This window comes from Carcharhinus amblyrhynchos, chromosome 13, assembly GCF_965287045.1.
Source record: "Carcharhinus amblyrhynchos chromosome 13, sCarAmb.v2.hapA, whole genome shotgun sequence".
In the NCBI taxonomy this organism is placed as follows: domain Eukaryota; kingdom Metazoa; phylum Chordata; class Chondrichthyes; order Carcharhiniformes; family Carcharhinidae; genus Carcharhinus; species Carcharhinus amblyrhynchos.
In genome coordinates, this window is record NC_137336.1 from 76,118,713 (window position 1) to 76,190,801 (window position 72,089).

At 43.8% G+C, this 72,089-nt stretch overlaps 2 protein-coding genes and 2 pseudogenes across 2 annotated transcripts; 3 read left to right on the forward strand and 1 right to left on the reverse strand.

Moving 5' to 3' along the window:
* Positions 1-9,342: 9,342 nt before the first annotated feature.
* On the forward strand, positions 9,343-12,865 carry LOC145351362 (putative G-protein coupled receptor 139). The gene is made up of 2 exons (XM_080200977.1): positions 9,343-9,409; positions 11,964-12,865. The coding sequence occupies exons 1-2, from the start codon at positions 9,343-9,345 to the stop codon at positions 12,863-12,865; spliced, it is 969 nt and encodes a 322-aa protein (XP_080057103.1).
* Positions 12,866-20,307: 7,442 nt separating this feature from the next.
* On the forward strand, positions 20,308-36,318 carry LOC145351363 (putative G-protein coupled receptor 139; annotated as a pseudogene).
* A 6,465-nt stretch (positions 36,319-42,783) lies between these two features.
* LOC145351993 (putative G-protein coupled receptor 139) lies at positions 42,784-52,243 on the forward strand. Its single transcript, XM_080201850.1, has 2 exons — positions 42,784-43,594; positions 49,073-52,243. Exons 1-2 carry the CDS (start codon positions 43,528-43,530, stop codon positions 49,972-49,974), a joined length of 969 nt encoding a protein of 322 aa, XP_080057976.1. The 5' UTR covers positions 42,784-43,527; the 3' UTR covers positions 49,975-52,243.
* An 8,712-nt stretch (positions 52,244-60,955) lies between these two features.
* Positions 60,956-63,974, reverse strand: LOC145351364 (putative G-protein coupled receptor 139; annotated as a pseudogene).
* Between the last annotated feature and the right edge of the window lie 8,115 nt (positions 63,975-72,089).

Consider the following 72,089-nt stretch of genomic DNA (forward strand, 5'->3'; position numbering starts at 1 on the left):
GTTAAAGGAGATACACCGGCAGACGGAGACAGTGAGGTGTCTAACTGAGTTAAAGGAGATACACCGGCAGATGGAGACAGTGAGGTGTCTAACTGAGTTAAAGGAGATACACCGGCAGACGGAGACAGTGCGGTGTCTAACTGAGTTAAAGGAGATACACCGGCAGACGGAGACAGTGAGGTGTCTAACTGAGTTAAAGGAGATACACCGGCAGATGGAGACAGTGAGGTGTCTAACTGAGTTAAAGGAGATACACCAGCAGATGGAGACAGTGAGGTGTCTAACAGTTAAAGGAGATACACCGGCAGATGGAGGCAGTGCGGTGTCTAACTGAGTTAAAGGAGATACACCGGCAGATGGAGACAGTGAGGTGTCTAACTGAGTTAAAGGAGATACACCAGCAGATGGAGACAGTGAGGTGTCTAACTGAGTTAAAGGAGATACAGCAGCAGATGGAGACAGTGAGGTGTCTAACTGAGTTAAAGGAGATACACCAGCAGATGGAGACAGTGAGGTGTCTAACTGAGTTAAAGGGGATACAGCAGCAGACGGAGACAGTGAGGTGTCTAACTGAGTTAAAGGAGATACACCAGCAGATGGAGACAGTGAGGTTTCTAACTGAGTTAAAGGAGGTACACCGGCAGATGGAGACAGTGAGGTGTCTAACTGAGTTAAAGGAGATACACCGGCAGACGGAGACAGTGAGGTGTCTAACTGAGTTAAAGGAGATACACCGGCAGACGGAGACAGTGAGGTGTCTAACTGAGTTAAAGGAGATACACCAGCAGATGGAGACAGTGAGGTGTCTAACAGTTAAAGGAGATACACCGGCAGATGGAGACAGTGAGGTGTCTAACTGAGTTAAAGGAGGTACACCGGCAGATGGAGACAGTGAGGTGTCTAACTGAGTTAAAGGAGATACAGCAGCAGATGGAGACAGTGAGGTGTCTAACTGAGTTAAAGGAGATACACCGGCAGATGGAGACAGTGAGGTGTCTAACTGAGTTAAAGGAGGTACACCGGCAGATGGAGACAGTGAGGTGTCTAACTGAGTTAAAGGAGGTACACCGGCAGACGGAGACAGTGAGGTGTCTAACTGAGTTAAAGGAGGTACACCGGCAGATGGAGACAGTGAGGTGTCTAACTGAGTTAAAGGAGGTACACCAGCAGACGGAGACAGTGAGGTGTCTAACTGAGTTAAAGGAGATACACCGGCAGATGGAGACAGTGAGGTGTCTAACTGAGTTAAAGGAGATACACCGGCAGATGGAGACAGTGAGGTGTCTAACTGAGTTAAAGGAGATACACCGGCAGATGGAGACAGTGAGGTGTCTAACTGAGTTAAAGGAGATACACCGGCAGATGGAGACAGTGAGGTGTCTAACTGAGTTAAAGGAGATACACCGGCAGATGGAGACAGTGAGGTGTCTAACTGAGTTAAAGGAGATACAGCAGCAGATGGGGTCAGTGAGGTGTCTAACTGAGTTAAAGGAGATACACCGGCAGATGGAGACAGTGAGGTGTCTAACTGAGTTAAAGGAGATACAGCAGCAGATGGAGACAGTGAGGTGTCTAACTGAGTTAAAGGAGATACACCGGCAGACGGAGACAGTGAGGTGTCTAACTGAGTTAAAGGAGATACACCGGCAGACGGAGACAGTGAGGTGTCTAACTGAGTTAAAGGAGATACACCGGCAGATGGAGACAGTGAGGTGTCTAACTGAGTTAAAGGAGATACACCGGCAGATGGAGACAGTGAGGTGTCTAACTGAGTTAAAGGAGATATAGCGGCAGATGGGGGCAGTGAGGTGTCTAACTGAGTTAAAGGAGATACACCGGCAGATGGAGGCAGTGCGGTGTCTAACTGAGTTAAAGGAGATACACCGGCAGATGGAGACAGTGAGGTGTCTAACTGAGTTAAAGGAGATACACCGGCAGATGGAGACAGTGAGGTGTCTAACTGAGTTAAAGGAGATACACCGGCAGATGGAGACAGTGAGGTGTCTAACTGAGTTAAAGGAGATACACCGGCAGATGGAGACAGTGAGGTGTCTAACTGAGTTAAAGGAGATACACCGGCAGATGGAGACAGTGAGGTGTCTAACTGAGTTAAAGGAGATACAGCAGCAGACGGAGACAGTGAGGTGTCTAACTGAGTTAAAGGAGATACACCGGCAGACGAAGACAGTGAGGTGTCTAACTGAGTTAAAGGAGATACACCAGCAGATGGAGACAGTGAGGTGTCTAACAGTTAAAGGAGATACACCGGCAGATGGAGACAGTGAGGTGTCTAACTGAGTTAAAGGAGATACACCGGCAGATGGAGACAGTGAGGTGTCTAACTGAGTTAAAGGAGATACAGCAGCAGACGGAGACAGTGAGGTGTCTAACTGAGTTAAAGGAGATACACCGGCAGATGGAGACAGTGAGGTGTCTAACTGAGTTAAAGGAGATACACCGGCAGATGGAGACAGTGAGGTGTCTAACTGAGTTAAAGGAGATACACCAGCAGACGGAGACAGTGAGGTGTCTAACTGAGTTAAAGGAGATACACCGGCAGATGGAGACAGTGAGGTGTCTAACTGAGTTAAAGGAGATACACCGGCAGATGGAGACAGTGAGGTGTCTGACTGAGTTAAAGGAGATACAGCAGCAGACGGAGACAGTGAGGTGTCTAACTGAGTTAAAGGAGATACACCGGCAGATGGAGACAGTGAGGTGTCTAACTGAGTTAAAGGAGATACAGCAGCAGACGGAGACAGTGAGGTGTCTAACTGAGTTAAAGGAGATACACCGGCAGATGGAGACAGTGAGGTGTCTAACTGAGTTAAAGGAGATACACCGGCAGACGGAGACAGTGAGGTGTCTAACTGAGTTAAAGGAGATACACCGGCAGATGGAGACAGTGAGGTGTCTAACTGAGTTAAAGGAGATACAGCAGCGGACAGAGACAGTGAAAGGGGGTAACTGAGTGCAGTGATTCCGATACATCAGCAGATAGAAACAGTGGTGTCTAACTGAGTGCAGCATGATATGGAAATGCCATCATTGGCTTGAGGTAGGCATGGTAAGAGTTCTCACAACACCTGCTTAAAGTCGCACAGGTTTATTTGGTAGCGCAAGCTTTCAGAGTGCTGCAGAGTTGGGGTGGGGGGAGAGGAGGGGAGGGGGGGGAGAGAGGGGAGAGGTGGGGGAGAGGAGGGGAGAGGAGAGGGGGGGAGAGAGGGGGAGGGGAGAGAGGGGAGAGGTGGGAGAGAGAGGGGGGGGGGGAGAGAGGGGAGAGGGGGAGAGGGGTAGAGAGGGGAGGGGGGGAGGGGGGGGAGAGAGGGTAGGGTTGGGGAGGGGGAGAGAGGGCAGGGTGGGGGGGGGAGAGAGTGGGGGGGAGTTGGGGAGAGGGGGTGGGGGGGGGAAGGGGGGAGGGGGGAGGGAGGGGGAGAGGGTAGGAGGAGGGGAGGAGGGGGGAGGGGGGAGAGAGAGGGGGGAGAGAGGTGGGGGGAGAGAGAGTGGGGGAGAGAGAGAGAGGGAGGGGTTAATGAAGTACAGTGAGACAGTGACACCTGCAGATGGTAACAGTGACAAGAAGTAACTGAGTGCAGTGAGACAGAGACACCAACAGACACAAGCTCACACACACATACAAACATTTACACACACTCACATGTACCTAATTTCACCAAATTAAAACAACCACACAGCAAGATGCTCACATGCACAGACTCTCATGCTTACACACACGAACTGACTCTCACTCACACACAGCCACTCTGTCACAAACTCACACACTCACAATCACACAGTCTCACTCACACATGATACTCTCACACATGCACAAAAACCACATAGGTATCGGCACCCAGAAATCATCAAAACTAAAACACTTAGTGAGATGCAACACATGCTCACTCTCGAACACACATGCTCTTGCACACACACACACACACATATGTCCTCACACACACACACGACATTCTGATACACATGCATACAAACACATTCTGATACGCGCACATGTACCCACATATACATGCACATAAAATCTGATATACACACACGCACACACTCTGCTGCACACACACATGTCTACTAACACACATACACACAAACAGAAACACACACACACACACACACACACACACACACAAAGGCATAGTCCACACTCACTCACAAACAAACATAGAGGAAAATACTATGTCAGGAAGTGACCCTAAATCTTTTTTTATTATTGTGTCCATTTCTGAACTCTGTCATTTTGGAAAGAGATTAACAATTTCTTCAATATACAAAAGAGATTTATTGGAATATTTTTTGGGATAAAATTCTGACGGACAGGTGAAACTGGGCAAACAAAAGCAAACTGTCTTCACCAATGGAAACTGATGCTTCTCAAGACTCCAACTAAAAGTAGTGGGATCGGAATACTTGAAATGCTTATGGAGGAAAGGGTGTGGACTAATAGAGATTGTAAAGATAATTTGTGTGTGAATCACAGAATGCTTACAGCACAGGAGGCCATTCAGCCCATCGAGACAGTGTTGGCAGTCTGCAAGAGTAATTTCACTATTTCCACTCCTTCACCCACCCCACGCAACCATCTAAATGTTTTTCTCTTTTTCTCCCCATACATAGAAAGTAAAAAGTGAAAGCAGGGAGAAGGCCATTCGGCATTCTGAGCCTGCTCTGCCGTTCATTTGGAACACGGAAGATCAGCACATTCAACATCCTATCCTGCTTTTTCCCATTCAATTCCCTCTTGAGAAATTGGAGGTTCCACCTCATGTCCAGGCAGTACTTTCAAGATACCACTCATTGTGTTAAATAGTTCTCCCTCACTGTCTTTTTCCCTCTTCTGCCAAAGATCTTAAAGTAGTGTTTTCCACAGGCACAAATTCACAGGTACACAGGCACTCGGCCTTTTGGCTAAGGTCAAGTGTAGCATTGACATGCTGTGCTCAATTGAAGTCATTAGGTTATGTTTCAGCTTCATTTGAAGCAATTTTTAAAAGCGGCATCTGGGCCTTTTGGCTCAGATGCAAATGAGGAAGAGCTATGCCTCCTCCAATCAGCTTGGATCATCCAGATCAAGCCCAAGGCAGGAGGAGAGAGCCCTGTCTTGTCAGCTTGAATCGGGAATGTCTCAACTTGTTGAGACTCTGAATTCGACTTGATTTGATTGAATTGGGTAAAAAACAGGAACACAGCATACAGGGACATGCTCACATAAACATACGCACAGAGGAACACACGCACAGGGGCACTCATATAAACACACACACACACACACATGGACAGACACAAGACACTTGCGAATGGAACACATACAGACACACTCATATGCGAGCACAGGGCCATGCGCGTGTGTGCGCACACACTGACAGAGACAGGTATATAGGTAAAGTTTATTTATTAGTGTCCCAAGTGGGAGAATGTGTATACTTTGCCCAGACAGTGATCCAAGCCTGGAACGAACCAGGGTCCCTAGCACCCTGAGGCAACAGTGCAAAACACTTTGCCATTGTGCCACACAAATGCACAGGGGATACACTCACACAAAAACAGACACACACTCACGCGTGAAAACGGATTGGGAGATTGGATATGATGCAAATGCCATTGAGCAACGGCATAGATTGGGAAAATTCAAGAGAGAATGCAGGACAAATCCAGATCTCATTGTATAACAAAGAAAATATAAGTTAGTCCGTGGAAGAAATACACATTTTTATAAATGTCGCCGGGTAGGAAATGTAATTGGGAACCAGGGAGAATCACAAAGACTCAGAGGGGCGATGGATCAGCGAATATGAGAAGCAAAGCTGGATTCTGAGAACAAACTCACAGACAAAAAGACAAAACAAAAATTCCAAAGTTTTATAGGCTTATAAAGAAATTGGATAGGAGCATATCGGCACATAGGAATGACTTATAAAGAGAATAGGTAGGAGCACACAGACCATAGGAACAGGGCATTAATCCCAACAGGGATTAAGAAAGAAAATTTTTGCATTGAAAAGGAGAGCATCATTGAATAATGAAATTATATTTTGCACCTGTATTTTCCACAGGGCAACACACTATTGAGGAAGTGCTGAATGAGGTATTAAGGCGACTGGAATGTTTCTGACTGATAAAGAGGATTGGCTCAGGAATTAGTACTTCAATTTGATAAAACACCAGTTCCTGGTTCAAAACATCCAATGACCCAGCAGAAAGTGAGAGTGGGAATTACACAAACGGCCATGATATTTAGCCTTTCTTAGACTCAGAGATAGCACAAGAGGGGAACATCATTTCAAATGTCACAGCCTTGTTCATGGTTAAATATAATTACAGCAATTGAACTTTGGCGGTGGCGAAAAGTCCAGTCAAACAAGTCGAGGAGAAAATTAATAGTCACGTGGAAAATATGTGTTTTCTTTTGGAAATATCATGTGCACAGATGTTCTGGGGATGCATTTTGCAGAGAATAGTGAACGGTGAAATTATGTTAATGTGCTGCTGAGCAAGGCCCTTCAATAACGAAAAATATAGCACCGGAGGAGCCCTTCGGCTCACCAAGCCCACACTGATATAAGAAGTGGAACAAGTCCACCCATCAGGAACAGTAATAGCAAGGGTATGAAGTTGACACGCTGAAAGGAAGCAATGGATTTCTGGTTCATGTAAATGTTTCATGCTGAGATCAGTTACAACTGAACAAACCGTTGAAAAAAAAATAATATGTTGACATGGTTTGTAGACCAGGACAGATAGTAATAATGGCTCACAGTTTCATAAGAACATAATACATAAGATCATAAGAAATAGGAGCAGGAGTAGGCCATCTAGCCCTTCGAGCCTGCCCCGCCATTCAATAAGATCATGGCTGATCTGTCGTGGCTCAGTTCCACATTCCCGCCCTCTCCCCATAACCCTTAATCCCCTCTCTTATCAAAAACCCATCAACCCGCGTCTTAAAACTATTTAGCGAGGCAGCCTCCACCACTTCAACGGGCAGAGAATTCCAGAGATTCACCACCCTTTGAGTGAAGAAGTTCCTCCTCAACTCCGTTCTAAACCGCCCCCCCTTTATCTTGAGGCTGTGCCCCCTAGTCCTACTGTCCTTTCTGAGTGGGAAGAGTCTCTCCACCTCTATCCTATCCATCCCATTCATCATCTTATACGTCTCAATGAGATCTCCCCTCATTCTTCTAAACTCTAACGAGTACAAGCCTAGTTTATTCAGCGTCTCCTCATAGCTCAACCCCCTCAACTCCGGTATCAGTCTAGTAAACCTCCTCTGCACTCCCTCCAATGCCAAAATATCCTTGCGTAAGTGCGGCGACCAAAACTGCACACAGTACTCCAGCTGCAGCCTCACCAATGTTTCCTTCACAAGAGTTTGAGGATTATCTCAATATACATGTTGTTCAGTGTATAAAATCTACACCTTATCATCCATCAAACAATGGATTACTTGAAATTTTGTACAATCCTTGAAGTATTCTTTAAAAGCTTCTAATGTGAAAAGTTCATTATTGCGTTATTTCAGTAAATTTTTGGCATCTTGCAGAAACATGACAAATGCGATTACCCAAATTTCAGCGACATTACTGCTCCTAAGGAGTTAGTTGATAACTACATTTGATTTGTTGTTACCTGCAGGAACTTCAGAGATAGTAGAGTGTGAACAATAATCCCAATTTGCTTGACAATAGGTGAGGGTAAGACAACTCTCAGTTCAACAAAGTGATCAAGTGTTATTGTGTACTATACCAGCATTGAGAAATTGGTACCAGTCATAGTTTTAACAGAAAAACAGGGGTCCAATTTCTTACATGATTCGAACAAAACATGAACTAGTTTGGCGATGCCATGCTGAAGAATTATTGTAATCTCAAAAAGCTTTCTCGAATCATCCCCAGAAGAACCAACACCTTTACCCTTCATTGTGATAGTTATTGCAGAAGACTTACTTGAATTTGAGTTGCCTGTTCATGATGAATATGCTACTATACCAAGCGATAATGCTACAGACTTCATTCCAAGAGATAAAGTATCTACTGAAAATGAAAGTGATATTTCTAAGGTCAGGGACAGCCAAATTCCAGAACATCATATGATACCAAAGAGGAATAGCCATCCCCTGGCCAACCTCCTTATTGGTTGTGTATCTTAGTTAATGGTACATAGTACCATGTCTAGAGTACTATTGACCCTTTGTGTAGATTTGCAGTGATTTACTGTCATGACAACATAAGTAAAAATGGAGGGATGTTATATATTTAAAAGGTTGCAGCTTACTTTACAAACTGATCACATGATTTGATGGTGATGTCTTAGGGTGTTCAGAGGCTGCTGATTTACATCAGACCTTCTGAAATAACTCTGCTTTTGTTAGTTTGAATCTACATGTGCAAACTATGTACATTCTGTTAGTGTGAAACCCACAATCACTAATACTGGACATTACAATAAATAATCACTTCAATAACCTACTTGAATGGCAAAAGCCGGAACAACTCTGAGAGAGACAGCCTAAAAATTGGAATGTAATAACTGAATGCTCATGGCCAAATGAAATATATTACTGAAATAATATGAGATCAAAAGGTGGGGTTGATAGTCTATGATCTGAAAGCACCATTGGCGGGAGCGTACATATCCGTCTTGTATTACTTAATTCATGGGATCAGCATTGTCCTGACTTTGTAAGTTTCCAACATGTCTCAGGAAATCATTGAATTATCTTCACGGGAATGATGGAGGCTGAGGGGAACCTGATAGAGGACTACAAAATAATGTGAGGCATGAATAGGGTGGATAGATGAAATGTTCTCCAACGGTGGAAATGTTACTTACAAGGTGGCAATTGTTCAAGGTGAGAGGGGGAGAGTTTAAAGGAAATGTAAGAAAAAAGTTTTTCAAACAGAGGGTGTTGGGTGCCTGGAACATGCTATAAGAGGAGATGGTGGAAGCAGGCACATTAGCAACATTTAAGATGCTGTGGATGATGACATGAATAGGGATGGAATAGCGCAATACACATCGAGTCAAGGCAGAAGATTTCTTTATTTTAGTAAGGACATCATGATCAGCACCGACTTGGAGGGCCGAAGGGCCTGTCCCTGTGCTGTACCGTTCTTTGTTCTCCATTTAATAACTTTAATAACTTTTATCACAAGAACTGAACCTGATGTCATAACCCATTTGTTCAATCTTAAAATAAAAAAACATATAAACAGTGGTGTCATTGCAACACCAACATCCCCAGGGCCAACACTCTGTACATAAGAAGTGATTTTCAAAGGTATCAGCTCAGTGGCATTGTTTGCAGCAAGAAGGAAAAATTGTTTCACAGGGAAAATGCGTGAAACATTTATACTTATTGACAGAATGTTCTATGTGATTCTTGCAATAATTGGTGTTCCTGGTAAGTGGCTTTGCATTGGGAATTAGGACAGTGTGTGAGCTGCTCTGTTCTTTTACTGTGTCCGAGGTGCGTGCTGATCTCATAATCAACATTTTGCAGGCATCAGCCTTTCATACCTTTTCATCCTCAACTTGCAATGAACTCAGTTTATAAATTGCAGCACTTGGAACTATAACGTATTGCATTTAGTAGACGATTGTGTTTTGTTGAAACAAACTTCAGTGAGTTCAAACCCGCTAAAGGAAGGTATTAGTGGGAGTAAGAGGAAAGCAGATTGTGTGTAGGTCATTAAGAAGAGTAAAATGTGATAGAATATTCCAGAATGTGGGTCACTAACAGGAGTACAATGATTTACAACAGTGATGGTGAATTCTTGGGCTCAGTGTAGTCTTGCACTGGTCACTAATGTTTGTAAATAAGCTGACCCCAGTGACCATATGTGATTGGTTAGATGGTTTTGTGTAGAATTTAGTTTGCTCTTTTGATGAAACGGAATGTTTTACCTGTGCCAGTGTCCAAGTACTATGCTGAGGTAGGATCACTAACTGGCGTGAAAATCCCAATCCAAGTGATCATGTATTATAGGGAGTATCTGCCAGTCTAAAGTCGGACTGAGTGTGGGCCACAAATTCAAGTGCCCTACTTAAACCAGTGGCCACATCTTACTTAGATTATCTGTCATTGTAGAACTGTACAAAGTGTGGGTCACTAACCAAATCAGAATACATAATCCAGGTGGCCACAGTATTGTGCTAAGTTAGGGTAGCACAGCGATTAATACTGCTGCCTCGCAGCACGAGGGATGCAGATTCAATCTGCATCTTGGGTCACTATCGATGTGAAGTCTGCACATTCTCCCTGTGTCTGCATGGGTGTCCTCCGGGCGTTTCATTTTCCGCCCACAGTCTGAGAAACGTGTGGTTCGGTGCATTGCCAATGCTAAATTTTTGTTGTACCCGAACAGGAGCAGGCGATTGAGGGTTTTTCATAGTAACTTCATTGCAGTGTTAATGTAAGAAGCTAGCACATTAATTTAACATTAGTAGAGCGGAAATGCTTATACAATTAACCATTCTTTATCGGTAGCATCTGTCAGTGTAAACTTGTAAAGACTGGGAGTGGGGGAGGGGTCACAAAAGGGGATTAAGCCAATTGATTCTGTTTTGAGAGCATGCTGTTTTCTTGACTGGCCTCTCCATTATCTTAAAGGTGATGAATGGATAAAGTGAATTGCTTGGAAATGTCATATTGTTGTTATTGATCTGTTTTGGAGAGACAAAAGTCAACTAGGTGCTTATGTAAACAAGTTGACAGCAGTTACAATACTTCCATTATTTAACTTTCTCAACCTCACTCTTCTAGAAATGAACTTTTTTTTTGGATTTTTACCATCAGATTAATATTCGTGGCTTCTTGAAAAGTTTGCTCTGCTACACCCTGAACCTCTACAACCCAACCAGTTACATATGTTGCACTCAGTGTCAGCAAATATACTGTCCAAACCATCAGAGTGATATTAATTTACCATTAGAAATTGTACCCTGTAGATTGGTTTGCAGTTTTGAACATTGGCGTTTGTACTATTCATACCATGATAATGATGCCATTAGGAAATTTTCATTTTGGATTATTATGTTCAGGATTTTGCTGAATTCTTCCTCTGTATTCACTTTATTCTCAGTTTGGATCTATCTGTAGATTTCAGCTTCGTGATTCCCTATCTTTCATGAACATTTTAAAGGACATTGACCCCTGTGACAATCCTTGAATAAGACCAATTCCCACTATCCACCAATCTGAGTTAATCATTGACCCCCAATGTAATATCAGATCAAATTTTAATCATAGCATCAATTTTAAGATGCTCTTTTTAAACACCATAGATTGGATCAGTAACTTGTTGAATGAGCACTCTCTGCATACGCTTGAATAAATTGTTATGATCTTCTCTGAGCCTGCTGATATCAGGAGCAGGGGAACATAGGAATTAGGAGCAGAAGTATGCCATTCAGCCTTTTTGAGCCTGCACCGCTATTCGCTCAGACAATGGTCTCAAATCCACCTATCCACCTGTTCTCCAAATCCCCTTATCCCTTCTTTTATGAGAAATGTATCCATCTCTTCACTAAAACGTTCAACAATTCAGACTCCACTCTACTATGAAGCAGTGAGTTCCACAAATTCAGCCCCCTCTGTGAGAATTAATTCTTCATCACAGTTTTAAATCTGCCACCTCTCAACCTATACCTGTGACCGCTTCTTCCAGATAGCCCCATTTGGTTCACATTTACTTTGTAAATCCTTTAGCTTGTAAGAAATCAGAGATAACAGATTCCATCGATGTTCTGATGCTGGGAGTTTCATTTTTGATGGTTGATGTTAGATCCAGATAATGTTTGAAATTGACACATTTTTAGTGATTTGTTGATCAACATTTATCCTATTGACTGACACACAATCCAGGCCAATTTGGTACAAACTTCTTGTCCGAACTGTCTGGATCTGAAGGAGAATTTATGATAACTATCATTGCATTTTTTCACTTTTTTTGCAGTGAATTTACTGGGAATTGTGATCCTGTCCAAGGGAAAGTGTGGCCTCTCTACCTGTACCTCTCGATACCTGATTGCCATGGCGATGGCAGATCTACTGGTCATTGTCACTGAGGTCATACTGTGGCAGCTCAAATCGTATTACTTCCCACTGTCATTCCTGGGTATTACCCCTGCGTGTAGTGTTATTGGTGTACTGCTTCGTGCAGCCACAGACTGTTCTGTCTGGTTCACTGTCACTTTCTCATTTGATCGATTTGTGGCCATTTGTTGCCAGCAACTGAAATCACAATATTGCACCAAGAAAACAGCAGCTGTTGTTTTAGCAACAACAAGCATTTTCTTCTGTTCAAAAAACATTCCCTTTTACTTTACATATGAACCTGAAAAGATAATCAACAATATTCCATGGGAATGTTTTGATAAACCAAGTTATTTCACTGAATTGGGATGGGTGCTATTTGACTGGTTTGATAAGGTTTGCACACCATTGCTCCCTTTCGCTTTAATTCTGCTGCTCAATGCTCTGACTGTCAGACATATTTTAGTGACCAGTCGAGTCCGTAAGGGACTAAGGGGTCAGAGTAAGGGAGAAAATCACAGCGACCCAGAATTGGAGAGCAGAAGGAAGTCTGTGATTTTACTCTTCACCATATCTGGCACCTTCATTCTCCTGTGGTCGGTGCATGTCATAGATTTCTTACGTTATAACATTACGGGAACATATCCCACAGATTATACCGATTCTGAATTTATATTTGAACAGGTTGGATGGATGCTGCGGAATTTAAGTTGCTGCACAAATACATTTATATATGGGGCTACTCAGTCCAAGTTCAGGGAGCAGGTCATGAATGCTGCCAAATATCCGTTCACGTTAATTATTCAATTAGTGACTAAATAAAGCAACTAAAAGCAACCAAGGTGAAGAACCTGGAGTTTGCTGTGCATGAATGTAATACTTTCCACCAAAGCAGAACAGCAAGCACAGTGACTGATGACAAACTCAGACAATGAAGAAGCTACTGGGCCCACGAATGTTAGACACACAAGGCCAAATCATTACCTTGAACATGACATCTTTGACAATTAAAGGTTCCAATTTATGACTATCAGTTTATCCACCAGAAGCAAAAAGCATAATATTTGATCAACATTCACCATGCCTCTTTGAACCAGGAAACTCTGTCTACCAGGAATGTCCTGTAACATTAACAAAGGACTTGTCTCAACTTGTTGTAGAGCTCATTAATGGCAGTTTTCACTGACTCAAAGTTTGGTATTACTGATTAGTGAAGACCATTTAACAACTGGCACTTTGGAATGTGTCCCTGAACATTCCTTCTGATCAGGTAATATTCTGTATGACTTCCAAATGATTAAAATGAACGATCGCACAATGCATTACAGATCCTCATCACTCGCTGTGTGGAAATACTTTTAACACTTCTACTTGTTTCCCAACTTGTTTGATTCAGCTCTGATAAAGATTCATCCAGACTCGAAACATTGGCCCTCTTCTCTCTCCATGGATATTGTCAGATCTGCTGAGATTTTCCAGCATTTTCTGTTTCAGTTCCAGATTCTGGCATCTGCAGTATTTTGCTTTCATTTTGATCCCGTGACGTTTCATTCTCGATTCTACCTGATTGGAAACTCGTTCCCCTTTTCTTCAATGGCTAGTCCACTATGCTTTTGAACACCTCAGTTCAATCTCTCTCTGTTCTCCATTCTTGAAGCAAACCTATCGCATTTTCTCTGATCTGTCTTCATAACCCAAGTTCCTCATCGCTGTTACCATTCCCGTGAATATTTTCTAACTTCTCTGAAATGTTAACGCATCCTTTATATGGTGTGGTGTTCATACCTGATGTCAGCCTATGTTATAGCCTGCAAACGAGTGCCTATTGCACATTAACTCATTGGCCATGCTCTCTGTGTCTCTATTATTCTAGCTGCAATACTGTAGGCTTTATTTATCACTCCCATGCCTTGCCCTGCCATGTTTATTGACTCATGCAAATGTAAACAAAAGGTTTGTCTGGACCAGCACACCATTTTGCATTGCCCCCTTTATATTGTATTCTCTCTGCAGCGTGATTAGTACTAGAGACCCAGGTTGAAATCCCAACTTGGTCACTGTCTGTGCGGAACCTGCACATTAAGGTTAAAGCAGATTAGTTGGTCACAAGGAAGCTTACATTAATATTACAATTAAGTTATGGTAGAAATTCCCTGGTTGTCACACTGCAGCTCCATTTTGTGTACATTGGGAAACGTTACCATGGTCAATGCACTGAACCAGCACGCCCGTTTTGACTGTGGGAGGAAATAGAAGTACCTGGAGATAACCCACGCAGACACAGGGGGAATGTGCAGACTCCAGACAGACCGTGACACAAGCCAGTAACCATACCCGGGTCCATAGCATTGACGGGCAGCAGTGCCTCCGTATCCCGCCTCCCCACCCTATGTCTGCATGGGTTTTGTCTGGGTGCTCTGATTTCCTCCCATATTCCAACAGACATGCTGCGTAGATGCACTGGCCATTCTAAATTCTCCCTAAATGTACCCAAATAGGTGCCAGAGTGTGGCGACCAGGGGATTTTCACTGTAATTTTATTGCAGTGTTAATGTAAACCTACGTGTGACACTAATAAATAAACTTTAAACTTATTCCTCTCACAGTGAAATTCAGCTGCCCTCTGTTGTCCAATTGGATTATATCTTTTTTTAAATGATAGCCTCTTCTCGTCACATTTCAGCAAAGCTTCTACCATCTGCACGTTTTATTAACGTGCCTTGTACAAGAAAGGTGAGGTCATTACAGAATATCAAGAAAAGCTACGGCCCCCACAGTGGGTCCTGGGGAACTGCACCGCAGGTGCACTTCCAGCAGGAAACATAGACATTAACCCAAATTCACTGCTTTCATTCAGTGTGTCATCTTCAAACCCGTGTTCTTACTGTCCCTGATGGGTGAACTTGGTCTGTTATATCAGTGCACGCTTATTGGGCTGTATTATTCCATATTGCAAGGCCTTGCACACCACCACACCAATAAAATATCCTCTTCACTATTCTCTGCAAAATGCGTCCCCAGTAAGTTTGTCCACACGATATTCCCAAATGAAAAGCAGCATTTTCCCATGCGGCCATCAATTTTCTCCACCGACAAAGCTCAATTGGTTGATCTACAGTTGCTGAAATTTTATGTAACCGTTCCTTGAACAAGGCTGTGACATTTGCAATGCTGCTCCCCTCTTGTGTCACATCTGAATCTCAGAAGGAATAAATGTCATGGTCATTTGTGTATTTTCTGCTCTCACTTTCCACAGGTTATTGGATGTTTTGAACCAGGAACTGGCGTTTTATCAAATTTAAATACAGATATCTGAGCCAATCATTCTTATCAATTGGAAACATTCTATTGTCCTAAATACCTCATCCTTTAGCACTTTGTTAGTAGTGTGTTGCTGCATGGAAAATACACATTCAAGATATTAACTTTATTATTCAGCAATGCTCTCTTTTTCAATGCGACAATCCTCCTTCTCAGTCCCTGTTATGCCCTATTCCTGTGTGTCCATATGTTCCTATCTAGTTATCTATCTAGTTATCCAATCTAGTTATCAGCCGATAAAGACTTTGGGATTTTTGCTCTGTGTTGTCTGTGAGTTTGTTCTCAGGATCCAGCTTTGCTTCTCTTATTCACCGATTCACCGCCCCTCTGAGCCTTTGAGCTTTAAGATGTTTCCCAATTGCATTTTTTACCTAGTAGCATTAATAAAATTATTTATTTCTTCCATGAGCAAACTTATATTTTCTTTGTTATCCAAAGAGATCTGCATGTGTGCCCCATCCCTCTCTTAACTTTCCCCAATCTATCCTTTTTTCAACGATATATATGTATATCCTATCCACCCTCCCATTAACGAGCTACCATTTTCCCTTGCGTGTGTGTGTGTGTATGTGTGTGTGTGTGTGTGTGTGTTTGTATGAGTTTGTCCCTGTGTCTGTGGCTGTTTGTTTGAATGTGCCCCTGTATATATATGTGTCTGTGGTGTTTGCATGAGTGTGACCGTGTATGTATGTGTCACTGTTTGTATAGTTGTCCCTATACATGTGTTCCTCTGTGTGTGTTTTTCTCAGTGTGTCAGTCTGTGCATGTGTTTTGTGTGTATTTTTGTGTGTATTGTATGTATTTTGTTCCTGTGTGTGCATGTGTGTTCATCCATTCTGTGTCTCTCTGTTCTATGTCTCTATATATGTGTGAAGAAGTATTTGTGTTCCTGTTTGGGTGAGAATGACCTTGTGTCTGTGGCAAACACCACTTTAAGGTGATTGGCAAATGAAGCATAAAGGACCATGAGGGAAAATTATTTAACACAGAGACTAGAACCTGGAATGTCCTGCCTGGACATGAGGTAAAATCCAAATCCAAAATCCTAGAATGCCCAGAGTCAGAAGCAGGCCATTTGGCCCATCAAGTCCACACTGGCTTATCCCTGTAATCCAACATACTTACCCTGCAAATCCCTCTAACCTATGCATCATGGAACACTAAGAGACAAGTTATCATAGTCATTGACATAGACTTTGAATGTGGGAGGAAATCAGAGCACCCAACTGAAACCCACGCAGACATGGGGAGAATGTGCAAACTCTGCCCGAGGCCGGAATTGAACCTTGGATCTGTGAGGCAGCAGTAAACACTGTACCACCCCTAATTGCTCAAGAGGAAATTGAATGGGGTGAAGGCAAGATCTGGATATTGATTTTGGTCATCAGCCATGATCAAAATGAATGGCAGAGTAGACTCGAAGTGCCGGATGGCCTCACTCCTGCTTTTAGTTTCTAAGCTTCTACGTATGGGAAGAGAAAGAGAAAAGGGTTACAGGGCAAAGGCGAAAGAGAGGGAACAGTGAAATTGGTCTTGCAGAGTGTTGACACTGGCTCAGTGGGCTGAATGGCCTCCTGTGCTGTAAACATTCTGATTCAGAAACATTTTATCTTGCCAGACTATTAGTTTCCACTCTTTCCTCCATTATCAGTCACAGCATTTCAAGTGAAGATCCCAGTGCTTTTATTTGGAGTTTTGAAGAGTGATTTTCTTCAGCCATGCCCAGAGTTTGCTTCTGTTGATCCCCATTAACGACAGGCCCTCAAGAGACAGCCAGAATTCTATCCCAGGGAACATTCAAGTAAATCTCTTCTGTACATGAAGATGAGGGCACCTCTTTCCCAAAGAAATGGACACAATGCACAATAAAGATTTAGGATCACTTCCTGACATTTATATTATGTCGCTTTGCATTTGTGTGTGTGTGTGTGTGTGTGTGTGTATACATGGGTGTGTATCAGAGTGATATTTTTCTGTGTGTGTCTTTGTGTCTCTGTGTCCCTTATTTTTTCTACATGTTTCTTGGTATAAGTGTATCTTTTTGGGTGTGTGTATGTATCTTTGGGTGTGTGTTTGTATGTATATCCCTTTGGGTGTGAGAATGCTTTATTCATTCAAGAGAAGTCAGTGTTGGTTCCTAGGCCAGGATTCATGTGTTTGTGTGTGTATGTGTGTGTGTGTGTGTATATCTGCTTGTGTGCATGTGTTTCTGAGCGATTATTGTTCTGTCTGTACGTCTCTACGTGTCAGTAAATGGTGAGAGTGGGTGTGTGTGTGTGTGTGTGGGTTTCTGTCTGTGGGAAAGTGTGTTCATTTGTGTCTGCCTGTAAGCATGTTTTTTTTAATAGGGCATGAACGTCAGTGGCTGGCGAGCACTTATTGCCCATCCCTAATTGCCCTTGAACTGATTGTCTTGTGGTTCATTTCAAACGGCAGTTTAGAGCCAACCACATTGCTCTGCCTCTGGAGTCACATGTAGGCCAGACCAGGTAAGGACAACAGATTTCCTTCCCTATCGGACATTAGTGAGCCAGATCTTTTTTTCCCAACAATCACAATGCTCATCACACTGACGTTTTGATCAATCAATAGCCCTCAGGTAATATTACTGAAAAGGCTTTACCTGAATATCTTGTCATGGCAGTTTGTGAGAACCTATTTTATAGAGTTACCCTGATGAGGTTGCTGCATGATAATGACATTGATAGATGTGTGGTCGGGAGGTGTGATTTTGGGTGGAGGGGGTGGTACTGCGAGGTCAGGGAATCTATTTAAACAGGTTATACCCATTCCTCTACCTATTTACCTCCCTCACCTCCTATCTTTTAAAATGAACTTACAATTATACAAATGTCCAAACTAAAATGAGATATGTTAATTTAAAAGGGGAAATTGAGGCAAAGAGTGAACCCAATTTCATCTGGCTCCTTGCAGCTCCACCTCTGACCGTTGGTGTGAGCCGTGGTGGGGTCAGACCTGTGTGACTGGACCATTGAGAGACTGTGTAGAGCCTGCCCGGCATCAGTTTCTTAGAGTCCAACACGGAGTAATGTTCTTCTCTCTGATCACCTGGGCAAGGTCTGCAGCCCAGCCAACAGCACTCGGTTGGCTGGGATTTGTCCAGTGCACAGACAAAACATTACTCGGTTATAACAGTTGAGGGGAGGACCATGACTTTATATGGGGGTGGGGGGAGCTGGGGAGGTGGGTAGAGAATGGCGGGGAGGGGGGTGGGGGGTTGGGGGGTGGTGGAATGAATGTGAGTGCGGGGTACAACAAAGTGTAACTCTACAACTGATAGAAGGTGTGAATTTGTTAGATAGTTTCTGTCAGGTGGAGAGTCTGTGCGGTTTGAAGGGTCTGTATCAGTTGGGCTGTTCTATAATAGTTGGAGCATATGTACAGTTTTGGGGTTCTGCATCAGCAGATGGCATTGATAAAAGAGTTTACATTAATTGGGGTTATTTTCACTTGTGTTTAGTTTGAGGTGCTGTCTTTAATTCAAATGTTTAGGTCTTTAATTCATTTTCTTTCTTCGAGCTTTTGATTGAATTGTTTAATCAGATGTCAAAAATAAGTTGAATTTGCCATGCTAAATGTGTAGATTTGGGTGATTGGCCTTGCTAAAATTCTCCCTTAGTGTTTAAAGATGTGTAGCTTAGGTAGATTGGCTGCGCTAAATTACCGTTCGATGTCCAAAGATGTGCAGGTTTGGGGACTGTCCTTGATACAATTGCCACTGAGTGTCCAATGACATATAGGACAGGTGGACTAGCCATGGTAAAATGGCCTTTAGTGCCAAAGGTGTGTAGGTTAGGTGGATTAAGTATGCTAAACTTTTGGAGTCCAAAGCTGGGTCAGCTAGTTGGATTAGCTGTGCTAAATGCGCAGGGTTATGGAGATTGTTTGATTGCTTGTCCATGGGTAAGATAAGAACATAAGAAATAGGAGCAGGAATAGGCCATCTAGCCCCTCGAGCCTGCCCCACCATTCAATAAGATCATGGCTGATCTGTCGTGGCTCAGTTCCACATTCCCGCCCTCTCCCCATAACCCTTAATCCCCTTGGCTATCAAAAACCTATCAACCCACGTCTTAAAAATATTTAGTGAGGCAGCCTCCACCACTTCAACGGGCAGAGAATTCCAGAGATTCACCACCCTTTGAGTGAAGAAGTTCCTCCTCAACTCCGTTCCAAACCGCCCTCCCTCTATTCTGAGGCTGTGCCCTCTAGTCCTACTGCCCTTTCTGAGTGGGAAGAGCCTCTCCACCTCTATCCTATCCATCCCATTCATCATCTTATACGTCTCAATGAGATCTCCCCTCATTCTTCTAAACTCTAACGAGTACAAGCCTAGTTTATTCAGCCTCTCCTCATAGTTCAAAGATGTTCCTTTGCTGAATCTGTGCGGACTCGATGGGCCAAATGGCCTCCTTCTGCACATTAGGAATTCCACAAACTTTCAACTGAATGTTAGCAAGTTCATGGGACAACTACATCCTGGAGCGAAGAACAACCATGAAAATTAGACACTCTTGAAGTTGAATAATGCACCAGTTGCAGTCAAATGCAGACCATCGCTGAAATAATATGAGGTCCAGAATTGGACTGATTGTGGTTAATAAACAAACACACTGCTGGGTGAATAACTGCTTCCAAATTTCACTCCTTAATTAACGTGAACAGATTTGTCCAGTCTTTGCAGATTACCAAGAGAATTTCAGGTATGAATGTATTTCACTGCAAAACAAAACTTACCTTATGTCATGAGGTCTATTTTACAAAATATGTTTTTTTTTAGAAAACAAAACATGTGATGGTGTTGCAACTCGAATATCCCTGGGGAGGTTCCAAATGAATAAAGGTTTGGGGAATCTTTCACTGAATCTTTAATGGAGTGAGATTGCTTGCAGCAGGAAGAGGTCGATCACTTCTCAGAGAAAATGTTTCAAATATTTCCGATTATCAGGAAGATCTTCTGCACAATTGTTGTCATTGTTGGTGTACCTAGTAAGTGTCCATAACCATGGATTTTGTTTAAATCAGTGCGTGAGCTACTCTCTGGTTGAAATCTCTGACTGACAGTACCACATTCCGATCTGTTAACTTCAATCGGCAAACAGTTATATCAGATAGTCCAGCCAAGTATCTTAAATTATCCCTGTCCATTTATTTTACTGTCCTGATTTATTCTGACGTTTGGACACTATTGTTTCGCCAAATTCTGAACTCACTGATATAAAGGGAACATTTTATATTGTTCACACAACCATCCATTCAGACCAACTGCTGAGGGAATGCTGTGGGATCAAACTGTGCAGATTGTAGGTCACTCTCTAGAGTGGAATGTCTGACACAACTCACTACTTGTCAGTGTTACTTATGCGTAAAACAGTAACTGGAATGGAATGAGATGGATCTACTTTCAAACCGTGCTGTTTTTTGGTTCATTTATAAAGCTGTTGGTTTGAGACCATGTAGAGGCAGAGTTTTCACGTTTTAAGAGCTGCATCGTCTGACAGCTGCATTATAGACTCACAGCGCCAGTAAACATAAGAACATAAGAAATAGGAGCAGGAGTAGGCCATCTAGCCCTTCCAGCCTGCCCCGCCATTCAATAAGATCATGGCTGATCTGTCGTGGCTCAGTTCCACTTTCCCGCCCTCTCCCCATAACCCTTAATCCCCTCGCTTATCAAAAACCCATCAACCCGCGTCTTAAAAATATTTAGCGAGGCAGCCTCCACCACTTCAACGGGCAGAGAATTCCAGAGATTCACCACCCTTTGAGTGAAGAAGTTCCTCCTCAACTCCGTTCTAAACCGCCCCCCCCCCCTTATCTTGAAGCTGTGCCCCCTAGTCCTACTGTCCTTTCTGAGCGGGAAGAGTCTCTCCACCTCTATCCTATCCATCCCATTCGCCCAGTTTCAATTCCTAGTTTAGTCAATGGCTGTCAGAACATTCTCCTCCGTCCGAGGATTTGCTCGGGTTCCTCCCACAGGCCAAAAGAGCTGCTGGCTAGGTGCGTTGGCCATGCTAAATTCTCCCTCACGGCCCTCAAACAGGCGCTGGAGTGGTGTGACTAGGAAATTTTCACAGGAAATACATTGCAGTGTTGATTTACACTCATAAGTAAACCCCAATGAAGGGGTTACTTGAACAGCAGCATATACTGAGAGCGTATACTTTCCCATCTCTGGTTCTGATCAGTGATTTAGAGAAGATCGCATCGCACAGTCACTGTGTTGAAACCAGTGTGGTGTGTCACTCTAAGAGAATTATTTCTAACTGCGGAACAGTACAGTAAATTCAATAATACAAAGATCAGGCCAAACCCAACCGTTTCAGACATTATAAAACTTGGGAAGCTGAAAGAAATTCTTCACTCAATTTAGAATCTTCCTGGTTAAAATAATTGCACCTTCTCAAGTTGATCTATATATTTTTGGTAACATGGAGTAGGTCTTGAAAACAGTAAACAGTGTTGTCGAATCTGGCTCTCTATCCAATCTCAGATCTTTGTGTTTTCCCCCAATGCTACCCAATAAAACTGTTACAATTTTAAATCATTTGTGAATCTGCTCCCCAGAGCCCATAAACCCCCTCAACACTAGATCTTTATTTTCAAAAAATATTTGGCAAACATATTGTTCTGGTCAAAATGCAGTAGCAGAAGTTTTTTTAATGAATATGTGGGACATGGGTGTCCTGGGCCACCATTTACTGCCCACCCCTAGTTGCCCTTGAGATTCAATCACATTGCAGTGGCTTTAGAGTCTCATGTATGCCAGACCGGGTAAGGACGGCAGATTTCCTTCCCTAAAGGGTATCAGTGAATCAGTTAGTTTGTTCTGACAGTAACCAATGGTTTCATAGTCAATAGTAGATCCTTAATTCCAGATTTTTTTTTCTGAACTCAAATTCTATCAACTACTGTGGTGGGATTTGAACCCGTGGCCCAGAACATTAGTTGAGTTTCTGGACTAATAGTCTGGCGATAACATCACAAGACCATCGTATATGTGAAGTTGTTGGACATTGAACTGGCATGTGCAAGCTTGCAAACATAGTATTTCCAGGCATGGTGCTGTGTCTGTTATGTTGTAACTTAACATAGATCAAAATGTTTGGTTCTATCATTCGAGTCAAATCCACAATTTGATAAAGTTGATAAGGTCCCCCATGAAAACTTCAGCAAGGCGTTTGATAAGGTCCCCCATGCAAGACTTCTTGAAAAAGTGAGAGGGCATGGGATCCAAGGGGCTTTGGCCTTGTGGATCCAGAACTGGCTTGCCCGCAAGAGGCAGAGAGTGGTCCTGGATGGGTCTTTTTCTGCATCAAGGTTGGTCACCAGTGAAGTGCCCCAGGGATCTGTTCTAGGACCCTTGCTGTTTGTCATTTTCATAAATGACCTGGATGAGGAAGTGGAGGGATGGGTGGGTAAGTTCGCCGATGATACGAAGGTTGGTGGTGTTGTGGATAGTCTGGAGGGATGTCAGAAGTTGCAGCGTGACATAGATAGGGTGCAAGACTGGGCAGAGAAGTGGCAGATGGACTTCAACGCAGATAAATGTGTAGTGCTCCATTTTGGCAGGACCAATGGGATGAAGGAGTACAATATCAAGGGTAGGACTCTTAGCAATGTTGAGGAGCAGAAGGACCTTGGGGTCCGGGTCCATAGGACTCTTAAATCAGCCTCGCAGGTGGAGGATGTGGTCAAGAAGGCGTATGGTGTACTAGCCTTCATTAATCGAGGGATTGAGTTTCGGAGTCGGGAGGTAATGCTGCAACTGTAAGACTCTTGTCAGACCCCACTTGGAGTACTGTGTGCAGTTCTGGTCGCCTCATTACAGGAGGGATGTGGAAGCTATTGAGAGAGTGCAGAGGAGATTTACAAGGATGTTGCCTGGATTGGGAGGCATGCCTTATGAAGATAGGTTGAGGGAGCTAGGTCTCTTCTCCCTGGAGAGACTAAGGTTGAGAGGCGACCTGATAGAGGTTTATCAAATGTTGAGAGGAATAGATAGGGTGGATTCTCGGAGGCTATTTCTCAAGGCTGAATGATCACTATGAGAGGACACAGGTTTAAGGTGCTGGGAAGCAAGTACAGAGGAGACGTTAGGGGTAAGTTTTTCACTCAGAGGGTGGTGAGTGAGTGGAATTGGCTGCCATCGGTGGTGGTAGAGGCGAACTTGCTGGGGTCTTTTAAAAGACCTCTGGATGAGTATGTGGGATTTAATGGGATTGGGAGTTACAGGTAGTTCTATGGCCTGGTAGGAATGGATGTGATCGGCACAACTTGTGGGCTGAAGGGACTGTTTGTTCTGTAGTGTTCTATGTCCTATGTTCAATGTACAATGTGCATTGATAACTTCAAGAATTGAATGAAGTTGGACACCTATCTCGTTGGGAGTGTGTTCTGACCACTCTTCATAATCATTTCTGCTCCAAATGTTTTTCTTTTTATTTAACTTTGGTTTTGTTACTTTTCCGATCAACACACACCCTTTCCCCTATCACACCAAACACACAGACCCCTCCAACTTTCACAGGATCTAATCCCAAGGTGTTCCAATTGTGGGAACTGTTCTGACCCTGGGCCGAGGAATTCATTCTGTTTCTATTTAGTTATTTCATTTCTTCTTTTCATCCCATTCGTCCATTTTTATCAATTTTCATTCTCACTACCATTTTTCCACCTCTACATTCTCACTCTCCACCTTCCCTGAATCCACCATCCACCTCGTGTTCAGGGCAACTGCCACGTTCCTCAGGTAGTCCCTTAACAATCTGTGCCTCTGTTCTGCCATTCACACATTCTCATAACTTAATGCACACTTTTAGCACTTTTCTCAGCTATCTTTACCATCATTAACAATTCCATTGTCCCTGCAGCCCACTGGTAGACTCATAATATAATTCTACTCTGATTTTTGATTTGCTTTCAACCTTGATGAAGGGTCACTCAGACACGAAACGTTAGCTCTATTCTTTTGGCACAGTGTTATCAGAGCTGCTGAGTTTCTCCAGAATTTTCTGAGTTTGGTTTTGCAACTTCTGCAGTATTTTGCGTTATCAAACATTATTGTGCTGCTTTCCTACTTTTACTGTGTGTGCGAGGCAAGGAGAATGTTTGATCATTAATTACCAGTTTTATTCCCTTTTCTAGGTAATTTACTGGGAATTTTGATCCTGTCTCGAGGAAAGTGTGGACTCTCCACTTGCTACCTAATGGCCATGGCAATGGCAGATCTCTTGGTTGTTATTTTTGAGGTCCTGGCTTATTATGTGATTTATTATTACTTCTCAATATCTTTCCTGGACATTACTCCAGTATGTAGTGTTAATGCTGTCCTGCAAACTGCAACTAAAGTTTGTTCTGTCTGGTTCACTGTCACTTTCACCTTTGACTGATTTATGGCTATTTGTTGCCAGAAGCTGAAAAAAAGGTATTGCACTGGGAAAACTGCGGCTATGGTATTAACAACAACCGGCATTCTGTTATGCTTACAAAACATCCCTTTTTTTCACACAGGAACATGGAGTGATCATTGATAACTTTCCGTAGGACTGTTATACAAAGCAAAGTTTTTTCACTGCACCAGGTTGGCTGGTGTTTAAGTGGGTTCATACAATTATATCTCCATTGCTACCATTCTTTTTAATTCTACTGTTCAACGCTCTGACAGTCAGGCACATTTTAGTTGCTAGTCGAGTCCGGAAAGGACTAAGAAGTCAAATCAAGGGGGAGAACTACAGAGACCCCGAGATGGAGAGCATAAAGAAATCAATGTTTTTACTCTTCAGCATATCTGGCAACTTCATATTTCTCTGGCTTGTCAATGTTATAGACTTTTTCTATTACAACATTAAAGGAACGAAATATAACTATTCTGAATATATATTTCAACAAGTTGGTTATATGCTAGTGAACTTAAGTTGCTGCACAAACACATTTATTTATGGGGTGACTCAGTCCAAATTTAGGGAGGAGGCCAAGAACTTGCTGACATATCCTGTTGCATCAATTTTTCAGTTAGTAGGTAAAAGCAATAATCCAGATAAACACAGGGGCACGTCCTAGTGTTTAAACTTTATAAATGGAATACTTATCCAGTAGACAGTGACTAAGAGCAGTGCAGTGACTTAGGAGAGCAGTCTCAGATAGTGAGACAGAGTGAAAAAATATTCCATAATCAAAGTGAATTGTTTTGGAATTTCACTCAGTGTCTTGTGTTCTGGATAGGACCAATTTTCAACTCTCGAAGCACCAATCAGCACAAATCAGCAAGCTCCGACAACTGATTGGTTGCTGGTCCAGCCAGTCAGGAATCTCTGCTCAATGACTGACAGCAGGCTCAGCTGCCTCAGCTCAGAAAATCAAGATTTTCTGTCCAGTGACTGGCTCAAATTGCAGCCAATCAGAAAGGGCACTTCAGCATCTTCTTGAGCTGCATGTCACCATCTGACAATGAGTCGTTCTGTGGCCCACCACCGCCCCCTACTGACAGTCAATCTGCCAATCCGGTATGCTGAACGCCATCACTTGTCGAACTGAAGTCTGATGGTGCCAAACGGTGGCACAATGGTTAACAGCACTATCTCCTGGTGCTCGGGACTCAAGTTTAATTTCCGCCTTGGGCCTGTATGGAGTTTGCATGTTCTCCCCGTGTATGTGTGTGTTTCTCCTAGATGCTCCTGTTTCCATCCAAAATCCAAAGATACGTAGGTTAGGTGTGTTGGCCACACTAAGTTCACATTTAGCATCTAAAGATGTGCAGGTTGTGAGGAGTAGCCGTGCTAAATTGTTCCTTGGTGTCCAACGTAGTGTAGGTTAGGTGGATTGGCCATGTTAAATTGCCCCTTGGTATCCAAAGATGTGCAGATTAAGTGACAGGCCATGGTAAATTACCCCTTAATGTCAAAAGGTATGCATGATAAGTGGATTGGCCATGCTAAATTACCCCTTAGTGTCCAAAGATGTGCAGGTTATGTGGAGTCTGTAGTTCAAAGGCGATTCACCAGCCTCCTGGGGTGAGAGCATTGTCACATCAACACACAGAAAGAAAGGATGGTGCTGGAGCGAGGTGACTTATTGTGAGCTGTCCCCATCATTTACCCTTCTTGTCTATGTATGGCATGCTTTGTCTTCTGTATAATGTGCAAGAAACAACATGTTTCCTTGTCTACTAATACATGTGACAATAATAAAAGAAACCAAAAGTTTAAAGTTGATTCATGCCACAGATGTGCTGACATTAACAGTGTAATGAAGTTATTGTGACATTCCCCTGGTCGCCACATTCTGCCACCTGTTCAGGTTCACTGAGGGAGAAATTAGCATGGCTAATGTACCTGAGCAACATGTATTTCGGACTGTGGGAGGAAACCCACGCAGGGAGAACATGCAGGCCCACGCAAACAGTGACCCAATCCAGGAATCGAAACTGGGTCCCCAGCACTGTGGACAGCAGTGCTAACCACTGTTTACAGCATAGGTTTCAGTCCCTGTGGCCCAATTTACATGGCCCCCTTTCTAGTCCAATTGCCCACGTTTGGCATATATCCCTCCATACCCATCTTACCCAAAGAACTGTCTAAATGCTTTTTAAAAGACGAAATTGCACCCCCCAGACTATAGTCTCTTGCAGCTCGGACACACGCATAAACACACACACACACACAGAAACACACACACACACACACACACACACACACACAGAAACACACACACACACAGAAACACACACACACAGAAACACACACACACACAGAAACACACACACACACACACACACACAGAAACACACACACACACAGAAACACACACACAGAAACACACACACACAGAAACACACACACACAGAAACACACACACACACAGAAACACACACACACACACACACACACAGAAACACACACACACACAGAAACACACACACAGAAACACACACACACAGAAACACACACACACACAGAAACACACACACAGAAACACACACACACAGAAACACACACACACACAGAAACACACACACAGAAACACACACACAGAAACACACACACACAGAAACACACACACAGAAACACACACACACACAGAAACACACACACACACACAGAAACACACACACACACACACACACACACAGAAACACACACACACACACAGAAACACACACACACACAGAAACACACACACACACACACACAGAAAGACACACACACACAGAAACACACACACACACACACACAGAAACACACACACACACAGAAACACACACACACACACACACACACAGAAACACACACACACACACACAGAAACACACACACACACACACAGAAACACACACACACACACACACAGAAACACACACACACACAGAAACACACACACACACACAGAAACACACACACACACACACAGAAACACACACACACACACAGAAACACACACACACACACACACACAGAAACACACACACACACACACACACACACACACAGAAACACACACACACACAGAAACACACACACACACACACACACAGAAACACACACACACAGAAACACACACACACACACAGAAACACACTCCGATAACACGCACATCACCACTTCCCCCACCACCACCCTCCCCCCCCAATAAGAACATAAGAAATAGGAGCAGGAGTAGGCCATCTGGCCCTTCGAGCCTGCCCCGCCATTCAATAAGATCATGGCTGATCTGTCGTGGCTCAGTTCCACATTCTCGCCCTCTCCCCATAACCCTTAATCCCCTTGTCTATCAGAAACCTATCTATCCGTGACTTAAACATATTCAGCGAGGCAGCCTCCACCACTTCAATGGGCAGAGAATTCCAGAGATTCACCACCCTTTGAGTGAAGAAGTTCCTCCTCAACTCCGATCTAAACTGCATCCCCCCTTATCTTGAGGCTGTGCCCTCTAGTCCTACTGTCCTTTCTAAGCGGGAAGAATCTCTCTACCTCTACCCTATCCGTCCCTTTCATTATCTTATACGTCTACAAGATCCCCCCTCATCCTTCTAAACTCCAACGAGTACAGACCCAGTCTACTTAGTCTCTCTTCATAGTCCAATCCCCTCATCTCCGGTATCAGCCTAGTGAACCTCCTCTGCACTCCCTCCAAGGCCAAAATATCCTTGCGCAAGTGCGGCGACCAAAACTGCACACAGTACTCCAGCTGCGGCCTCACCAGTGCCCTATACAGCTGCAGCAAGACCTCCCTACTTTTATATTCAATCCCCCTCGCTATAAAGGCCAGCATCCCATTCGCCCTCTTGATCACCTGCTGCACCTGCAGACTGGGTTTTTGCGACTCATGTACAAGGACCCCCAGCTCCCTCTGCACCGTAGCATGCTGCAGCTTTTCGTCATTTAAATAGTAATCCCTCCTACTATTATTCCTGCCAAAGTGGATAACCTCACACTTGCTAACATTATACTCCATCTGCCAAGTCCTCGCCCCACTCACTCAGCCTATCTAGATCCCTCTGCAGACTTTCCACACCCTCCGCACAATTTGCTTTTCCACTCATCTTCGTGTCATCAGCAAATTTCGTCACCCTACACTCAGCCCCCCTCCTCCAGATCATCTATATAAATGGTAAATAGCTGAGGCCCCAGCACTGATCCCTGCGGCACTCCACTAGTCACCAACCGCCAATCAGACTAGCACCCATTGATACCAACTCTCTGCTTCCTATTAGACAACCAATCCTCTATCCACGCGAAACATACACACCATATACACTCACACAAGCACAGAGGAAAATAATACAAATGCCAGGAAGTGATCCTGAATCTGTATTGTGTATTATGTCCATTTCTGAACTCTGACTTTTGGGAAAGACATGAACACTTTGTTCAATAGGAAGCAAAGATGCGCTAGAATGTTCCCAGGGATGAGGTTTTGACCATTTCTCACAGGAACTGGTGAAACTAGGCATTGGTGGGAAAAATGCTGTAAGTGATTTTGGAGAAAAGAGAGTGTGCTCATAGACACTAACAAGATAACGTGTGTGTGAGTCATAGAATGGTTATAGCACAGGAGGCTATTCAACCAATGGAGTCAGCGTCAACACTATGCAAAAGCAATTTCAATATTCCCACTCCTTCACACTCTCTCCATTACAAGGTAAATATTTCTTCTTTTGCTTCCCGTTTCTAGAAACATTGAATCAAAGAAACTAGAAATAAATAAGTGTTTACCACAGGTACAAAGTGACACACATGGAAACGCACACACACAGCGACACAGACACACGTGGACACATATACAGAAATATTGACATGAATGGACACAAATACAGGGACACAAAAATGAATGGACACACACGTACAAGGCCACACTCGTACAAACACACACACACACACACACACACACACACACACATAGATACACTCATGCAAACACTCACACAGGGATGCAGTCATGCAAACATACACAGACACATACAAGCACAATGACACACAATCACAAACACACAGCGACACAGTCATGCAAACATACACAGACAAACACATGCACAGGGACACACTCATACATATATGCACATGGACACATTCAAACAAACAGAGACACACAAACTTAGGAGTGTGCAGTTTTGGGCGCCGTACTTAACGCAAGGATATTTTGGCCTTGGAGGGAGTGCAGAGGAGGTTTACTAGGCTGATGCCAGAGTTGAGGGGGTTGAGCTATGAGGAGAGGCTGAATAAACTAGGCTTGTACTCGTTAGAGTTTAGAACAATGAAGGGAGATCTCATTGAGACGTATAAGATGATGAATGGGATGGATAGGATAGAGGTGGAGAGACTCTTCCCGCTCAGAAAGGATAATAGGACTAGAGGGCACAGCCTCAAGATAAAGGGGGGGCGGTTTAGAACGGAGTTGAGGAGGAACTTCTTCACTCAAAGGGTGGTGAATCTCTGGAATTCTCTGCCCGTTGAAGTGGTGGAGGCTGCCTCACTAAATATTTTTAAGACGCGGGTTGATGGGTTTTTGATAAGAGAGGGGATTAAGGGTTATGGGGAGAGGGCGGGAAGGTGGAACTGAGCCACGACAGATCAGCCATGATCTTGTTGAATGGCGGGGCAGGTTCGAAGGGCTAGATGGCCTACTCCTGCTCCTATTTCTTATGTTCTTATGTTCTTATACATAAAAATGGTCACAGACAGATATAGGGACACAGATTTGATATAAGTTTATTAGTATCAAAAGTAGGCTCATGTTAACGCTGAAATGAATTTATTCTGAAAATCCCCGAGTCGCCAAACTCCGGTGCCTGTTCGGGTACACTGAGGGAGAATTTAGCATGGCCAATGCACCTAACCAACACGTTCTAACCATGCACACATGGGGAGAACATGCAGACAACGCAGAAGACAGGAATCCAAACTGAGTACCTTACACTGCAATGCGGCAATGATAACCACTGTGCCACCCACAGACACATACCCGGACAGAGATACGATTGTACAAACACACAGACACTGAGAGACACACAAATACATACAGATACGTATACACAGGATAATGGATTGGAAGATTTTATAGGTGGTTAAAAATAAGATAGACTGCAAAATGTCAAGGGAGAGCGAGGACAACAAATTCAGACCTCATTGGATAACAAAGAATATATAAGTTAGCTCACGGAAATAACAAAGAATATATAAAGCTCATGGAAAAAATAAATGTTTTTCTTAATGCTGCTGGGTAGAAAATGCAATTGGGAATCAGAATCACAAAGGCTTAGAGGGGCGGTGAATTAGCGAGTAAGAGATGCAAAACTGGATTCTGAGAATAAACCCACAGACAACTTAGAGCAAAAAAAATCCTCAAGTCTTTATAGTTTTACAAGTAGATTAGATAGGGGCATACAGGCACACATGAATAGGGCATAACGGAGACTGAGAAGGGTTAGTTTCACATTGAAAAATAGAGTAATGCTGAATAATGAAATTAATACTTTGCACCTGCATTTTCCATGCAGCAAACATGCTGTGAAGGAAATGGTGAAGGCCGAGGTATTCAGGACATTATAATGTTTCAAATTGATAATGAGGGTTGGCTGAGAAATCTGCATTTAACATTGATGCAACAGCAGTTCCTGGTTCAAACCATTCAGTGACCCAGTGGAAAGTGAGAGTGCAAATGACACAAGTGACCATGATATTTAGTTTTTCTGAGTCTCCGAGGTTGTACAAGAGGGGTGTGGCATTTTAAATGTCACCGTCTTGTTCACGGAACGGTGCAGACCAGCCAATTCAGATAAAGCTACCAGAAGTAACCACAAGCTAATACTTTGATACAGAGTATATTAGAACATACTTTATGTCATTGTCCAAGAATTCTTCCATGCAGAATAAGAGGAAGAATTATTCAGATATCTTACACCAAATACCTACCATGGCAAGGAACTCAAGCTTTCTTGACACATATGTTTGTAATGACAATGTGAATGACACATTCCAGCTATTGTTCATTTCAGTATCACATACATCACCTACTTCGAATGGCATCATTTGTGGTATATCTCTCAAATGGAGAAGCTTTCATGCGAAAATGATCGGCTATCAAAAAATAAAGAATATTAGCAAATTAGTTGGTGGAAGATGCTGAAAAAGTGAATGTGTTTTGTTTTACTTTACATTGTAAAGCATTGACCATTTTTGTGATCAACTAGCAGCTAATGTGGCATGCCTTTATATGTCCTAAATATAGAACAAAGAAAATTACAGCACAGGAAGAGGCCCTTTGGCCTTGCACTGACCATGCTGCCCAACTGAATTAAAACCCCCTACACTTCGGGGATCATATCCCTCTATTCTCATCCTATTCATGTATTTGTCAGACGCCACTTAAGGGCCATACCTTATCTGCTTCCACTGCCTCCCCCAGTACTAGTCAAAGGTCGCTGATTCAGCAATACATTGAAACAATGAGCATATAAATAATGCTGAATTTTTGTGTGCCATAAATTATACTCAATGCTTCCTTTCCTAACAGAGCACAGTTGGATTCAGCACTAGTCGGAGTACACAAAGCAAAGCCTATTGTTCATTGTTCTTCTGAATGTATAATACATGAAACAACTGTCCCTCTTCCATAAGGTGAGGCATCACATGTTCACATCAGATTTAAATGAACCAATACTTCAGACTTCTGCAAAGCATCTTTGATATCCTTGTGTGCTATCTTACATTCTGTTCTCCAGTGCGATGACTGCTTCATACACGTGAATTGTGCAATGGATTCAATAATGTAGCTAAATTAGAAAGAAGTTTGCCACAATTATTTACCAATCCTAGAAAGGACCCCAATTTTGTCACGTTTATCGGACATGGTATTTCTCCACTTTAAGATATTAATACTGCAATAGTTTTATCTACTTGTGCATTCATGTCACAAATAGGCTTACATTAACACTACAATGAAATTACTGTGACAATCCCCTAATCGCCCCACCCTCTGGTGTTTGGGTACACTGATCAAACATTTAGCATGTCCAATGGAATGAACTGCACATTTGCATGAGTGTAGGGCAGTGGATGTTGTCGACATAGACTTCTGTAAAGCCTTTGATGAAGTCACTCATGGCAGACAGGTGGAAAAGGTGAAGTTGCTCGGATTCAGAGGTGAGCTGTGAAGATGGCTATCGAATTGACTCCACCATAGAAGACAGTGGGTGACAGAGGAAGGGTGCATTTCTGATTGGAGGGTTGTGACTAGTGGCATTCCTCAGGGATCAGTGCTGACATCTTTGCTGTTTGTAATATATATAAATGATTTGGAGGATAATGTAACTGGTTTGATTAGTAAGTTTGCAGATGACACAAAGGTTGTTGGAATTGTGGAGAGCAATGAGGATTATCAGAGGATGCAGTAGGATATAGATCGGTTGGAAACTTGGGCAGAGAGATGGCAGATAGAGTTTAATCTGGACAAATGTGAGGTAATGCATTTTGGAAAATCGAATACAGATGGGAAATATACAGTAAATTGCAGAACTCTTAACTGTATTGATAGGCAGAGGGATCTGGGTGTGCAGGTACATAGGTCAGTGAAAATGGGAGATGTGGTCAAGAAGGTATACAGCATACTTGCTTTTATCTGCTGGGGCATTGAGTTTAAAAATTGGCAAGTCATGTTGGAGTTTTATAGAACCTTAGGTATGCCACACTTTGAATATAATGTTCAAACCTCGCCGCTACACTACCAGAAGGATATGGAGACTTTGGAGAGGTTACAGCAAAGATTTGTCAGGATGCTGCCTAGTGTGGAGAGCATTAGCTATGAGAAGAGGTTGAAAAATCTTAGTTTGTTCTCACTGAAATGACAGAAGTTGAGGGGAGATCTGATAGAAGTCTACAAGATTATGTGGGACACAGACAAATTGGATAGACAGAAGCTTTTTTCCAGTGTAGAAGAGTCAATTACCAGGGAGCATAGGTTTAAGGTGGGAGGGGTAAGGTTTAAAGGACATGTACAAGGCAAGTTTTCTACACAGAGAGGGGCGGGTGCCTGGAACTCGATGTTGGGGCAGGTAATGGAAGCAGATAGGATAGTGACATTTAAGGGACGTCTTGACAAATACATGCATAGGATTGGAATAGAGGGACATGGTCCCCGAAAAGATATTCGGTTTTAGTTCAGAATGGTTGGTGCAAGGTTGGAGACTGAAGGGCCTGTTCCTGTGTTGCAATTTTCTTTGTTTTTTTTTTGTTCTCTTTTCTCTTTGTTTTCAGATTGTGGGAAGAAACCAGAGCACCCGGAGGAAATGCTCGGAGACACAAGAAAAATGTTCAGATTCCACACAGGCAATTATTCAAGTCAAAACTTGAACCTGAGTCTGTGATGCTGTGAGGCAGCAGTGTTAAACACTCTGCAACGTGTAACCCAGTAATGCTATTTTGATCATTGAATACCTTGTAGATAATATTACTGGAACCGCCTGATCTGAACAAAGAATCATAGAATGCACCAGTCTGCTGCAAAAGTTGTTTCATCACAATGCGATTTTTATAAATAAATCTTCTGAGTGGTTTAACTATAATTGGGCAATGGTACAAATTTGTGGGTAAAAGCAGGCACACAATTTCAATTTAGTTTGAGTTATGTGGTCCCTGAGGTCATGAGTGGGAGGAGGTGTTTTGGTGGGGCATGGGACTTTGTTCCGACTGGCACCAAATATTATAAACACAGGGCCCAAAATATTCACATACATGTTTAAAGTGGGAAAATTTTACTTCATTTCATAGTCAGTTCCAGAAACATACATGAAACTGCAACGAATGCTGGAAATAATTTATGCTATAGCTAATCATTTGAAAAGTTATTTTGGAAAACACGATTTTTTGCAGTTCAACCTAAATGGTTTATTTTCAGTTTTTTTTATGTGTTTCTCTAGTGACTTGGTGGACAATATCTGTATGGTAAGGTTTTAAATTCTAGTTACTACCTGCAACAAGTTCGATTATAAGCAGCCATAATCCAGTTTCTCATTAGGACAGTGTTTATGATGGATCTATTCAAACAATTCCATTCATCTCTCTCACCCCTTTCCTTCTCTGCCTTTCCCTTTCCCCCTCTCTCTCTATCTTTCTCACTTTCTACCTTCCAATTTTTTTTTTGCTATTTACACTTTCTAATTACAAATCAGACACACATCAGTGCAAAGTGAGGTGGTCCACTTTGGTAGGAAAAATGGTAGGAAGGACTATTACTTACGAGGCGAAAAACTGCAGCAGGCGACGGTGCAGAGGGACCTCGGGGTCCTTGTGCATGAGTCGCAAAAACCCAGCTTGCAGGTGCAGCAGGTGGTCAGGAAGGCGAATGGGATGCTGGCCTTCATAGCGAGGGGGATTGAATATAAAAGTAGGGAGGTCTTGCTGCAGCTGTATAGGGCGTTGGTGAGGCCGCAGCTGGAGTACTGTGTGCAGTTTTGGGCGCCGCACCTGCGCAAGGATATTTTGGCCTTGGAGGGAGTGCAGAGGAGGTTTACTAGGCTGATACCGGAGTTGAGGGGATTGAGCTATGAGGAGAGGCTGAATAAACTAGGCTTGTACTCGTTAGAGTTTAGAAGAATGAGGGGAGATCTCATTGAGACGTATAAGATGATGAATGGGATGGATAGGATAGAGGTGGAGAGACTCTTCCCGCTCAAAAAAGACAGTAGGACCAGGGGGCACAGCCTCAAGATAAAGGGGAGGCGGTTTAGAACGGAGTTGAGGAGGAACTTCTTCACTCAAAGGGTGGTGAATCTCTGGAATTCTCTGCCCGTTGAAGTGGTGGAGGCTGCCTCGCTAAATATTTTTAAGACGCGGGTTGATGGGTTCTTGATAAGAGAGGGGATTAAGGGTTATGGGGAGAGGGCAGGAAAGTGGAACTGAGCAGCGACAGATCAGCCATGATCTTATTGAATGGCGGGGCAGGCTCGAAGGGCTAGATGGCCTACTCCTGCTCCTATTTCTTATGTTCTTATTAAAGTGTTGTCAATTTAAGCGATGGGTTATGAGTGGAGAATCCAATCCCATTTTCCTCTTGCTACTTCCAGCTGTGTGTGTCTACACATGTTGTGATCTGTGGAGGGAAATGTCCTGTTTGACGGGGACCTGTGCACAGCCGTGAGCATGGTCAGGTTTGAGTTGCTAATACCACATTAATGCTCACGTCTCCCTGAACAAACTGAACTGGGAAAGCATTTGGGGCGGAGACTGAAACTGCTGCTCTTTCCTCTCCCGGCCGCGAGGAGCCGCTGCTGTGTCCGCTTCTCCCAGTGTCACCTCATCCTGGGGCTCTGTCCTCCTCGTTGGCAGAGCATCCAGGTCACAGTGGAAGGTGCGGGGCCTGCTGGCGGCCGCGAACTCGGTGTGAAGTCCCAGCGTCCGCTATACTGGAGTGATGGCAGATCCGGCACCATGTTCGTGTGACAAGACAGCAACCGCCATCTCCTCCAACCATTCAGGTTTTTTTTTAAAATTCTGAGACAGACGTCACTCCCAGGCCGAGACTAGAATTTAGAAACAAAACAAAGGAAAGAATAAGTATTTATTTTTAATAAAAAGATGCCGGTGGCCGATTGGCGCATGCACCGCGCGGTCGCCCAGAGTGCATCGCGCAGATCAACATAAACTAAATAAAAATGAAGTCGGAGGATTCAAATAAAAACCCGAAAAAGCAGCGTCTCAGAATGGAGAGTGAAGTGATAATGTGATAAAAAATCATCATTTAAACCAAGAGCTTTAAAAAGCTGCCTGTGTTCAGGCGCCTTTCTCCTTCACTGACATTTTTTCCCCGGCAACGCAAGATGGCCGCCGTCCGTCTCCCTTGGAACGCAAACCGCCCGTCTCCTTGGCAACGCAAGATGGCCCCCGCCCATCTCCCTGGCAACGCAAACCGCCCGTCTCCTTGGCAACGCAAGATGGCCCCCGCCCGTCTCCCTGGCAACGCAAACCGCCCGTCTCCTTGGCAACGCAAGATGGCCCCCGCCCATCTCCCTGGCAACGCAAACCGCCTGTCTCCTTGGCAACGCAAGATGACCCCCCCGCCCGTCTGCCTGGCAATCCAAGATGGCCCCCGCCCGTCTCCATGGCAATGCAAGATGGCCACTGCCCGTCTCCCTGGCAATGCAAGATGGCCACTGCCCGTCTCCCTGGCAACGCAAAATGGCCACTGCCCATCTCTGTGGCAACGCAGGATGGCCACAAGCGACTCCGCTGGCAACACAAGATGGCCTCCCTCGGCTCCATGGCAACGGAAGATGGTCACCAGTGTCTCCCCTGACAAAGAAACATGATCGCTGCCCGTCTCCCCGGCAATGAACAATGGCCGCCGAGCGATACAGTTGGCAAATGTGTTTCGAGTGCACTCCTCGACTGGCTGAAGAAATTATCATTCAACATTAAAAATCCTGGAGGCAACTATTGATGAGGTGCTGAGTGGGTCTCATCATCTTAGCACTGTGGCTACAAGAGCAGGTCTGAGGAAAGGAGTACTGGCGCGAGACACACACCTGCTAATTCCAGCCAAAGCACAGAGCAGGCATGTGATGCGTTATCCCATTTGCCTGCATGGGTGCAGCTCCAACAACACTCAAAAGCTTGAAACACTGAAGGACAACTCTGCCTTATTGGCACCCATTCCACAAATAATCACTCCCTCCAGCACCGTCCAATCGTTTCAGCTGTGTACCCTCTGCAAGATTCACTGTAAGAACTCCCCAAGACTTCCCAGGCACTGAACCACTAGCATTTAGAAAAAAAAGGGCAAGAGACACAATTGGAACATGGCCACTAACAAGTTTCCCACTTACCATTAGATCCTTCACTGATACTGAATCAAAACAATGGAACTTCCTCCCTAACAACACTGTGGGTGTACTTATACCACTAAACTATAGCCAATCATGGATGCAGCTCAGTGCCATCTTCTGGAAGGCAATTTGGAATGGGAAATGAATGCTGGCCTAGGAAACGACAACCACACCTCCTGAATGAATGAAAGCATGTGCAAAGCTAAACCGACACACAGCCAAAGAGACACAAACAGACCCAAGGGACACACACCGCCCCCCCACCCCCCCAAAGAGACACCACGCAACCAAAGGGACACACATACATCCAATGGGACATCTAATAACACAAACACATACACCTAAAGTCACACACACACATACAAAGAGAAACATGCACACAGATACACATTGTTCAATATATAGAAGAGATTTACTGGAATGTTCTCTGGGATAAGATTCTGGCCATCTTTCGAAGGGACTGGTGAAACGGAGGATTTTGGCTCCAGAAACAAACTCTGGTGGGCAAAAAAAATTCTCCTCAATGCTCCAACAAAAGTACTGAGATCTGAGCTTGAAATGCTGTGATTGATGATGGAAGAAAGTGTGGGGAATAATAGACACTAAGAAGATAACTTGTGTGTGAATCATGGTTACAGCACAAGAGACCATTCAGCCCATCAAGTCAGTGTCAACACTCTGAAAGAGTAATTTTACTATTCCCATTCCTCCACCCGCTTTCCTTAACACTGTAAATATATATAATTTTATTTTGTTTCTCATTCATTGACTTATATAAACTAGAAGTAAAGTAGCATTTACCAGAGACACAAAGTCACACATACAGGAACTCATGCACACAGCGACACAAGCACACATGGACACATATACAGAGATACCGATAGGATTGGACACAATACAGGGGCATGTAAATTCATAGATGCACACACACACACACGCACACACAGGGTCACACTCATACAAACACACACACAGATACACTGCAAACAAACGGACAGCATTTCAAATGTCACAGCCCTGTTCACGGAACAGTTAAATGTAATTGCAGCAACAAATTGAGATTTGTTGGCTGTCGTGAAATGTCGAGATAACCAGGTTGAGGAAAATACTAATAGTCACATGGACAAATGTTTCTTTTCATTTCGGGATATCATGTGGACAAACTTTCTGGGGACGCATTTCGCACAGATTCTTGGACGATGAAATTATGTTGATATGAGGCAGTGTAAAATCTTGCAATAAAGAACAAAGCTCCTTTGGCTCATCAAGCCTGCGCTGATAGAACGCATGGAGCAGGTCCACTCTTCAGGGACAGTAAGAACAGGGTAGGACATTGACACACTGCAAGTGATCAGCAATTTTGGGTTAATGCTTATGTTTGATGCTGGAAATCAAACGTGGTGGAATTCCCGAGGGCCACTCCTTAATTAATGTCATCAGAATTGTCCAGTCTTTGCAAATTATCAAACAAACCTTGGATATGAATATTTCAAAATTTACCTTATGTCATAAGGTCTGTTTGCAAAACATGTTTCTTTTTCCAAAAAAATACGTTGATGGTTTTGCAACTTGAATATCCCTGAGGAGATCCCAAAGAAATAAAGGTTGTGGGAATCTTTCACTCAGTCTTAATGCACTGAGGTTGCTTCCAGAAGGAAGAGATCGATCGTTTCTCAGTGAAAATGTTTCAAACATTTCCGACTATCAAGAATGTCTTCTACACAATCATTGTCATCATTGGTGTACCTGGTAAGTGAGCATAAACATGGATTTTATTTAGTGTGAGAGCTGCACTCGGGTTTAACCCTGACTGACAATACACCATGCTCATCTATTGACGCCGATTTGCAGACAGTTATATCAGATAGTCCAGCCAAATCTGAAATTATCCCTATTCATTTATTCGATTGTCCTAATTGAAACCAGAACTTGTTCCGACGTTTTGGAAATGACAGTTTCGCCAAATTGTGAACTCACTGATATAAAAGGAAGATTTTGTACAGTTCATGCACATCCGTGCTGACTAACTGCTGAGGAAAGATTGTTACTGGTCAGATCAACCTGTGCAGAAGTGTACTCAAAAGACAGTAGGACTAGGGGGCACAGCCTCAAGATAAAGGGGAGGCGGTTTAGAACGGAGTTGAGGAGGAACTTCTTCACTCAAAGGGTGGTGAATCTCTGGAATTCTCTGCCCGTTGAAGTGGTGGAGGCTGCCTCGCTAAATATTTTTAAGAAGCGGGTTGATGGGTTTTTGATAAGAGAGGGGATTAAGGGTTATGGGGAGAGGGCGGGAAAGTGGAACTGAGCCACGACAGATCAGCCATGATCTTATTGAATGGCGGGGCAGGCTCGAAGGGCTAGATGGCCTACTCCTGCTCCTATTTCTTATGTTCTTATTAAAGTGTTGTCAATTTAAGCGATGGGTTATGAGTGGAGAATCCAATCCCATTTTCCTCTTGCTACTTCCAGCTGTGTGTGTCCACACATGTTGTGATCTGTGGAGGGAAATGTCCTGTTTGACGGGGACCTGTGCACAGCCGTGAGCATGGTCAGGTTTGAGTTGCTAATACCGCATTAATGCTCACGTCTCCCTGAACAAACTGAACTGGGAAAGCATTTGGGGCGGAGACTGAAACTGCTGCTCTTTCCTCTCCCGGCCGCGAGGAGCCGCTGCTGTGTCCGCTTCGCCCAGTGTCACCTCATCCTGGGGCTCTGTCCTCCTCGTTGGCAGAGCATCCAGGTCACAGTGGAAGGTGCGGGGCCTGCTGGCGGCCGCGAACTCGGTGTGAAGTCCCAGCGTCCGCTATACTGGAGTGATGGCAGATCCAGCACCATGTTCGTGTGACAAGACAGCAACCGCCATCTCCTCCAACCATTCAGGTTTTTTTTAAAATTCTGAGACAGACGTCACTCCCAGGCCGAGACTAGAATTTAGAAACAAAACAAAGGAAAGAATAAGTATTTATTTTTAATAAAAAGATGCCGGTGGCCGATTGGCGCATGCACCGCGCGGTCGCCCAGAGTGCATCGCGCAGATCAACATAAACTAAATAAAAATGAAGTCGGAGGATTCAAATAAAAACCCGAAAAAGCAGCGTCTCAGAATGGAGAGTGAAGTGATAATGTGATAAAAAAATCATCATTTAAACCAAGAGCTTTAAAAAGCTGCCTGTGTTCAGGCGCCTTTCTCCTTCACTGACATTTTTTCCCCGGCAACGCAAGATGGCCGCCGTCCGTGTCCTTTGGAACGCAAACCGCTCGTCTCCTTGGCAACGCAAGATGGCCCCCGCCCGTCTCCCTGGCAACGCAAACCGCCCGTCTCCTTGGCAACGCAAGATGGCCCCCGCCCATCTCCCTGGCAACGCAAACCGCCCGTCTCCTTGGCAACGCAAGATGGCCCCCGCCCGTCTCCCTGGCAATCCAAGATGGCCCCCGCCTGTCTCCCTGGCAATGCAAGATGGCCACTGCCCGTCTCCCTGGCAACGCAAAATGGCCACTGCCCATCTCCCTGGCAACGCAGGATGGCCACAAGCGACTCCGCTGGCAACACAAGATGGCCTCCCTCGGCTCCATGGCAACGGAAGATGGTCACCAGTGTCTCCCCTGACAAAGAAACATGATCGCTGCCCGTCTCCCCGGCAATGAACAATGGCCGCCGAGCGATACAGTTGGCAAATGTGTTTCGAGTGCACTCCTCGACTGGCTGAAGAAATTATCATTCAACATTAAAAATCCTGGAGGCAACTATTGATGAGGTGCTGAGTGGGTCTCATCATCTTAGCACTGTGGCTACAAGAGCAGGTCTGAGGAAAGGAGTACTGGCGCGAGACACACACCTGCTAATTCCAGCCAAAGCACAGAGCAGGCATGTGATGCGTTATCCCATTTGCCTGCATGGGTGCAGCTCCAACAACACTCAAAAGCTTGAAACACTGAAGGACAACTCTGCCTTATTGGCACCCATTCCACAAATAATCACTCCCTCCAGCACCGTCCAATCGTTTCAGCCGTGTACCCTCTGCAAGATTCACTGTAAGAACTCCCCAAGACTTCCCAGGCACTGAACCACTAGCATTTAGAAAAAAAAGGGCAAGAGACACAATTGGAACATGGCTACTAACAAGTTTCCCACTTACCATTAGATCCTTCACTGATACTGAATCAAAACAATGGAACTTCCTCCCTAACAACACTGTGGGTGTACTTATACCACTAAACTATAGCCAATCATGGATGCAGCTCAGCGCCATCTTCTGGAAGGCAATTTGGAATGGGAAATGAATGCTGGCCTAGGAAACGACAACCACACCTCCTGAATGAATGAAAGCATGTGCAAAGCTAAACCGACACACAGCCAAAGAGACACAAACAGACCCAAGGGACACACACCGCCCCCCCCCCCCCCCCCCCCCCCCAAAGAGACACCACGCAACCAAAGGGACACACATACATCCAATGGGACATCTAATAACACAAACACATACACCTAAAGTCACACACACACATACAAAGAGAAACATGCACACAGATACACGTTGTTCAATATATAGAAGAGATTTACTGGAATGTTCTCTGGGATAAGATTCTGGCCATCTTTCAAAGGGACTGGTGAAACGGAGGATTTTGGCTCCAGAAACAAACTCTGGTGGGCAAAAAAAATTCTCCTCAATGCTCCAACAAAAGTACTGAGATCTGAGCTTGAAATGCTGTGATTGATGATGGAAGAAAGTGTGGGGAATAATAGACACTAAGAAGATAACTTGTGTGTGAATCATGGTTACAGCACAAGAGACCATTCAGCCCATCAAGTCAGTGTCAACGCTCTGAAAGAGAAATTTTACTATTCCCATTCCTCCACCCGCTCTCCTTAACACTGTAAATATATATAATTTTATTTTGTTTCTCATTCATTGACTTATATAAACTAGAAGTAAAGTAGCATTTACCAGAGACACAAAGTCGCACATACAGGAACTCATGCACACAGCAACACAAGCACACATGGACACATATGCAGAGATACCGATAGGATTGGACACAATACAGGGGCATATAAATTCATAGATACACACACACACACGCACACACAGGGTCACACTCATACAAACACACACACACAGATACACTGCAAACAAACGGACAGCATTTCAAATGTCACAGCCCTGTTCACGGAACAGTTAAATGTAATTGCAGCAACAAATTGAGATTTGTTGGCTGTCGTGAAACGTCGAGATAACCAGGTTGAGGAAAATACTAATAGTCACATGGACAAATGTTTCTTTTCATTTCGGGATATCATGTGGACAAACTTTCTGGGGATGCATTTTGCACAGATTCTTGGACAATGAAATTATGTCGATATGAGGGAGTGTAAAATCTTGCAATAAAGAACAAAGCTCCTTTGGCTCATCAAGCCTGCGCTGATAGAACGCATGGAGCAGGTCCACTCTTCAGGGACAGTAAGAACAGGGTAGGACATTGACACACTGCAAGTGATCAGCAATTTTGGGTTAATGCTTATGTTTGATGCTGGAAATCAAACGTGGTGGAATTCCCGAGGGCCACTCCTTAATTAATGTCATCAGAATTGTCCAGTCTTTGCAAATTATCAAACAAACCTTGGATATGAATATTTCAAAATTTACCTTATGTCATAAGGTCTGTTTGCAAAACATGTTTCTTTTTCCAAAAAAATACGTTGATGGTTTTGCAACTTGAATATCCCTGAGGAGATCCCAAAGAAATAAAGGTTGTGGGAATCTTTCACTCAGTTTTAATGCACTGAGGTTGCTTCCAGAAGGAAGAGATCGATCGTTTCTCAGTGAAAATGTTTCAAACATTTCCGACTATCAAGAATGTCTTCTACACAATCATTGTCATCATTGGTGTACCTGGTAAGTGAGCATAAACATGGATTTTATTTAGTGTGAGAGCTACACTCGGGTTTAACCCTGACTGACAATACACCATGCTCATCTATTGACGCCGATTTGCAGACAGTTATATCAGATAGTCCAGCCAAATCTGAAATTATCCCTGTTCATTTATTCGATTGTCCTAATTGAAACCAGAACTTGTTCCGACGTTTTGGAAATGACAGTTTCGCCAAATTGTGAACTCACTGATATAAAAGGAAGATTTTGTACAGTTCATGCACATCCGTGCAGACTAACTGCTGAGGAAAGATTGTTACTGGTCAGATCAACCTGTGCAGAAGTGTACTCAAAAGACAGTAGGACTAGGGGGCACAGCCTCAAGATAAAGGGTGGGGCGGTTTAGAACGGAGTTGAGGAGGAACTTCTTCACTCAAAGGGTGGTGAATCTCTGGAATTCTCTGCCCGTTGAAGTGGTGGAGGCTGCCTCGCTAAATATATTTAAGACGCGGGTTGATGGGTTTTTGATAAGAGAGGGGATTAAGGGTTATGGGGAGAGGGCGGGAAGGTGGAACTGAGCCACGACAGATCAGCCATGATCTTATTGAATGGCGGGGCAGGCTCGAAGGGCTAGATGGCCTACTCCTGCTCCTATTTCTTATGTTCTTATGTATTGACTGCGGGTCATTCACTTGAGTGGAATATCTAACGCAAGTCATCATGTATTACTGGGAGCATTTGTCAATGTTATTGTATGTGTGAACCAGTAACTGGAATGGAATTAGGTGGACCTAGTTTGATTCCGTGCTCTTTTGGTTGAGTTATCTCTCCGTTCCATGAAACCTCCTCTTTGCATTCACCAGGGTGATGGCTTAAAAACAGGAAGAGTTTTGCTGTTGATCGGAAAAGTTTGAAAATGTGTTTCTAATGTCAAAGGTCTCAGTATTGCTCAATATTCCCTTGAAGTTCTCCGAGAGAAACAGATGTAATCAATGGCTGACATTTAAAAAAGCCCAAATACTGCTTCTGTAAGCTAATCCTTTGTAAAATGTTCTACTCTTACTCTTGGCAATGATATTGTAAACACTAATTCATTTATCTGTGTTAATACTATTCGCCTGATACTACTCGAGAACCTGAGCACCATGCATGTTGAGCTTTATTACCTAATTATTCATAGGATTAATACTCGACTGACGCTACTCAATGGTCCACTTCTGCAACTTTTCAAATTCATTGACAGATGTAGACATCACTGGCTAGGCCAACATTTATTGTCCATCATTAGTTCCTGGTGCACAATTGGTGAACGTATTAGAACAAAGAACAAAGAACAACACAGCACGGGAAACAGGCCCTTCGGCCCAACGAGCCCGCGCCGCCGTCCTACTATCTCAGTGACCTATTCATGATTTTAGTCTACGCCTAACGTGCGAGGATCAGGGAGGTCCAATTTAGGGACAATTTAGTACCCAATCAATCAGCCTAAAAGCACATCTTTGGGGGATGTGGGAGGAAACCGGAGCACCCGGAGGAAACCCACGCAACCACGGGGAGAACGTGCAAACTCCCACAGACACAGGCCCAAATCCATGTGTCCGCACAGCAACAGAGATAGTCTCTGAACTGTCATGTTGCCCTCGAGATGGTCCAGTTTAAGCACACTAACGACATGAAGCAATAGGCAACTCCCGAAGCAACATCCAAGAGCAGCCCACTACAACCTGCCGCCTGCATGCCCCTTGCTGGACTTAAATGCCTGTGGAGACAAAAAAATTCATTATTAAACAGGCAAAGACTAACATTCCTGAGGCAAAACGTATTCCCAAGCCTACAATGTTCAGTAAGGCCTACTATATCCCCCTATATGTAGCCCGCTCATATGGCTGTCTAAGTGACTCTTAAACAACCCTAGCGTGCCTGCTTCCACCACCTTACTCGGCAGTGCATTCCACACCCCCACTACCCTTTGCGTGAAAAACTGCCCTCTAATATTTGTCTTATACCTAGCCCCCCTCACCCTAAGCCCGTGACCCCTCGTTCTATCCATTTCTTGTAGCGGAAAAAGCTTACCACCATTTACTCTATCTATCCCCTTCATAATCTTATAAACCTCTATTAGATCCCCCCTCAGCCGACGTCTCTCAAGGGAAAACAGCCCAAGTTCATTCAATCTTTCCTCGTAAGACAGCCCTTCCATACCAGGCAACATCCTGGTAAATCTCCTCTGCACTCTCTCCAGGATCTCTACATCCTTCCGGTAGTACGGCGACCAGAACTGGACACAGTACTCCAAGTGAGGCCTAACCAACGTTCTATACAACTGCAACATCAGACTCCTACTCTTATATTCTATACCTCTTCCTATGATTCAGCTACTTACCAAAAAGCTGGTGGTTTGACTCCATTTAGAGGCAGAGTTTCCACGTTTTAAGGGTAGTGTGGTGGGACAATGGTAAACACTGCTGCCTCTAAGCACCAGCGGCCCACGTTCAATCCCCAGCTTTGGTGCTGTCTATGCGGAGTCTGCACACAGTCCCGTTGCTGTGGTTTCCTCCCACAGGCTGAAAGAGGTGTTGGTTAGGTGCGTTGGCCATGCTAAATTCTCCCTCAGTACTCAAACAGGTGCTGGAGTGTGGCAACTAGGAGCTATTCGCAGGAGCTTCATTGCAGTGTTGATTTAAGGATACTTGTGACGCTCATAAATAAACCACAAGGGAAGTGGTGGCAAGCTCTCTAATCAACAGCTGCAATCTCTGAGAGCGTATACATTCCCATTTCTGGTTCTGATCAATGATTTAGAGAATTTACAAATATCACATCACACAATCGCTGTATTGAAACTAGTCTCTAACTGTGGAACAGGCCCAGTGAATTTCACAATACAAAGATCAGACCAAACAAAATATTTCCTAACATTGATAAACTTGCAAAGTTGAAAGAAATTGTTCACTTCGCTCAGCTTAGAATCATCCTGGTTAGAATAATTGCACCTTCTGAAGCCAATCTATATATTTCTTTTGGTAACATGGAGAAGGTCTTGAAAACGGTAGACAGAGTGTTGTAGAACCTGGCTCTCTATTCAATCTCAGCTCTGCTATGCAAGGGGAATAACCCATATCTCTGTGTTCCTTTTAAACTGTTGCGACTTTAAATCATTTGTGAATCTCTTCCTCAGAGCCCATAAATCCCCTCAATGTCAGAGATTTATTTTCAAAAGAGTATTTTGTAAATATGTTATTCCAATCAAAATGCAGTAGCTTTTTGTTATGAACTTGAGGAACATGAGTGTCGCTGGTTGGGCCAGCATGTAGCTCCCACCCCTAGTTGCCTTTGGTCAAAGGACAGTTGAGAGTCAATCACGCTGCAATGGCTCTGGAGTCTCATGTAGGCCAGACCGGGTGAGGCTGGCACATTTCCTAAAGGACACTAGTGAACCAGATAGATTATTCTGACAGTAGACAATAGTTTTATGGCCATCAGTAGATACTTAATTCCTTTTTTTTCTGAACTCAAGTTCCACCAGTTGCTGTGGCAGGATTTGAACCCAGTCCCTCAGAATATTAGTTGAGTTTCTGGACTAATAATCTGCCGATAATACCACGAGGGCACCACCTGCCTTATGTGAGAGGTCGTTTGTCATTGAACACTGGCATGTGCAAGTATTCAAATGTATAAAGTATTTCCAGGCATGGTATTGTGTCAGTTGTGTTGTAACTTAAAAGCCTTTATAAATAGAAAGATGGTTAGCGATATCTTTCGAGTCAAATCTACAATGTGCGATTATGACTTAAAGAATTGAATGAAATTGGTCACCTATGTTGCTGGGAATGTGTTCTGACCACTCTTCATTATCATCTGTGTTTCTGGATGTTTTTCTTTTCATCTAACGTTTGGTTTCATTATTTTTCCGATCAACACACACCTGCTTTCATCCTCGCATTACATATACAACCCCTCTCAGAACAAACGCACACCTCTCCAACTTTCAGAGGACATAATCCCAGGGTGTTCCAATTCTGGGAACTGTTCTGACCTGGGGCCGAGGACATTGGGCTGGTTGGAGGCGATCGTAGACGATTTGGTCACAGGACAATGCCATCCTGGAAGGGCGCGAATTCTGCTCGGTAATCAGGTTCAGGGTAAATGTGACTAAATGTTGGATATTAACCGGTGGTGTTTAAGACTGGAAAGTCACTCTGAAATTGTCAGGGATCTTAGTTTGCAAGGGGTGGTGTGTCTGTCTGATTGAGGGATGTTGAAATTGATGGACGGGTTTGATATTGAGGGGAGGGCAGCATCTTAGCCTGGAGGGTGTCTGATCTGGTTTCGTATCTCATTCTAACGCTGGTCTGATCAGGGGCTAGGAGTGAATCCCTAGGAATGTTGATAATAGATTGACAGGGAAGGGGGCCGTTATGGTCTCTATTGATGATCCATATCCATAGATAAGATGTGGGCTGTGATGCAGAACTGATTCAGTTAAATCAGGAAAATGATTGGAGCAGAGGCTCCCATTGCATGAAGATATTAACGTGTAAAGTCTGTCCTTTGAAAGTACTTACTCTCCCAACTACCGTCAACTTACAGCTTGGTGCCTTGGAAATGTGATGACAGCCTCGTTCTTTTTTTAAGATTTTTACCTCTGTCCTATACTCAATTGCATTCGCTGCTTCCAATGTGGTCTACTTTACATTGGAGAGGCCAAAAGCTGCCTGGGTGACCTCTTTGCAGAATACTTCGGTAGTTCCCCGCAAGTAGGATCCAGTCTTTCCTGTTGCTTGCGATTTGAACACATCATCCTGCTCTCCTGTCCACAGGTCGATCAGTTTCCTTTTGCAATCTGGAGTAACAGCACCTCATTTTCTGATTGGGCACTTTACAGACTTCGGGACTCACCATTGAGTTTGACAACGTGAAAGCACAAATCCTACCCGACAGCTTCTTCCTGTTTCCATTTAGTTTGTTTCATTTCTTCTTTTCATCTCATTCATCCATTTTTATCACTTTTCATTCTCACTTCAATTTTTCCATTTCTCCATTCTAGCTCTCCACCTTCTCTGAACTCACCACCCACCCCGCATTCAAGGCAACGGCCACTTTTCTCAGGCAGTCTCTTACCAGTTTGTACTTCTGTTCTGCCATTCACACGATCTATTAACTAAATGGACACTTTCAGCACTTTCCTCAGCTATCTTCATCATCATTAATATTTCCGTTGTCCAGTTATAGCCTATTGCCACACTCACAGAATAAACCTAGCCTGATTTTTTTGTTTTGCTTTCAGCCCTGATGAAGGGTCATTTGGACTCAGAACGTTCGCTCTATTCTCTCTCCCCACAGATGCTGTGAGACCTCCTGAGTTTCTCCAGTATTTTCTTTGATTTTTGATTGCAGTGTCTTTATCAACCAATTGTTGTGCTGCCTATTTTTAATGTGTGTGCCAGACAAGGAGAATGTTTGATCATTAATTTCCATTAATTATTTCTTTTTTTTCAGCTAATTTACTGGGAATTGTGATCCTGTCCCGGGGAAAGTGTGGGATCTCCACATGTACCACTCGCTACCTAATGGCCATGGCAATGGCTGATCTCTTGGTTGTTATTTCTGAGGTCCTAATTTATTTTGTGATTTATTATTATTTTCCCATGTCTTTCCTGGACATCACTCCTGTGTGTAGTGTTAATGTTGTCCTACGAACTGCAGCTAAAGGCTGTTCTGTCTGGTTCACCATCGCTTTCACATTTGACCGATTTATGGCCATTTGTTGCAAGAAGCTGAAAAAAAACTATTGCACTGGGAAAACTGCGGCTATGGTATTAACAACAACCGGCATTCTGATATGTTTACAAAACATCCCCTTCTTTTTTACACAGGAGCCTGGAGTGATCATTGATAATGTTCCATGGGATTGTTACACAAAGCAAAGTTATTTCATTGCACCAGGTTGGGTGGGATTTAAGTGGTTTCATACTGTGTTAACCCCATTGCTCCCATTCTTTTTAATTCTATTGCTCAACACTCTGACGGTCAGGCACATTTTAGTTGCCAGTCGAGTGCGGAAGGGACTGAAGGGTGAGATCAAGGGGGAGAATCACAGAGACCCCGAGGTGGAGAGCAGAAAGAAGTCAATAATTTTACTCCTCAGCATATCCAGCAACTTCATATTATTATGGCTGGTCAGTATTATAGAGTTCTTCTATTACTACACTAAAGGAATGAAATACAACAATGCTGAATATATATTTCAACAAGTTGGATTTATGCTGCAGAATTTTAGTTGCTGCACAAACACATTTGTTTATGGGATGGCACAGTCTAAGTTTAGGGAGCAGGCCAAGAATATGCTAACATATCCGATCGCATCAATTATTCCATTAATAGGTAAAAGCAATAACTGAGATCAATACAGAGGTAGGTCACAGTGTTTAAAGTCTATGAATGGAATATTTATCGCCAAAATCCCAGTAGGCACATGACAAAGCGCAGTGGAATGACTTGTAAGAGGTGGTGCCTGGAAGAGCAGCCTGAAGAGCGATGAAGGAGAGTCAGAGCAGCTGCTACTTGATAGGCAGAGTTATCAAATGTTCCAATATCAAAGAGTGTCCAATTGGATTCAGGGGTCCCGAATTTAGCATTTTAATTCTGAGTGCTGAATCAGAATATGATTCAGATCGACTTATAAACGCTGTTCTCCAGCGTCCCCATATGCACTCAGCCTGGAAAAAAAAGTTGTGACTCTGAATCACGCAGTGGGTAAGTCTAACCGTGCCAGAAATGCTGTTGCTCTGATTGGAGCCTCCAACTGCCAATGAGCAGTAAAAAAAATGAAAAACACCCCCATGCCATATCACTCCCCGGCCACAAAATGTAGATAAAGTGGCCGGAAATGATGGCCCCTACACATATTTCCCAATCTTCACAACTTAGTTGTCTCCCTTATCCACCCACCTAACTGTGGTACCCAGACCGATCACAACCTCCTCACCCACTTCTCCCCGCCCCCCCCCCCACCACACAACGATCACCCACAGAATGGCAGGGGACACCTTTGCCCCAGAAACACCTCCCCCCTCCTCCACCAGAGATCCATCTGGCTCTCCTCCTCCCCCTCCCCCACCAGAGAGCAATCTGGCTTCCCTCCTCCCCTCACCAGAGAACTATCTGACCCTCCTTGTCCCTGCTTCACAAGAGGAGAATCAGATCTCTCACCTTCTGCCCTCCACCAGAGAAAGACCTGGCCTGCCTCCTCCCCCGTCCCCCACCAGAGAATGATCTGCCCTCCCTCCTCCTCCCCAACCCACACCAGAGAATGATTTGGCCCACCTCCCTTCTCCCCCTCACCACCAATCTGAGTCAGCTGGAAGCTTGGAACTTATTGGAAGCTGGAGTGCCCAAAGCAGATTTTGCCAAACGTGTCTGTTTCACACCAAATCTGGATGGGTGAACGTGATGGTCAAGGGTGAAATGCTAGTAAGTTTGGGCGTCCAGCTCATTAAGTCAGTTTAAATGCATGGGAAAGCATTTAAATTAGCATTGTGCCCATTTTAGCTGTGGTCCCGATCACTTCCATTTTTGGGCCTTGGTAAAGGGGAATCAATGAGGATGTGAGTGCAGATCGCGTTATTCGCCTCACGCCCAACTTTACTGAGTTTTCACACCACAATGCAACGGTAACATCAGACCCAGTGTCTCAAGTTCTGGATGTAACCAATGCTCAACTCCCGAACCACCAATGAGCAAGCTCCAACAAGTGGTTGACTGCTGGCAGGACCAATCAGGAATCTTTGTTCAATGGTTGACAACAGGTTCAGCCAATAAATGAATTCCTTTCCAGTAACTGGCTGCCATTTAAGATAATTGGAAAAGATATGTCAGGCTGACTTTGACCTATACCCTCAGCCAATGATTCATCCTGGGCTCATTCCCACCCCTATCGAAAGTCCAGCTGCCAATCAGATCATGTAACTTTCCATCCCATTTGTCCAATTGGCGGCCTGCTTCTCAGCATGGTGGCGCAGTGTTTGACCCCATTACCTCACGGTGCGAGGGACTCAAGTTCAATTCCAGCCTTGGGTGACTTGTGGAGTTTACATGTTCTCCCCTTGTCTGTTTGGGTTTCTTCTGGGTGCTCCAGTTTTCTCCCATTGTCCAAAGATGTGTATGTTAGGTGGATTGTCAATGCTAAATTGCCACTTAGCATCTAAGGATGTGCAGATTATGAGAGTTACCCTGCTAAATTGTCCCTTGGTGTTCAAAGATGTGCAGGTTAGGTGGAGCAAACATAATAAATTTCCCCTTAATGTTCAAAGATGTGCAGGATAGATGGATTGGTGACGCTAAGTTACCCTTTAGTATCCAAAGATATGCAGGTTACAAGGAGAGGGCAGTCCTTGCAACAGAAAGAAAAGGTGGTGCTGGAGCGAGTCGTATTGCTGTGAGCTGTCCCCACCGTTTACTCTTCTTCTCTATGTATGGTATGCTTTGTCTGTGTAGAACAAAAGAAACAATACTTTTCATTTTCTGCTAATACATGTGACAATAATAAAGCAAATTAAATAGTTTAAAGTTAATTTATTCGTGTCACGAGTATGCTTATTATTAACACTGCAATGAAGTTGTTGTGAAAATTCCCTCATGCCATGCTCCAGCACCTGTTCAGGTTCACTGAGGGAGAAATTAACATGGCCAAAGTATCTGAACAGCATCTGTTTTGGACCATGGCAGGAAACCGAAGCAACAAAAGGGAACTGACAACGACACTGGAAGAACATGCAGGCTGTACACAGACAGTGATCCAAACCGGGAATCGACCCCGCTGCTTGGCACTGTGAGGCAGCAATGCTAACCATTTTGCTGCCATGTCTGGGTCTATGTACCCTGGAGTTTACAAAACTGAGGAATGATCTTATTCAGACATATAAGGTCCAGGGGCACTAAAAGGGTCGATGGTGAGATGTTTTCATGAGCGGGAGAGTCCTGGACAAAGGGTCATAGCTACAAGGTAAAGCATCGACCATTTAAAAGTGAGGCGAGTAGAAATTTCTTCTTGCAGATGTTGGTGAATCTTTTGAATTCTCTGCCCCAAAGTGTTCTGGTCACTGCATCAAGTATTTAAAGCGGAGGTGAATAAATACTTGATAGATCGAAGGTAAGAGGCCAATAGGAAAATGGCACAGAAAAAAGCTGAGACCGGTGTTAGATAAATAATTTTCATATTGAATGCTTAAAGTGGCTGGTGGCTACTTTTTTTTGGACTGGTATGGTAAGTTGCCTCTTATTATCCAAAGATGTGCAGGTTAGGTAGACTGGCCATGCTAAATTGACCCTTACTGTCTGAAGATGCATGGGTTAGGTGGATTTTCATGTTAAATTGCCCCTTAGTGTCCAATGATGTGCGTGTTAGGTGGATTGGCCATGCTAACGTGGCCCTTATTGTTCAAAGATGTGCATGTTAGGTGGATTGGTCATGCTAAGTTCCATCTTCGTGTCCAAAGATTTGCTGGTTAGATGGATTGGCCATGCTAAATTACTGTTTATAGTCCAATGATGTGCTGTTTTGGTGAATTGGCCAGAAATCCAATGTTGCTATTACGTTTCTCTGATCACTGCTGAGGTGTATGGCAGGACAGAATTTGAGGGAATGGTGAACGCAGGAAAGGGCAAGGAGTTACAGAAAGCCATGACGATGGAAATTCATATTTCTCAGGCAGAAACTAGGAATAGAGGAAGAGGAATAGGCCATTCAACCCATCAAACCGGCTCAACCTGACAATATGATCACCCACTTCAATGCATTTTCCCACACTGTAACTATATCCCTTTATACATCGATATTTATAAATCTTTCTAAGTCTCCTTGATGCCTAGTCAGTAACTGGGTATCCATCCTCCTTGATCTCTAGACTCTGATTGCGTGTCCATCTCCCCTTGATGTCTAGTCTCCCCAGGCATCCACATCTCGTGGGGTAGAGAGTTCTCAAGATACACAACCTGCTGAAAAAAAAATAACCATCCCATGTGTGCTAAATGACTTGCACCTTATGTTAAAATTGTGTCCCCTCGCTCTAAGCTCCCAACCAAAGAAATTGTCTTACCTGTATCTATTCCTTTAACGATTTTGTACTTTCCAATTAAATCACCTCCTATTCTTTGAAATTCTTGGGAATAGAGGCGCACTGTGCCCAGTCTTACATCATAAGACATCCCACAATCCTGGGAATATGTCTGGCCATCTTTCACTGCAATCACTCTGTGGCAATAATATCCTGCCGATAAAAGATGGGGTGGGGGAACAAATCTTACAACTGTTGCGTACACGGAGACACACATAGGAAAACACACGCACATACTCACAAACAATACATACACACACACACACACATGCTTGTGCACACAAACACACACAAAGAGAGACAGATAGGATATGCATAGACACACATTGACAGGATATAGAGAATTGGCATAGGATTTACCACCCAATCCGTTAGATATTCCACTGTTAAATAGCAGCAGAATCTCCTGGAGCCATTATTATCAATGGGTTTTCTCACTTAATGTACCCCTTAACCATATGAATCCTGTGGTGGGTGTGGGCCAGAATTGCTGGAATGTTTGGGATACCCGTGCAAGTGCAATCTTACACAAACAGGCACACACTCTCTTCCCTTTCCTTCTCCCCATGTAGTCTATGGGTGGAATACTTTGTCTGTATAGCGTGCAAGGAACAAATACTTTTCACTGTAAGCAATACACGTGACTGTAATAAATCATCCAGTTTAATTCACTGATTGACAATTTTTCATGCTGATCTATTGACATCATATGCAAACAGTTATATAATCCAGCCAAATGCCTTAAATTATCACTGTCATTTTATTCGATTGTCATAACTGAAACTAAATCCTGATCCGAAGTTTGGAAATGATAGAGTCGCCAGTTTCTGAACTCACTGATTTGAAAAGAGCATGCTGTACAGTTCACACAGACATCAGTGCAGACCAACTGCTGGGGAAAGCTTGTTACAGGGGTTATCAATCTGTGCAGAAGTGTACTGATTGTGGGTCACTCATTACAGTGGAATATTTGATGCAAGTCATCATGTATTACTCGGGATATTGGTCATTGTTAGTGTGTGAGAGATCCAGTAACTGGAATGGAATTACATGGATTTATTTTCAAGCTCTGCTCTTTCGTAAACCCACCAAAATCTCTCCATTTCATGAATCCACCATTGTGATTCAGCAAAGTGATGCGTTCAAAAGTTTTGCTGTTTATTGTAATAGTTTGGAAAAGTGTATCTAATGTCAAATGTCACAATATTGCTCAATATTCCCTTGAAGTTAGAACATAGAACATTACAGCACAGTACAGGCCCTTCAGCCCTCGATGTTGCACCAACTAGCGGAACCAATCTAATGACCTCCAACCTAAACTATTCCAATGTTATCCATATGTCTATCCAATGACCATTTGAATGCCCTTAAAGTTGGTGAGTCCACAACTGCTGCAGGCAGGGCATCCCACGCCCTTACTACCTGAAGGAAACATATGTAATCTAGTAACATTCAAACAACATCAAAACTATCATGGTAGCCTAATCCTGAATAAAATATCTTACTCTTATTCTGGGCATAGATATTGTGTTTTCATTCTCCTTTTTTTTATTATTCATTTGTGGGACATGTGCGTTGCTGGCTATACCAGCATTTATTGTCCATCCCTAGCTGCCCTTGACACTGGGGCAAACTGCTTTCTGCTTTATCTCTAAGGGATTATATGTTCTGATCTCTGTTTCTGATCAGTGAAAAGTCTGACAACACCAGGTTTTAGTCCAACCGATTTATTTGATAATACTCACAAGCTTTCGAGGGGACTGCCTCTTCGTCAGGTGAATGGAGAGTTCTGGCCTCAGACAGAGCATATAAAGCACAGACAGTTTGGAGATTACTGATTAGAATGCGAATCCTTACACCTAACCTGCTGTTCAAGACCTGAAGTGGCTGATAATGTGAGTGGAAGGAGCACTGATCACAGGTTACAGAGATGTGTATTGTCTCCAGACAGTACAGTAAGTGAGGTTTTGCAAACCCAGGCAAGTCACGGGGGTTACAGATAGTGCGACATGAACCCAAGATCCCTGTTGAGACCGTCCTCATGTGTGCGGAACTTGGCTATCAGATAGTGAGTTGACAAGACTATTATTGAATAATAGTTTACAAGACTATTATTGAAGAGGCAAGTCCTATGATTTCTGGGATTTAGTGGATTTTACAGAAAATTTGTACCAAACCTCAGTAGCATAGTGGCACTATTGATGCTTTGTTAAAACAAAATCACAAAATTTCAGTGGATAGAAGAATGCCAGGAGGCATTTGAGAATTTAAAAGCAGTGTTAACAACGGCATCAGTTTTAGCTTTGCCAGACTTCCTGAAACCCTTCAATGTCGCCATCGACACCAGTGATGTCGGTGTTGGAGCTGTGTTGTTACAGAAGGATGAATGTGGAATTGAAAGGCCAATTGGTTATTTTTCAAAGAAACTAAATATCCACCAGACAAAATATTCCACTGTTGAAAAGGAGCTATTCAATCTAATAATAACCTTGGAATATTTTAATATTTATATTACAAACAGTGTATCAGAGATGATTGTATATACCAATCACAATCCTTTGAAATTATGGAAAGATTTAAGGACATGAACACCAGATTATTTCATTGGAGTCTCACGTTACAAGCATTTAATTTACAGATTGTGCGTGTTGCAGGTAATGAAAATATTATCACTGACACATTATCGCGAGTTTCTTAAAAAATAAATCATGTTTTCATGATGATGGTTCATTTTTTTCTTAATGGGGAGGTGTTGCGAAGCTGAGATTGTGAAATTGGAATTTGATGTTGATAAAGATGTTTAAAAACTGTAAAAATTCCAGAAGGAAAATAAAACATTATGTTCTCCCTTGAAAAGCTGGTGTTTTGATTGTGCTTGGAGCTTTAAAATTCAAGTATATACAGAGTCCAAGCTGAAACATTTGCATGAAAAGTCAAGAGGCAGTCCAAGGAACATGGAAACGAGAAACAGGAGTAGGCCATCTGCCCTTCGAACCAGTTCCACCATTCATTTTGATCATGGTTGATCATCGAATTCAATATCCTGATACCCTCTTCCACACATCCCTTTATCCCCAAGAGTTACATCCAATTTCTTCTTGAAACCAGACAACGGTTTGGCCTTAACTACTTCCCATACATTCACCACCCTCTTGGTGAAGACATTTCTCCTCGCCTCAGTTCTAAAAGTTTTACCCCTTATGCACAAACGATGATCCCTAGTTCTGGACCCCTCCACCACTGGGAACATTATTTCTGAATCTATCCTGTCTAACCCTGTGAGAATTTTATCAGCTTCTATGAGATCCTTTCTCACTTTTCTAAACTCCAGTGAATATAATCCTAACCAACTTAATCTCTCCTCATCTGACAGACCTGTCATCCTAGCAATCAGCCTGGTAAATCTTTGCTGTACTCCCTCTCTAGCAAGGACATCCGTCCTCTGATAAGGACACCAAAACTGCACACAACACTCCAGATGTGTATCTCACTAACGCCCTATGCAATTGCAACAAAACATCCCTATGCCTATTATCAAATCCTCTCGCCTTCAAAGCCAACATACCATTTTGCTTCTTTACTGCCTGCTGTACTGCATGCTTCCTTTCAGCGAATGGTGCACGGTGACTCCAAGGTCTCATTGAGTATCCTCCTCCCTCAAAAAGTTAGGGAGTATTGTAGGGGCTGGGAGAAGTTTGCAGAGATAGAATGAGGAGGTTCGTAATGGAGAGTTCGTAGAGGAGATTGCAGAGATGGAGATGGCTGTAGGGGCTAAAGGAGATTACAATGATATTGAGGTTGTAGGGATGGTAGGAAGTTACAGAGATAGGGAGGTTTGCACAGATTGGTAGGAGTTACAGAAATAGAAAAGATTTCAGGTACTGCAATGTCAGAGGATTAGTGCTGAGGCAGTGCTGCACTGTCTTGAGTCATCAGTGAGGGAGCTCTGCACAATCAGAGAGTGAGAACTGAGGAAGTGCTGCACCCCTATGACACTGGTCAGATGGTCAATACTGAGTGTTGCAGTGTCATAGGGTCAGTACTGAGTTAGTGATGTACTGTTAGCTGTTCAGTACTGAGGGAGTGCTGCACCGTCAGAGGGTAAGTCTGAGGGAGTGCTGCACCATCAGAGGGTCAGTGCTGAGGCAGTACTGCACTGTCAGAGGGTAAGTGCTAAGTTAGTGATGCACTGCCAGAGACTCAGTGCTGAGATCATGCTGCAATATCAGAGGGTCAGTAATGAGGGGGAGTGTTGCACTGTCAGGGTCAGTACTGAAGGGGAGCTGCACTCTTTGAGGATTTTATTGAAGGAATGCCACACTGTCAGAGGGTCAGTACTTGAGGGAGTGCTGCACTGTCAGAGGATCAGTGCTGAGGGAGTGCCGCACTGTCAGTGGGTCAGTACGGAGGGAGTGCTGCACTGTCAGAGGGTCAGTACTGATGGCGTGCTGCACTGTCAGTGGGTCAGTATTGAGGGCATGCTGCACTGTCAAAGGGTCAGTGCTGAGGGAGTGCCGCACTGATCGATGTTCAATACAGAGGGAGTGCTGCACTGTCAAAGGGTCAGTGCTGTGGGAGTGCTGCGCTGTCAGTGGGTCAGTATTGAGGGCATGCTGCACTGTCAGAAGGTTGCTACTGAGTGAGTGCCACATTTTTACAGGGTTAGGAAAGAGGAAATGCCACATTGTGGGGAACATTATAGAGAGTTTGCATGCACACAGTGGGTTATGAGGACAGAGACACCAACAAATAGGAATAGTGAAGGAGTAACTGAGTTCAGTGAGACTGTGGCACAGGCAGGTGAATAGAGTGAGGGGGTAACTGTGTGCAGTGAGACAGGGAGACAAGCAGATGGAGAAACTGAGATGGCAACTGAGTGAAATGAGGTGGAGATTCCAGCAGATGGAGAGAGTGAGCAGGTTACTTAGTGAGGTGAGGCAGAGATATCAGCAGCTGGAGGCAGAGAGATGACTAACTGGGTGCAGTGAGACAGCGACCCCCAGCAAATGAACACAATGAGGTGTCTATCTGAGGGCAATGAGAGAGGGACACCAGCAGATGGAGAAAGGAAGTTGTGGCTAACTAAGTGCAGTGAGACAGGGGCACCGAGAGATGGAAACAGGTGGCTAACTGAGCGAAGAGTGACAGGGACGTCAGCAGATGGAGTCAGAGAGTTCACTAACTGGGTGCAGTGAGACAATGAGACCAGCAGATGGAGACAATGAGGGGCTAACTGCATGCAGTGAGACAATGAGACCAGCAGATGGAGACAATGAAGAGCTAACTGAGTGCAGTGAGACAATGAGACCAGCAGATGGAGACAATGAAGAGCTAACTGAGTGCAGTGAGACAATGAGACCAGCAGATGGAGACAATGAAGAGCTAACTGAGTGCAGTGAGACAATGAGACCAGCAGATGGAGACAATGAGGGGCTAACTGGGTGCAGTGAGACAATGAGACCAGCAGATGGAGACAATGAGGGGCTAACTGGGTGCAGTGAGACAATGAGACCAGCAGATGGAGACAATGAGGGGCTAACTGAGTGCAGTGAGACAATGAGACCAGCAGATGGAGACAATGAGGGGCTAACTGGGTGCAGTGAGACAATGAGACCAGCAGATGGAGACAATGAAGGGCTAACTGAGTGCAGTGAGACAATGAGACCAGCAGATGGAGACAATGAGGGGCTAACTGAGTGCAGTGAGACAATGAGACCAGCAGGTGGAGACAATGAGGGCCTAACTGAGTGCAGTGAGACAATGAGACCAGCAGATGGAGACAATGAGGGCCTAACTGAGTGCAGTGAGACAATGAGACCAGCAGATGGAGACAATGAGGGGCTAACTGAGTGCAGTGAGACAATGAGACCAGCAGATGGAGACAATGAGGGGCTAACTGAGTGCAGTGAGACAATGAGACCAGCAGATGGAGACAATGAGGGGCTAACTGAGTGCAGTGAGACAATGAGACCAGCACATGGAGACAATGAGGGCCTAACTGAGTGCAGTGAGACAGGGACACTGAAAGATGGAAACAGGCGGAGGTGGCTAACTGTCACAAATATTCAAAGATTTATCCGAAGTGAAATGAAGGAACACTTCCACAAACTATGGCTGTTCTTGTTCTGGGTATAGGAGAAGAAATCCGATATTAAGAGACAGTGGGAGCTGGGGTTGATAGAGAGGATGTTGAGGTGGAAGTGGATGCCATTCATGCACGTGTGACAGTGGATACTCTGCATTTAAATGAGGCTGCTTCGTCTCAGTGAGAAGAAGAGGAATAGAATGGGGATATGGATCAGACGTGCTGAAGGGCCAGTGTATAGAATATTCAATGGCAGTGATATTATCGTAATGATTATGTAGATATGAATGTAAACAATGTCGTCTATTCCACCAAGTTGAGGAGGGTGAAACGGGAAAGATTCTCTTTGTTGCTGTCACATGATATGTAATTTTATTTTTAATAAGAGCCGCTTTCTCAGGGGCTGCAAACCGATTGGAGGGTTTCAAATATTGAGGACTGAGAAAGATGGAAATAGATCGGGGTTAAGCTAACAAGTTCATGTACTTTGTGGTAGACAGACATAGGTGGTGTAGCGTTCTCAAGGATAAATTTGTCAAGGAGACATTATTTTTAATCTGAAGAAAGGAATGAGGATGGCAGATTTGAGGAGAGTACTACAAAACTCGAAGTGACAGAATATGACATATCCTGAGAGTGTGCACATCGATCTGCAGCAGCTGTCAAGTGAATGTATCCCAGGCACCGCTCCCTGTCCAGGGTGAGACCCTCTGCTTCTTTTTGCAGATATATATATAAAAACAAAGAGGGAGACAAGGAGAAAAGAGAGACGGAGAGACAAAGATAAAGGGATGCAAGAGAGAGACAGAGAAAATGGCAATGAATGGGTGAAGGTCACGAAAAGAAGACGGGGACAATACAGTTTCCTCCAGAAAATAAAAAAAATCAGTGAACAAGGTCCTTTGCATCTGCAGGATTCCTGGTTTGTTAAAAATAGAAATCAAAATCGTTCCTTCCTGATCACAAGACAGGTGCCGGTAGTTGAACAAATAGACATGGAAGACTGACTGTCGCTGTGTATCCACTCCAGTCCATCGAGGTGTGCTCTGACTCTGCTCTTTCTCTTTAAGGTATGTCCTTCTTTTCCCTCTTGGCCAATAGTACACTGCTCTTTCTATTGAAAGTCTGTTGATCAATATTAATCGACTGGAAAAAATTGTGGAAGCAGCCTCTCGTATACCGTCAGCTGTATTGTTTATTTATCAACTGAATAATTGATGTAAATGGATATTTTACTGCATTCCTAACTTGCTCCCTGAACTTGGACTGTGTCACACCATAAGTAAATGTATTTGTGCAGCAACTTAAATTCCGCAGCATTATCCCTACTTGTTGAAATATATATTCAGAGTTGTTGTAGAACAGGGGATCTGCTCCTTGAATGGTATAATATAAAAATTCTATTACCGTTAACAACCACAGAAGTATGAAGCTGCCAGATATGGTAAAGAGCAAAATCATAGACTTCTTTCTGCTTTCCATCTCTGGGTCACTGTGATTCTCTCCCTTGCTCTGACCCACTAACCCTTTATGGACTCGACTGGCCACTAAAATGTGTCTGACTGTCAGAGCATTGAGCAACAGAATTAATGCAAATGGGAGCAAAGGTGTTAAAACTGTATTAAACCAATCAAATCCCACCCATTAGAGTCCGTATAGTAGCTTAACTTTGTGGTACAATACAACAGTACATTATCAATTATCATTCCAGGTTGATATACAAAATAGAAAGGGATGTTTTTTGAACAGAGCAGAAAGCAGGTTGTTGCTGGAACTGTTGATGCTGTTTTCTTGGTGCAATAATTTGTCCTCAGCTTCTGGCAACAAATGGCAACAAATCTATCAAAAGTGAACACGACAGTAAACCAGACAGAGCAGTCTGTTGATGCCCGGCGCAGCACAGTTACGAAACTACAGACAGGTGTGATGTACAGGAAAGATATTGGGAAAAAATAAACGTTGATGTTCTTCAATAGAACATCAGTGACCAAGACGAGGAGATCCGCTATTGCCATGACAACCAGGTAACGCGTGGTGCAGGTGGAGAGGCCGCACTTCCCACGAGTCAGGATCCCAATCACCAATACATTAACTGGAACAGAGAGAGAAGGGAAACGAGACTGGCAGTTATGAATCAAACATTATCTGCGTCTGCTGCCGGTATTAGTAACTGGACCTGAGCAACAAGAAGGAAATGATTTGAAGCAGCTAAGTGTTGAAAATCTAATGAAAAGTCCGAACTCCGGCATGAAATCACTTCCATCTACCCAGCTGAGACTTTAATTGAAGCAGTTCAGAGGGCAGATAGGCAACCTTTCCCAGGGAACATAAGAACATAAGAAATAGGAGCAGGAGTAGGCCATCTAGCCCCTTGAGCCTGCCCCGCCATTCAATAAGATCATGGCTGATCTGTCGTGGCTCAGCTCCACATTCCCGCCCTCTCCCCATAACCCTTAATCCCCTTGCCTATCAAAAACCTATCAACCCACGTCTTAAATATATTGAGCGAGGCAGCCTCCACCACTTCAACGGGCAGAGAATTCCAGAGATTCACCACCCTTTGAGTGAAGAAGTTCCTCCTCAACTCCGTTCTAAACCGCCCCCCTCCCCCTTTATCCTGAGGCTGTGCCCTCTAGTCCTACTGTCCTTTCTGAGCGGGAAGAGCCTCTCCACCTCTATCCTATCCATCATTCAACATCTTATATGTCTCAATGAGATCTCCCCTCATTCTTCTAAACTCTAACGAGTACAAGCCTAGTTTATTCAGCCTCTCCTCATAGTTCAACCCCCTCAACTCCGGAATCAGCCTAGTAAACCTCCTCTGCACTCCCTCCAAGGCCAAAATATCCTTGCGTAAGTGCGGTGACCAAAACTGCACACAGTACTCCAGCTGCAGCCTCACCAATGCCCTATACAGCTGCAGCAAGACCTCCCTACTTTTATATTCAATCCCCCTCGCTATAAAGGCCAGCATCCCATTCGCCTTCCTGACCACCTGCTGCACCTGCAGGCTGGGTTTTTGCGACTCATGCACAAGGACCCCGAGGTCCCTCTGCACCGTCGCATGCTGCAGTTTTTTGCCATGTAAGTAATAGTCCTTCCTACCATTCTTCCTACCAAAGTGGACAACCTCACATTTGCCAACATTAAATTCCATTTGCCAGTTCCTGGCCCATTCGCCCAGCCTATCTAGATCCTTCTGCAGACTCTCCACACCCTCCGCACAATTTGCCGTTCCACCAATCTTGGTGTCATCAGCAAATTTCGACACCATACACTCGGTTCCCTCCTCCAGATCATCTATATAAATAGTAAATAGCTGAGGCCCCAGCACCGACCCCTGGGGCACCCCACTAGTCACCATCCGCCAATCCGAATAGCACCCATTGACCCCCACTCTCTGCCTCCTATTTGACAACCAATCCTCTATCCACGCTAACACCCTACCCCCAACTCCATGTCCCTCGACCTTCTGCAATAACCTCTTGTGAGGCACCTTGTCAAACGCCTTCTGAAAATCAAGAAAGACCACAAACACAGGCGGATTTGAGAACTCTTTATAAAATACATGTTTTTCTCCAGTCAGTGTATTGTGCCCATTGATGCACCATGCACTTTGAGGAGAATGTGAACACCTTTTTCAATATACAGAAGAGATTTACTGGAATGTTCCCCGGGGTGAGTTTCTGACTGTCTCTCAGAGAGACTGGTGAAACTTGGGTTCAGGAGATTTGACAGAGCTGTTTCAAACTGAAAGGTAAATGAAGCTATAGACTCCCCAACAAGAGGAAATAGTTTCTCTTCATCAACCCTCTCCACTTTGATTTTAGTATTATGCTGAATCTATGGATCAATTCATTCCTTTACCGAAACACCAGGGATTCAGTGAAAAGCTTCATCTATACTGCTGAAAAAAACCTCCAAACGCAGAATCAGAGTGAATGCATTTAACACAGAATAAAATTGCCTCTGCTCTATTCCTGTGCCGTTTGAGATTTTGCAGAGGGGAGAAAACAACTCAAATTTCACAATTCCTTACTTTTGGGATTTGGGGCTGATGTTTTGCTCCTCCGTTCAGTAGTTTCACATTAAAACACGTGGAGAAGTTTGGCCTTCCTGATACTGTTCTCCATTTCACTGTCTGTGCATAGTTCCCTTCCCTTGTATTGACACCTGGCTCAGGAATTTGCCTGAGATGCATTCTCTGTAAGTTAAAATTGCGCACACACCCTCACCCACATACTGACACACATACAGCTGTACAGACAGACACAACATCTCTCTCAAACACACACAGACACCCACCCACACATATATACACAGACGCATAATATCACAAGCACACTGATTCATATGTAGAAAGACACACTGAAACAGACTCCCAAACACATAATCGCACAAACAAGCAGAGGCCATAGGGGATGAATGTCAATTTCACTTTTGTGACATTAGGAGAACACTAGAAGAATAATACACAGAGTTAAAATTCGCTGTGATGTTTATTATGCTCAGAGATCTCACAACACCAAGTTAAAGTCCAACATATTTATTTGGTATCACGAGCATTTTGGAGCGCTGCTCCTTCATCAGGTGACTGCAAAAGTGGGTTCACAAACACGGTGTATAAAGACACAGATCCATTGCAAGATAATGGTTGGAATAAGAGTCTTTGCAGGTAATCAAGTCTTTACAGGTATAGACAATAAGAGTGGAGAGAGGGATAATCACAGCTGAGCTGAGAATTGTCTCAAGCTAGGACGGTTAGTAGGATTTTGCAAGCCCAGGTAAAATGGTGGGGGTGATGTGTAGTGTGACATGAACACAAGATTCCGGTTGAAGTCATCCCCATGCATATGGAACTTGGCTACCAGTTTCTGCTCAGCAATTCTGCATTGCTGTCTGTCTTGAAGGCTACCCGCCTTGAAAAACGTTTACCCTATAATCGGAGGTTGAGTGCCCTTGTCTGCTGAAGTGTCCCCCAACAAGGAAGGAATACTCCTACCTGGTGATTGTCACATGGTGCTGTTCATCGATTGTCACACATTGTCTGCATGGTCTCGCTGATGTACCCACGCCCTGGGACATCAGCTCCTGCAACATATGAAGTAGACAACATTGGCCGACTTGCATGAGCATGTACCATATACCTGGTGGGTGATGTTCTCACGTGTGATGATGGATCCATGTCAATGATTTAACTCATTTTCCAGAGGTTACCACGGCAGAATTGTGCAATGGCATTATTGTTCTCCTGAAGGCTGAGAACAATGACATGGTTGAGTTTGAGCGGTTGTTTGAAGGTCAGTAGTATAGACGAGGATTGGCCTTGTAGAGATGTTCGTCTTCATCGATGACATGTTAAAGGCTCCAAAGAAGATGCCGTAGTTTCTCTGCTCTGGGAAAACACTGGACGATGAAGGGTACACTGTCAGTCATGATCCTTCTGGGGAGATCGGTGCGGTTTTTTGCTGTGGCACATCAGAACTGTCAATCGATGCGTCCAGCAGCATATCACATTCTTACGAGGATATCTTTCAGCGTCTGTAGGCGTCTGTTGCATTCCTCCTCATCTGAGCAGACCCTGTGCATACGGAGGGCTTGTCTGTCAGGGATGGCTTCTTTAACATGCTTAACGTGGAAGTGGGAGAAGTGGACCATCATGAGGGTCACATTTCACACCTCTTCACGCTGTGATTAACCCTCTCTCCACTCCATTGTCTATACCTGTAAAGACTTGATTACCTGTAAAGACTCACTTCCAACCATTATCTTTCAAATGAGTCTCGTCTCGATCTATCATGTTTGTGAACCCAGCTCCCCGCTCACCTGATGAAGGAGCAGCACTTCGAAAGCTTGTGATACCAAATAAACCTGTTGGATTTTAACCTGATGTTGTGAGACTTCTTATTGTGCCCACCTCAGTCCAAAGCTAGCTTCTCCACATCATTTTTATTGTGAAATTAGACACTGTAAATTATCCCCATTTCCTATGGAAATGTAATTGATAATTTGTCCGCAATTTGTGATGTCCCTAAATAAATATGAATTGAGGCAAGTTATGAAGTTTGAATTGTAATATTTAATGTTGTAAAGTATCTGGGAGCAGGGCTGCTGTGATGAAATGGAGAATACAGAGTGAATCTGCTGCAGAGAGAATGGTTCGTGTTGAGTGGATGGATAGATGTGGTGGAGGGGCGGGAGTTTGAGAAACTGAAGTTTAAATTTGAATAGATTTCCAGTCTCTCTGCACAAACTGAATTGGGGAAGCCTTTGGTGCTGCTGTCTCCCCTGCTGGCCGTTAGGGGATGCTGCTGCTTCTGCTCGTCCCAGTGTCACCTTTTGTCCACACTCGGAGAACATCACCCACCAGGTACATGGTACATGCTCATGCAAGTCGGCCAATGTTGTCTACTTCATATGTTGCAGGAGCTGATGTCCCAGGGCGTGGGTACATCAGCAAGACCATGCAGACAATGTGTGACAATCGATGAACAGCACCATGTGACAATCACCAGGTAGGAGTATTCCTTCCTTGTTGGGGAACACTTCAGCAGACAAGGGCACTCAACCTTCGATTATAGGGTAAACGTTTTTCAAGGCGGGTAGCCTTCAAGACAGACAGCAATGCAGAATTGCTGAGCGGAAACTGGTAGCCAAGTTCCATATACATGGGGATGAGTAAAATATTTGGGTCCAAGAAGAAGGGTCAGTGCCAGTGGGACGGCCCTCATCTTGGAGTGATGCGAAATCAAGTGATAACAAATAAACCTGTTGGTCTTTAACCTGGTTTGTGAGACTTCTTACTGTGCCCACCCCAGTCCAATGCCAGCATCTCCACAACAACGTAAGATGGCTGTCACCCGTCTTCCCGGCAACACAAGGTAATCGGCAGCACCTTCCCTGGCAACGCAAGATGGCCGTCACAATTTCAGATGGGCAATGCAAGCTGGCTCAGGAAGTAACACCACATCTCTTGGATGAACCAAAACATGTGCACAGCCAAAGGAACACACACATATATACAACCAAAGACACACACAAATCAAAACATACACGCACACCCAAAGAGACACTCGTACCCAAAAGTGACACACATGCAAAGAGAAATACACTTCCAAAGACATGCACACACCAAAGACATACACACACCAAATGGTGCACAAACACACACACAGGGAAGCGCACATACACCCAAAGAGACGCACACCCAATGAATAAGAGAGAGAGAGAGAGAGACACAAACCCAAAGACAAATAAACATACCGAAATAGAAACACACACAGCCATGGAGACACACACCAAAAGAATAACGCATACAAAAAAGAGACACACGCACCCAAAGAGATACACACACACCCCTAAAGACACACACAGACACACGCACACACACGCACACACACACACACACACACAGTGTCAAAAGTGCGCAGCCACACAGAAAGCCAAGAACATAGTCATGCAATCAGGCCGCAAAAAAACATAGACACCAAATATCGCACAAGCGTAGGCAGGGATAAACACACCCATAATTAAAACCACAAAATCATACATATGTGCACATACACAAAGTAAAAAATATGCAAACACATATAATATAACCAATACACGCAGAGTCATACAAACACACGTGAATCCACACAGACAAATGCAGACACATTTTGCTTTGAGTTGATTTGATTTGATTTTGATTTGATTTGATTTATTGTCACATGTATTAGTATAAAGTGAAAAGTATTGTTTCTTGCGTGCTATAGAGACAAAGCATACCTTCATAGAGAAGGAAAGGAGAAGGTGCAGAATGTAGTGTTACAGTCGCAACTAGGGTGTAGAGAAAGATCAACTTAATGCAAGGTAGGTCCATTCAAAGATCTGACAGCAACAGGGAAGAAGCTGTTCTTGAGTCGGTTGGTATGTAACCGCAGACATTTGTAACTTTTTCTCAATGGAAGAAAGTGGAAGAGAGAATATCCAGTATGTGCAGGGTCCTTACTTATAATGGCTGCTTTTCCAAGGCAGCAGAAAGTGTAGACAGAGTCAGTGGATGGGATGTTTAGTTGCATGATGGATTGGGTGACATTCACGACCTTTTAGTTTCTTGTCTTGGACAGAGGTGACCTAACAGAGGAGTATATAATAATGAGGCATATCGCTGAGGTAGATAGTCAACATCTTTTTTTCCAAATGTAGGAGAGCCTAAAATGAGAATGCACAGGTTTCAGGTGAGAGGGGAAAGATACAAAACGTTCCAGAGGGAAAGTTTGTCACACAAAGGGTGGTGATGATCAGGAACGAGCTGCCAGAGCTGGTAGTAGAGGCGGGTAAAATTTTGTCTTTTAAAAAACATTTAGACAATTACATGTGTAAAATGAGTATGGAGGGATTATGGGCCAAATCCAGAAAATCAGTACTAGCTTATTGGGAGAAACTGAGGGGCACGGAGAAGTCCCCATGCTGTAAACCTTTATAACTCTCTGAACAAACTGAGCTGGGGAAGTCTTTGGGGAAGAGAGACTGAGATTTCTGTTGATTCCTCCACTCCTGATGTCAATGACAATCTCTTTCATTTCGTTGATATTAAGTGTGAGATTATTGCCATGGCACCAGTACACCAGAATCTCTATATCATTCCTGTACTCCTTCTCAACACTCTCTGAGATCCAACCCACTACTGTGTTGTCATCAGCAAACTCCAACATGGAGTTGGAGGGGAATTTGGCTGCACAGTCTTAGGTGTATAAGGAGTAATCGGGGCTGGGAACCCAGCCTTGTGGAGCATCAGTTTTGAGGATGATCGTGGGGGGAAGCGTTGTTGCCTATCCTTACTGATTATTTTTGATGTTTGCCTGTGAGTACAGCTTCTAAGACATGTGGGGGAGTAGAACAAAGATGTAAACTGCAGGCGAGCATAATCCAGAAGGCCAGGGATAGAACATTGGTCCTGTCCATTTAAGGGAGTATTTAAAAGTCATGTGTTTGTAACATAAGGCTGAAATGAACCGGAGAGGAGCAGTTTAACCTCAGGCATTAATGATCAAGTTTAAGTTATGTTGAGAGAAAGAGAGTGAGAGACAAAGAGAGAGAGAGAGGGAATGGGAAATTCCAGTGAAAGAGTGAGGGGATTATCAGTAGTGTTTCAGTAGTTTTTTTTCTAAGGGGGCTGACGATTTTGTTGTAGGGGTTCCCGGGGAAACCTTTAAAAATCAAACCGAAATGCAACCAGACGGTATACAAGCAGTCTTATATTGGAGAGAGAGGGAAACCAATCAATTGTGAATTGGCATGGACCACACCACCATTGTGTGGTCAAATAAAATATGGCGGAAGGGTCAAATTTGAAATGGGGTCAGATGATTCGCTCATACAGACAGTCGCAACGGAGCATAAGTTACCTTAGAAAATGATTCAAAAAGAGTTAAAAGCAGAAGGCTTATCCATGACAGAGAGAGACAAAAAGCCAATAATTTTAAAACTGGGATTCTGAGGAGGTGAGATGTTATAGTTTAGAGTGCCATCGTGTAGTAGAGTAGAACATGACAGGTAGTGTAATTCTGTCCGAGTTTAATTACAGGTTTGGAAAAAAAGTGAAGGCAATATTACTTATTTGTGATTATGTGTGAGTTTAATAGCGTATTTATGTGAATGTTTGTTTTGATGCAGACTGATTCAGAGTTGAAATCAAAGTGATTAGAATGCATATAATTCATGAAATTCCTTAATCTTGGGAATGATCTGTGGTCATAATAATTCTCAAAGGATAGGAATTCGGCAGAGATTTGAGCTGGGCCATGTTGGAAAAGGAAATTTAGCAGCTGCATCAATTTCAAAATGTTATGTCATGAATGAAAAGTTGGAAGGAAAATTAACTACTTTAACAGACTGCTGATTTAATTTTGTATTTGTGACAAGTGGTTATTTGTACTCGAAACATCAGCTTGTTTCTCTCCTTATAGATGCCGTCAGACCAGCTGAGATTTTCCAGCATTTTCTGTTTTGGATTTGATTTTGGATAGTTCCAAGGCCTGGAGCAGATTTCTAGAAATAATTAAACATGCATATTGTAACCTTAAACTGGGGAGATTTTAAGTAGATGTGAAGCCTCACTTTAGCAGGGATATTTTTAAAAGTCATTATGATAAATCTTGTTTTGGATCAGTCTGGATTAAAACTTTTTGTTAAGTTCACAAGTATATGTTCCTGAAAAGAATTTACACTAAAAAGATATATTTTGGAATTAGATTTTAGGAATAAGTACGGAGTTTTTGAATAATTGCCAAGAAAAATACGTAATGATGTCAATTTAAGAGCGTTAGCTCTGCCCCTTCCTGAAGCAAGCAGAGAATTAACCCATTCCTTCCCAGATAAGGTGGATCTTTATATTCTCAGATTTGCAATAGCTTCAGGAATTTATATCCAGATTGTCAATGTAGGAGAAATTGTTAGCTGAAATCAAAAATCCAGCAGAACAGGGAGAGTGTCTAGTGAGGAGCCACGTGAGATAGAATGGGAATAGGAGTGCAGTTTATAGTCGCCTCTTTTGAACAACATTTGGTAACAGGACCATCCTGAAGCTGTTCGATAATGATGGGAATTTTTTAACCCTGCCATAATGATTCAAAATCTTTCACTCTCCCCCTTTCAGAATAGCTTGTAGCTAGTCAGAGACATCTTTTAACCTGAGCACCAGGGAGGTACCATTCCATCCTAGAGATTCGTTTGTAGCCACAGAAGCGCTGCCTATTCCCCTTACAGTTGAATCCCCTATAACTATTACATTCTCACACTTTTAACACCTCACCTCTGCAGCAGAACTAAACGAGATGCAATGGATTTGTTTGTTGCTGTTTCCCCCTGAAAGGCCATTCCCCTCAATGGTATATCTGTTATGCAGGGGAATGGGCACAGGAGATTCCTGCACTACCTACCTAGCTCTCTTTCTCTGCCTGGTGGTCACCATTTCTGCCTGTGAAGTTTGAGCCTGCTGTGTGACCACCTCTCTATACATGCTATGCATGATACTTCCTGTCTCATAGATGCTCCACAGTGTCCCGAATCACCACTTCAAGTCCGAAACATGGACTTCCAGGAGCTGCAGCTCGAGCCACTTCCTGCACACATGCTGGCTCGGTGGACTGGAAATGTCCTCAGCCTCCCACAGAGAGCATGAAAAGCAGGGCCTTTCCTATAGAAAGTAAATGAAAGGAAACAAGAGTTTGTTTGCATCTGCAGAATTCCTGGTTTTATAAAAGAAGAAGAAATCAAAATCGCACAAGTGAGGAGCTGGGGCTTGAATCAGTGGACACTGACGTGTGACTGACACCGTGTATCCGCTGCTGATCTTGAGATACTGCTCTGACTCGGATCTTGATAGGCTGGGCGAATGGGCCAGGAAATGGCAAATGGAATTTAATGTTGGCAAGTGCGAGGTGGTCCACTTTGGTAGGAATAATGGTAGGAAGGACTATTACTTACGTGGCGAAAAACTGCAGCAGGCGACGGTGCAGAGGGACCTCGGGGTCCTTGTGCATGAGTCGCAAAAACCCAGCTTGCAGGTGCAGCAGGTGGTCAGGAAGGCGAATGGGATGCTGGCCTTCATCGCGAGGGGGATTGAATATAAAAGTAGGGAGGTCTTGCTGCAGCTGTATAGGGCATTGGTGAGGCCACAGCTGGAGTACTGTGTGTAGTTTTGGGCGCCGTACTTACGCAAGGATATTTTAGCCTTGGAGGGAGTGCAGAGGAGGTTTACTAGGCTGATGCCGGAGTTGAGGGGGTTGAGCTATGAGGAGAGGCTGAATAAATTAGGCTTGTACTCGTTAGAGTTTAGAAGAATGAGGGGAGATCCCATTGAGACGTATAAGATGATGAATGGGATGGATAGGATAGAGGTGGAGAGACTCTTCCCGCTCAGAAAGGATGGTAGGACTAGGGGGCACAGCCTCAAGATAAAGGGGGGGCGGTTTAGAACGGAGTTGAGGAGGAACTTCTTCACTCAAAGGGTGGTGAATCTCTGGAATTCTCTGCCCGTTGAAGTGGTGGCGGCTACATCGCTTAGACGCGGGTTGATGGGTTTTTGATAAGAGAGGGGATTAAGGGTTATGGGGAGAGGGCGGGAATGTGGAACTGAGCCACGACAGATCAGCCATGATCTTATTGAATGGTGGGGCAAGCTCGAAGGGCTAGATGGCCTACTCCTGCTCCTATTTCTTATGTTCTTATGTTCTTTACTCCTTTAAGACATGTCTTGCATTTTTCTCTTGCCCAATGCTACGATGCTCTTTTTCATGATTTACGTAAGTTCTGTAGATCAATATTCCAATTA

Coding starts and splice junctions, on each gene's coding strand:
- LOC145351362 (XM_080200977.1), top strand. CDS start 9,343: ATGCGTGAAACATTTATACTTATTGACAGAATGTTCTATGTGATTCTT. Junction 9,410..11,963: donor TGCAATAATTGGTGTTCCTG/GTAAGTGGCTTT, acceptor CTTTTTTTGCAG/TGAATTTACTGGGAATTGTG.
- LOC145351993 (XM_080201850.1), top strand. CDS start 43,528: ATGTTTCAAACATTTCCGACTATCAAGAATGTCTTCTACACAATCATT. Junction 43,595..49,072: donor TGTCATCATTGGTGTACCTG/GTAAGTGAGCAT, acceptor CTTTTTTTTCAG/CTAATTTACTGGGAATTGTG.